Source organism: Selaginella moellendorffii, unplaced genomic scaffold, assembly GCF_000143415.4.
Source record: "Selaginella moellendorffii unplaced genomic scaffold, v1.0 SELMOscaffold_15, whole genome shotgun sequence".
NCBI lineage: Eukaryota > Viridiplantae > Streptophyta > Lycopodiopsida > Selaginellales > Selaginellaceae > Selaginella > Selaginella moellendorffii.
In genome coordinates, this window is record NW_003314276.1 from 2,371,577 (window position 1) to 2,435,033 (window position 63,457).

Genomic DNA, 63,457 nt, shown 5'->3' on the forward strand with positions numbered 1-63,457 from the left:
GTGGACGTGGATTGAGCAAGGGCGGTGTTTGATTCCATCGCGATCAAGAATGTTCTCTCCTGGAACGCCGTGCCGATCACATGGATTTAGAATGAACTGCTGAAAGAATCAGAATATCCAAAAGAATCAGAATCTACTCAAAGATTCGTGCATGCGTGTCATAAAATGCACTCACAATGCCTGTGTCGAGAATGGTAAGTATTTATGCCTCTTTTCCAGGATGATGAAAGTAGTGGAGAGAACACAAGGAGGAACAACTCTATATCTCAATTATGATGTAGAAACTACTACTATACATGCCACATCATCTTTACCTTTAACACTAAAATCAAGCAATTGACCCAAGCTTGAATTTAAGCATGAATCATGCCTAAATAGTCTAAGATGATGGGCTTGGAGAGCTGATGAAAAAAGTATATGAAAAACTTATCAATCAACTACCCAAAACTTAGTTTTTGGTTTTAATCTTGCTTGCACACACTTTTGCTCATTATTATGGCTTTTATCTTGCCACTAGCATGTGGTCTTAGTTGTGAATTAACAACCTTTCACATCTACTGTTATTAAGCACTTAAGCATCCTTCTCAATTGCTACAAATTTTTGCAAAGAATTGCTATATAATATTCTTGACTTTTGAACAAATCCTGAAGTGGGTTGTTAAAATCTTTCAATCTCCCACTAGCTTGATTATTTGTTTACTATTATTTGTTACTCAACACCTTTGCACAGTCTGGTGCCTTAATGCAACACCTCAAGTATCTAGTGCATCTAATAAAAACTTAAAGCATTGCAAAAAGGATTGCAATCAGGAGGCTCATTTGCCACTTGGTCAGAAAATGCCATGCCCAAGATCAAGGAATTAATTGGTTTGATACCATGAAAACAGTGGAAAGATGATCACACAAGTAGGAAAAAGTTGTGCATCTCAATTATATATAGATGGGTACATATACATAAAAACTATTGCCACATAGGCATAACTATATATGCCACATCATCTCTACAATCCGTCATAAGTCCTTGAGGCATTTTCTTTGCTGGGCAACCTTGCAAAGCCATCCGGGTGGATGCTACCATGGTGACCAATGTGCTCATCACTATGTGGCAGCCTGTTTGATGCTAGAAGAGGTTCTCGACTCAAGCTCATCGAGAGATGTAGTGTCGTGGAATGCAATGATTGCAGCATCACTGCTGCTCGACTCAGTGTTACACTGGCTACTCTAGATTTTGGAGTTGTCCAAACAAATTAGCAGTATGGATGCATGATTGATCTCCTAGAACATGAGATCTCGTCACCATCAAGACTTTTGTTACTCTCTCATAAGCTCATCTTCGAATCAAATCATACCACCCAAACATTTTCATGGCTGTATAGCATCCTTGGCATCCCACTGGCTTTGTGCTAGGGCAAGTGGAAATTAGAGCATTTGCAGCAGGGTTTAAAGCTCGAGATAGCCGAAATTTTGTTATTGGGAATTCATGGTTTGTTGCGGTGATGATTCATGGATTCTGATCTGAATAACTCGTTGGAGAAAATTATTGTGCTTCTGCTGTATGCGTATAGACAGTACCATCACCAGCACGGGCATAGCAAGCAAGCCTTCTGACTCTTTAGTTCCATGGTGCTGGATGGCATTGCCACTGATGCTGTGACACTAGCCTCAGCGTGCAGCAGCCACTCAGCAGCGTGAAGCTTGGGTGCAATTACTTTGTGTTGTGCAACTTTGGTGAGCGGCCAACTTTAAAGCACTATATGGATCTCAGATATTCTCAGCCGAGTTGGGAGGCTTGAGGAGGCCAAGGATATGCTGAGAAGTATGCCGTTCCAGGTGGACTCGGTGTCATGGAGGACGCTGCACTGCTGATTGCATCCTGGAGCCCAGTTCCATTGGTTTGCTCTGCTGCCGGGATGAGTGATAAAGCTAAGAAGTTGAGGTACGAGCACAAGAACAAACTTTTTTATCTTGTAGTTGGCTTCAAAAACGAGTTACGGAACTAAATGATGGTGACGAGAGCTGGTTTGTGGGCGAACTGATCTTGTATCTTCTCTGTAAAACGTTTTCATGTCCGAAAATATATCCTGTTTCGAGAAAGCATGGTGTTCCAGGACATAGATAAGAACCCCTCCTGATGCCCAACCCATATCCAGAGGAAAGAAAATCAAAAAGGCAAAATAATCCTAAAAGTGGGAGAATATTCTCTGGGATCTTTCAGAAATGGCTGTACTCCGGGTTTTGAAGAGTGCCAGAATCCTTTGCCTTGCACTTGCCCAAATCCACTGGAGAGGAAAAATGTTTGGGTCCAATGTACGTCAATTTTCCTGTATTGGCTCTACCTTTACTTTTAATTTTACCTTTCCCATTAGATATGACCCTGCCCATATGCTCTGTGGGTATAGAATATCTTCATAATCATATATCCCTTTTGCCTCGAATGGGCTTAAAGGAATGACTAAGTTAAGTTTAGTCAGTTTATTTTAACATGGATGATTTTGGGACATGGTGGAAGTGGAGCAGTGGTGCAGAGGGTTTGAGGGTGGCTTGATTTGCTTTGTATCAGTGTGGTAATTCTTCTTTAGATTCTAATATTAGAGGATAGAGTTTGAGAATCTGCAAGTTTGTTGCTATGGATTTTACAGAGCAAGCTGTTAATCAATCATTTATGGAGGCTTGGACAATAGATAAGGTAGTACTAGAATTCTTCAACAACAATATCCAAACCCCTAAGGTTGACATGCCTTTGGCAGACATGTATAAGTGCATTAAGAAGATGGGAGAATTCTTGAGGTGGCTAGAGTTGTATCACAAATCAAGCTTAGATTCCTGAGTATGTGGCATTGATATCCCTGCAAATGAGGCACTCAGCTAGTTACAAAAGACCTTGAAATTGATCTAGGTTCAAGAATTGTTAAATGAGGATATTGATCCTTGTCGAGGTGGTGTTTAAAGGCTGGGCTACACATTTGTGGACTTGCCTTTTGAACTAACACACCACTATTGGCAAGGGACCTTTAGCGTCACTAAATGAATTTGAGTTTAAGCAGGAATTTGATCCTTGCTATGATGCTTCTTATGCATAATGTGAACTTCACTACTTGAAACAAGACAATTTAAGCCTAGAAAAGTATATTGAGAAATTTGGGATGTTATTGAGTCATGTGCCCAATGATTATACTAAGGGTTTGAGAAGTTTGGAATGTTATGAATCATGTACCCAATAATTATACTGAGGAGTTCAGAAAAATCACTTTGTGGACAACTTGCACAACAATGGGATGTGAGATCATTTGAAAACTTAACAAAGTTTTTAGAAGTGTTTTTTGAACAAGCTTAGAACATAGTGGATAAGGGTGATACACATCCTTAGGACAAGGGTGCCAAACATGGGAGGAGCCCCTCCTGAGACAAGACTAGTGGCGGCAGTAGGAGGTAATTTCATTTGAAGTTTTGTGTGGAGAATGGTGGTGGCAATGGTGGTCAAGGCAATGAAAAGAAGCTTTGGATTACCAAGAAAATGCACAACTACTAGAGTTTGCCTCAGTTTGGTACCGCTCTTGCACAATAGTAGTGAGCACGAGATAGATGATTGACCACCAGCAGCCAACAACACATGGATGGGCGACCACACCCGCACACATCACTGGTCACGAGAAGTGTGGTGAGGAAGGTCATTGGAAGGTAGATTGTCCTAGAATAAGCCTTCAATTCTAACATTGTGGTTTTCATCTTTGGTGCAGGCTGGACTCTCGTACAGTTTCACTGGGCGAGTGGTTCATTATTTATTCCAAGAGCTGAACTTTGATATTTCATTTTTCTTTGTTTTATTTTTGTTTTGCATTTCATTTGGGGTGATATATGACAGAAGACATTGTTTCGACAGCAGCTATGATCGAGTGGTGATCAGATTCTTCAGAAGGCTAAAGCACTCAACTTTGCATGTGAAGACTACACCGATGAGATGCCACCGGTTATTTTGTTTACATGTCCTGATCGAGAAACTAAGACGATTTTACAGTGGACCACTTTGATCAAGGAAGAGTTTATTTCGTACATACGGAATTCTGCACAGTCGAGCAAGAAAAGGAAGTTCGAGGTACATACAGCTCGAAAAGCTGTATACGATAAAAAGGTGAAGAAGTGGAGGATTACTGATTGTGTGGTAAACGAAGCAATGCCACACTATATCGGTGAAGACGCTGTGCAATGGACGAGTTGAATTTGGACACACTAGCTCCCATTTTCCTGGACCAGCTTTTCGATGGCTACAGGAAATGGTGCTTGCAAGAGCCCGAGCCAAGCCAATAAGGAAGAAAGAGTTCCACCAAAAAAATTAAAATAGAGGGCATTCTCTGTGTGAATGAAGCGATCTTTCATCCGAGCTATGCACTTCTCGGCATCATCCTCGAACCATGTTTTTGATCTGGAGAGAGCAGTGGAGCGAATCTCGAGCCAAGAGAGCTGCCCAATTGTGTCCGACTACGCCCCTCTCCTCCGCCAGTGCTCCAAGCAAAGATCCCTCCACTCGGGAAGGCGGCTCCACGCGCAAATCCTCCGCCACCGCCTGGATCGCCACACTCTCCTCTGCAATCTTCTCGTCCAGATGTATGGCCGCTGCGGCTGTCTCGATGAGGCCAGATCCATCTTCGACAAGACCCCGGAGAGGAACCTCTTCTCGTGGAGCATCATGATCGCAGCATATGCCCAGAACGGGCATCCTACTTTTGCGCTTGCGGTGTACCGAGAGATGCTCCAGCGATCCATCCACGCAATCGACAGCACCACGTACGTGAGCGCGCTCAGCGCTTGCTCGGCGCTGGGCGATCTAGAAACGGGTAAATCCATCCACGAACGAATCCTCTCCAGCAAGCTTGAGATCGACGCTTTTCTGGGCACAGCACTGATCAGCATGTACTCCAAGTGTGGATGCCTGGAAGAAGCTCACGAGTGCTTTGATTGCGTTCTTCGCAAGGATATCGTCGTGTGGAACGCGATGATTGCGGCATTTGCCCAGAATGGGCATCCACAGCGCGCGCTAAACTTCTTCCATGCGATCCCGCGGGGTGAGCTCCAGCCCAACAATCTCACGCTGGTAAGCGCGCTGGACGCGTGCTCGGATCTGGCCGCGCTGGAGGAGGGAAGGAAGATCCACGCGCTGATCGAATCGTCGCCGGAGCTGACGCTGGGTGGGAGCATGGGGAATGCGCTCGTCAATCTCTACGGCAAATGCGGGAGGGCGATCGATGCGAGGGCCGTGTTTGATGCGCTCCGCCCGAGAACTGTGGTGTCGTGGACATCCATGATCGCGGCCTACGCGCAAAACGGGCACAGCGATCAAGCGCTGGAGCTGTTCCAGCGGATGGACATGGCGCCCAATGGCGTGACGCTCTTGAGCGTGCTCCAGGCCTGCGTGGGAAGGCTCGATCGGCTGCGCGAGATCCATGCCACTGCGGAGTCGCGAGGATTGGCCAGGGATCTCTCGGTGGCAAACACGCTCATCGATGTCTACGGCAAGTGCGAGGACGTGGATGGAGCGAGGGCGGTGTTTGATTCCATCCCGATCAAGAACGTTGTCTCCTGGAACGCGATGATCGCAGCCTACGCGCACAATTGGCATACCAATCCCGCAGTAGAGCTGTTCCATCGCATGGATTTGGAAGGAGCAATGCCCAACGCGATTACCTTCGTCACTGTTCTAGGCGCATGCCCGCCTTCTTCTTCTTCCACGCATATATGGAATCGGAGTCAGAATATCCCAGAGAATCAGACTCTGGATCTGAATATTCAAGGAAATCAGAATATGCAAAAGATTCGTGGGTTTTCCCTCGCGCTGGGCGCCCAGATCCACGAGAGGATCGTCGCGTCCGGGCTCCAATCCGATGTGATCGTCGCGACTGCGGTGCTGACCATGTATGGGCGATGCCAGCGGCTGGATGTGGCGGGGCGCGTCTTCCTGGAGATCGGCGGCGCCAAGAACGCCGTGTCGTGGAACGCGCTCATCAACGCCTGCGTCGAGAATGGCGAGTGCGATGCGGCCTTGCGGCTGTTTTTCAGGATGATGAGCGAGCACTCCGTCCAGCCTAATGGCCTCACCTTCGTGGCGGCGCTCGAGGCGTCTTCGGCGCTGGGCGATCTGGCCACCGGCAAAGCTATCCACGAGAGAATCGTCGATCTGGCGATGGACGCCGAGACCGTGGTGACCAACGCGCTCATAACGATGTATGGAAGATGCGGCAGCCTGAGCGACGCTAGAAAGGTTCTCGAGTCAAGCTCGTCGAGAGATGTAGTGTCGTGGAATGCGATGATCGCAGCATATGCCCAGAATGGGCATCACAAGGAGGTACTAGATCTATACTGGGCAATGCTGCTCGAAGGATACAGGCCCGTGGAGGCCACTTTTCTTCCACTCCTCGACGCCTGCTGCTGCCTCCGAGATGTCGAGTCCGAGCACCGCAAAGGCTCTCACGCAGGGAAAACGATCCACGCTCACATACGGCTCGCTGGCTTCGATGGCTCCCCGCTGCTCGACTCGGCGCTCGTCAACATGTATGGCAAGGTCGGAAACCTCGACTCCGCCATGGTGGTGTTTACACAAATGCGGGAGCGAGACGCCATCACTTGGACTGCTATGATCTCCTCGTACGCCCAGCATGGGCATAGCAGGCAAGCACTCTCACTCTTTAGTTCCATGCTGCTGGACGGCATCGCCACCGATGCTGTGACGCTCGCCTGTGTAAGTTCGGCGTGCAGCCACTCGGGAGACGTGAAGCTCGGGTGGGACTACTTCGTGTCGAGTGTGCGCGACTTTGGCGAGCGGCCAACTTTCGAGCACTATGTGGTGATGTCGGATATGCTCAGCCGAGCTGGGAGGCTCCAGGAGGCCGAGGATTTGCTGAGAAGTATGCCGTTCCAGCCGGACTTGGTGTCGTGGAGGACGCTGCTCAGTGCGTGCTCGAATCACAACAATCCCCACGTTGGAAAACGAGTCGCCGATCGTATCCTAGAGCTGAGTCCCAGCGATCCTGCAGCATTGGTTTTGCTGTCCAACATATACTCGGCCGCAGGGATGAGTGATGAGGCCGAGAAGTTGAGGCGAGAACACAAGATCGGGGTTTGGAATTCGATTTGTCAATTTCATTAAAAGCGCGTTTGCGGAGCAGGGAATGAAGACTCCCCTGCGATCGTAAGGAGTAAACACGAGCTTCGTGATCATGTCGCTTGGCTTCGAAAACAGATCGAGAATAATGGTGATGAGATCTCACGTCCCAGGAGATCGATCATTATCCATACTGCTGGTTTGTGGGGACAAATTCGAAATCCAGAGTAGCCAGCGGTCTACACTTGAAGTGTTCAGCACAGAAACAATTTGTCAGGAGGGAGCCCCAGCTGTTGGAGCTTCTTGGAGCAAGCACCAAATGAACCGATGCCCATTTCGCTGTGTCATCCTTAGACGTTTTCATGTGCCCACACATTGTGCCAACTGTGACTATCCCACAGGTGTTTGCATAGACTTTCAAATGTGGCATTGGTAAATTATCTCCAAAGGTAGGTGGTATCAATGCCACATATGTAATATCTAGAAGATCAATTTATTGAACATCATGCTAAATTTCATAAATTGCAATCTAACTTATAACACTTGATATAATCCCTTCCACTGAACAAGGAGCTCTTAGACAAACAATATATCATAAGATTGAGAAAACAAACTAATATTAAATCATCCACTTTGTACTCTATAAGTGGATGATGATGAGAGTTATAGTGATTTTGTTGTCTTATTTGTATGTAGCCTAAAGTGTTTAACATACTCCATTAAAAGAAGTGGAAGAATACTTGTTAAATATAGATCTTAAGACTTAATATTGTTAGCTCGTTGCAATCATGAAAGTAAACTCAATGATATATGTATACTGAAGATATAACAAATAACTATCCCAATCTAAATGCTAAAGGTTCATCTACTTTGTTATCATCTTTTGAAGGTTCGAACAAATCGTTCCACCAAACTATTTGTCTGTGGATGATAAACACTTGTGAAAGTGTAGTGTATCCCCAAACAAGATGTTAAAACATGAAATGTCTCAACCATAAATGTAAAACCATTATTCGAGAGAATCTGCTCTAAACAAGAATGCTAGGACATTACTTGATTGAGGAGGAAATATCTAATAGTACTAGTAAGAGCACTAACTTCCATTTAATGAGTTAAGTAGTCAGAAGCAATAATGATATATTCATTACTAGTAGTCGACCATGAAAAAGACCCTATTAGATCACCAACTCAAACAGATGGAAAACTATAATTAACTCTAATTATCCTTCTGCAATATGAAGGAGAGTATTACAAACTTGGCACCAAATGCAGTTATTCATATACCAAATAACATCATGTTATATCTCCAGTCAATAAAAAGATCTATAGAATTTCTTAATCACACGACAATATTCCATATGCCCATTTAGAATAGAAGAATTATAATAGGCATAGAGAAAGTGTTGAATAAAACATGAAGGCACCTCCAACCATAAATCATTAGGATCAGTCCCTATAAAATAAAGAAGGTTATCTTCAAAATGATATTAAGAATGTAAATGCTAAAATGGTAAGTCATTACCAAATGATATAGGATTCTCAAATTTATTACAAAGTTTTTGGATCTACCACCCAACCTTTTAAGCTTCACAAACCATGTCAAGAGAAAGTAAATTTTGCTCCACACCTTATGGACATTAAATATCAAGTACAACAACTATTAACGATACAAAACCCTTGTTCAAAAAGTCCATTAACGCTAGAACAATAAGTTCATTAGGAATAGGAGAAAAGAGTGAAGAAGGGAGATGAGTTCAAGAAAAAGCATTAGCATCAACCATAAAACTCTTGGGTAATAAACAATTTCAAAATTATATATCTAAAGTTTCAGGGCCCAAACCAAATAACATCACTAAAAACTCATATAAAGTAAATAATATATGAAAAGTAATTTTAGAAATATCCTTTTCAGCCATTGGCATTTACCAGTATCCAAAAGTAAAATCTAACTCAATGAATTAATAACCTCTCCCCAAATGATTTAGGAAATCAACAATATGAGGAAGAGGGTACACATCTAGGATAATCACTTTATTTAATGAACAATAGTCAATGTAGAAGTGAATGCTTCAATTAGGCTTTATCATAAGATGAGGTTCACATACCTAAAGACTCCAAGACTTTTGGATAACACCCTTTTCTAACATTTTCTTGACGTTTATGTGTAAAATCTTGATCTTCTTTGATGACTGAGGCAAAATTGAAGCTTTGATTGGATAGGCATCCTCAGTTGAGATAGAATGACGTGTTGCAATCTTAGCCTCAGACAACATATTAAAGTTGAAGAGATCAACATACTCTTTCTTGAGTTGATCCACCACTGCAACATAAAGACTATTTGAGGGATCTAGAGAGGGAATAAAGGAGCAAGATAGAAACACAATAAGAATAATAGGGAGAAAAAAGTGATGGAAGTAAAGGTAAAAGTGGAAGGATGAAAGGGAATAAAAGTGAGAGGAATGTGTAAACAACCAAAGCGAGAGACGATTCATAAGGGTTCAAATATAAAGGGAAAGGGCCTATGAATAATAGTGCACTTCCTTTTTTAATCGGTTAAAAGTATTGGGATACTTGCGGTTAAGTGTCCATGGGTTTGAATAATATTAGGCTGGATGACCTCTCAGGAAGTCCAAATCCAAAAGCTTACATTTGGTATTAGAGCAGTCTCAGGTCCAACTTTGTTGGTTGGCTTAGGGAAATCGCATCACATGTTGATTGACATTTGGTAAGTCTAGTTTGCTCTGGCTGGGCTTGATTGACATTTGGTTGATTGACATTTGGCAAGTCTAGTTTGCTCTGGCTGGGTTTGATTGACATTTGGCAAATCTAGTTTGCTTTGGCTGGGCTCGACTTGAGGGGTAGGGTGTCAAGAGAGTGGGGCTTTTGGGAGAGCTGCGGCTTTTAGTTTTCATTCACGAGGGCATGAACTTGTAGGGAAGTGTGGTGGATTATAAAGAACTAAAGAGAATAACTCAAGAAATAATCTATAGAGGTTCAAATATAAAAGGAAAGGACCCAAGAATAAAAGTGCACTCAGTTAAGGGTCTTGGGATATTAAATATGAGGAAGTATAAAACAAGAGGGAGCAACAACAAAAGATCTCCTATTATTTTCTCTGTATTGGTTGATATAAGCTTGAGTTTATTTTCTATTGCTCAGTTTGTTGCCACACATTGCCATCTATAGCTGCATTACACGGCAGAGGCAACTCAAGTTTATTGAGTTTGAACTTCAATTGTTTCGGGTGGTGCTAAGTCAAGTTTTTGACCTCATCCTTGGTATGGATTGGTTGTAGTGCAATTATGCCAACTGTGATTTTGAGATAAAAATGAGTTTGGAAAGTAAACATTGAATAAATTATATAAGCAACTAATTTTTCCATTCTACGTTAGCCACTTAACCACACTTTTGACCATTTAAAGGAGTCTCACTCACAACCTTCATAAATTTTATTCCCAACTTAAGGATATAATAACCCTGTGAATGACATTTATATCATTGAACCTTTGCACTTACTCCAAGTGCTCCATGAATCCCATGACTGACACTTAAAGGTACCATTAATATATTAACCTATTACGTTAAAGCCATGCCCATTCACCTCGATAGTCTAAGACCATCTGCATCACAGTCCCATCTCTCAAAGACTAGGCCCTTCATACATAAATAATCATCCCTTAACCACACCTTAGCACCCTTAGAATGCTTAGAGACATAGGGAACATCCTTCCCCAATATCCCTTCTTTAGTCCTTACCAACTCCTTGTAAGTGACTAAATTTTTCTGCCCATTCACCCTTGTCACATTGGTAATTCAAGACTACCTACATCACAGTCTTGTCTCTCAAAAACTAGGCCATCCGTCCATGAGTGGTCATCCTTTGACCACACCTTAACACCCTTAGGATGCCTAAAGATATAAAGAACACCCTTCTCAAATATCCTTGCTTCCATTCCCCCTAAGTCCCTCTCCCTCCACGGCCATACTTGCCAACATTGCCACTGGGTCAAGGCTAAAAGGCCTAACCATTAAATCTCATTGACTTTTGAGATTTTTTCACTATATAATTGTATCTTTCGTCACTATACTAGAGGACTGCTCATTTTCCTTTCTATAGTCCGAGACTTTGGGATGATATTTTAAAATACCGTGGCCTTATGCGAGCCTCGTGGTTACTTTCCCCACCTTCTACCCTTAAATGCCTTAGTCATGTGGCTAGAGTGAAGTTCCAATGAGCCATGCCAAGTATTAAAGTAGGTAGTGCCACCCACATTTGGATTGGGAACATCGACTATTAGATCTCTTGGGGGAGTTAGAGTTGGCTCATGAAACTTCACCAAGTTACCATGCTTGTCTCTCTATATTCACTTTAGCTTTGAATTCTTTAATCGTTATATCATCACCCAACATATGGGTGTAGCCTTCTTTGGTCACATTAGTTTTTTCTAGCCAACTGACTCCATTGAAGTCCTCCTCCTATTATACTTTTGGAGCTCATCAAACCCTCCAGGGTCTAAGAGATGATCGCTTTGGGCTTTTACCCTCGGACTCAGACTTGGACTTGGACTTGGACTCAGTCTTGGTCTCGAATTCGGTTTCGGACTCAGTCTCAGTCTTAGTCTCGGTCTTGGTCTCGATCTTGATCTTGGTCTCAATCTTGGACTCAGTCTTGGTCTCGAATTCGGTTTCGGACTCAGTCTCAGTCTTAGTCTCGGTCTCGGTCTCCATCTCGATCTCGGTCTCGATCTCGATCTCGGTCTCAATCTTGGACTCAATCTCAGACTCCATCTCAAGTCTATCTTGGACTCCATCTTAGGTCCATATCAGACTCCATCTCGGACTTCCATTTTGGGTCTATCTCGGACTCCTTCTCAGACTCCATCTTTAGTTCCTTTGTGAGACACAAATCCCTAAGCCCCAAAGTGGAGCTAAAAGGGTGCCATGTGGTAGTGGCTGAAGTGAAAGCCAAACAAGCGTAACATATTTGGATTAAAAGCTCCGACTTGAGGAGTCGAGAGCGGGAGTGGAACTCCCGATGCAGTGCTCAAGAAACAAGCATGAAGCAAGCAATAAAAGAGTCTCTAGAAAAGAGACATAAGAGGACTCGAGATGCAGTTCGAGATGGAGTCCGAGATGGACTCAAGATGGAGTCTGAGATGGACCAAGATGGAGTCCGAGATGGAGTCCGAGATGAAGTCCAAGATGAACCCGAGATGGAGTTCGAGATGGACCGAGATGGACCCGAGATGCAGTCTGAGATGGAGTCTGAGATGGACCCGAGATGGAGTCCAAGATGGACCCAAGATGGAGTCTAAGATGGACCAAGATGGAGTTCAAGATGGAGTTCGAGATGGACTAAGATAGAGTCCGAGATGGAGTCCAAGATGGACCCAAGATGGAGTCTAAGATGGACCTGAGATGGAATCCGAGATAGAGTCTGAGAAGGACCCAAGATGGAGTCTGAGGTTGAGACTGAGGCCGACTCGAGCCCAAGGCCAAGCCTGAGGCCAAGGCCGAGTCATACCATTTGATGAAATAGTAGGCTTATACTACACTCGCTACAAGCTAAAATCTCTGGGCCGATAAATTGTCAAATTCAAAATTTCGGACGACCGGCCTAGTTGTCCAAATGACAAAACTTGGACACGGGTGGCAAAGTGTAGTCCAAACTTCGTTTTCTTGGCCAAACTGACTCCACTGGAGTCCTCCCCCTTCTATACTTTTGGAGCTCACCAAACCCCCTAGAGTCTGGGAGACGAACGCTTTAGGCTTTCACCCTCGGACTCGGACTCGAACTCGGGCCAGTTTGGCCCAAGAAGGCTGTACCCAAGTGTTGGGTGATGGGAAGTCCAAGGCTAGAGTGAATATGGACCGATAAACAAGGTAGCTTGGTGAAGTGTTCAAGAGCTGGCTCTAATTCCCTTGGGAAATTGAATGGTCGATGCTCCTAGTCCAAGCGTGGGTGGCACTACCTACTTGGATGCCTGGCGTGGCTAACGGAACCTTGCTCTAAGCCCATTGCTAAAGCACCCAAAAGCGGAAGGTGGGGAGAGTACTCATGAGGCTCGCATAGGGCCATGGTGTTCCAAAATATTGTCCCAAAGTCCCAGACTATGGAAAGGAAGAAGGGCAATCCTCTGATGTAGTAACCAAGGCTACGGTCATATGGTGTGGAAGTCCCAAAGGACAATGGGATTTAGTGGTCGAGCCGGTGAGCCTTGACCCAGTAGCAGTATCGGCGAATACAACCATGGACAGAAAGGGACTTGGTAGGGATTGGAAAAGGGATATTGGGGAATTCTATTCCCTATGTCTATGAGCATCCTAAAGATGCTAAGGAGTGGATCTAAGATGACCACTTATGGATGGATGGCTTAGTCTATGAAAGATGGGACTGTGAGGCAAGTAGTGTTGGACCACTAGTGTGGCAAAGGTAAATAAACATGGCCTTAGCGTAACGGGTTAATATGTCGGTGATACCTTTGGGTGTTAGTCATGAGATCAAACAAGTGGAGCACTTGGACCAAGTGCAAAGGTTGAGTGGCATGGATGCCACTCTCGGGGCTAGCAAACCCCAAATTCTAAATTGGACTTATGGAGGTTGTGAATGACACTCCTTCAAGTGGTTAGAGGTGTGGTTAAGTGACTAAAGTAAAATTACATGCTTACAACTTGGTATCGGAGCTGTTCTTTAGTCTGACTTTTATTGGTGCTCAAGTATATCACCGCTTGTGTTGGCATCGGAAGGTTGTAGGAGTGGGCCTATCCTTAAGGAGTAGCAAGTCAGGAGGACATGGCTCTCCACTACAGTTCATGTGTGAACTTGTAGGCAAGGTAGTGGATAGAAAAGGACCAATGAGGGAACGACTTTGGGATCTTAGGAATAATATAAGGTTTTTCTCAGAGAGTTGAGGATGTGATCCAGATGAGCATTTGACTTAGCAAATTAGCTAATGTAGTTGTGATAAATAACTATAGTTAGGATCACGGGGAAGGTAGAGACTCCAAAACAATGAAGGAGTCACAAGATTACCATCATATGGTTGAGGTTGGTGCTCATGAATTTGAGACCAGAATTGATGACCGTAGGAGGTCAAATACGGAGGAAGATATAAGTCCTTAAAACACTAGCTGGGCTACCTTTTATAAATGCTAGAACAAACCCAAGGAGTTGGGGGTGTGCTCAGAGGATGAGTTGGTATTCCCATCATTTGGATGGATAGTCCTAAAGGGCAAAGGTAACCCATGGAAAACGGGGAATGATCAAGTGTTAAAGCAACACTTGCAAAGATGGTCTTTGTGGGATATGAATACAACAAGATGTATTCTTGTGAATTGACACTTCAACACTAGGACCTCATAGGTCATTTGATTAGCAAAGTACAAAAAATTGGATGACTCAAGTAGAGTCCGGGAATGGTTCTAAGGGATTGGTAGAAGCATTTGGACTGAGGCATGTTGTGCCTTACAAAGGATGGGGACGATCATAAGAACTAAGTATAAGAACAGTGAGTATCTCATTGATGGCAGAACATGCCATACTAAAGTCGTAGGAAAAGTGTTCCCCAAAAAAGAAAACAACTTTGGCACAAAATTGTGCATAAACTTTATAGTGCAGTGCTAATGGATAGTTGGTATGAGAAACAACTGTATTAGTCTTGGAAAAAACCTAGACATAAGTAAAAAGTGTCATAAGGGTAAACTCGTGGAGCTAATGGTGTGGAGACACCGAATGTGCCAAGGTGTGATGCCTTGAGGTTAAGTTGGTGGGTTCATAAGAACCCCTTCTCAAAGGAACCCTAACGGAAATGGGAATGACATAGCCTAAGCTGGAAGGTATGTAGTTGGAGTGTGATGACAAATAATGATGGAGGTGTGGAAGCACCAGCAATGAGTTGTAGGACTTGACCACTATAAGGCAATTAAGCAAAAGGTGCAAAATAATTAGTTAAATTAGTAAAAAGTAACTACCTTAGACTTTTTATTAGGATAAGGAAGTTGAATATACCCTTATAGAGGATAAATTGTTTATGTTGCGATATAGTAAGTCAATGTCATAAAGGAAATGCTCATTAAAAAAGGCTATCATTAGGACACTCAAACACTCTAAAACACCAAAAAGTGGTATTTGGTGTCATGAGGGCATTAGATAAGGCCTAAGGGACTAAGTCCCTAACAAATGATGGGTAGTAAATGTTATCCAATATCCAAAGTTATGGAGACAAAAGTAATCCATTTATCCGAATTGAACAAAGCCAAAAAAAGATTTTGGCAAGACTAGTGGTGGGCATATAAAGGCCCATAAGTAACAACGATAATCCCAGTGTATGGGATTACAAGGTGACCTTACTCAGATTGAGGAACCACTCCCTAAGCTATCAAGTAAATTCATCCCTAAGAATATTTGCTAAGGCATGGTAGAAAGTGCAAAGCTATCCTCCTAGTCTAGAAGAGAATAACCGAAAGAAACGTATGAAGCCAAAAGCAAATAGTAAAGGGATAGAACCGAACCATATTAATTGAAGGGCATAACCAAGGGTGGTTATACAAGTTGGGAGTGAAGAATTAAAAGGGTGCTCGAATGTGTTATTACTAGCAATTATGATGCCATAAAGAGTCTAAAATATGGAATTATCCATGTTAGACTATATAGCAAGTAGAAAGCTTGCGAAAGGAGAGGCCTTAGCAAGCTAAGGGACAGAGTTCCTTCAATGTTCCCAAAGATAATTCTAGGTAATTTAGTACCTAAAAAACTAAATGTAAATGGTTCATAGAATGCGCGAAATCAAAGTGGCACAGTAGAAGCATGGTCTTAGAGCTTACTATGAGGCAATGCTATCAAAATTTGGGAAGAAATTCCCGAGTGTTCAAAATGATGGCTTTAAACAAAAGTCGATGGTTAAGGACTTTCACGCTTATGCATGAACCATGTTATAGTGGTCAAATGACTTGCTAAGCTAGGTTGGCAAGTCGGGGGAACAAGTATCCTAGTTGAAGGTGCTTACTTCAAAAGAGGCAGCCTATGGGGCCAAGTATGGAGGAGTCCATGCATGATCACAAACTTGTCAAGTGAGAGGACTTAGCAGTGTAGAGGAACTAAGTTCCTAAGCTGTGATCTATAATGTGCTGTAAGTATAAATTGGTGCACCAGTGTGGGGAGTCATGCCTGGCATCCTGGGTAATGCCATCCGTAGATGCATATACAGAGCTTAGATTTGAATCCCAACCCTCTAGTGCTTGGGTTCGAGTCCCAAATCACTAGGGCATGGTGATGGTTTGAAATATGAGAACACTCATATTTCAGTGGTCATGGAGTCTCAGTGAGGAGACTGGTTTGAGCACACTGCCAAGTGGGGGATGCCCTAAAGTTGTAATGCACAGTTAGATTGCTTAGAGTGAAAGTTCGATATATCTAACTTGAACACCTTAATGCAAGTGGCACCAAGGACGTGGTGAATGAGATGGGGACACCCAGTCTCAGTTGCTATGGACCCTTGGCCAAAAGGGCTGACTTAGGTGCACCGCAAAGTGTAGGGGATGCCCCCAAGGTCATAGTTAACAAGTTAAAGGTCTAGAAGATCTAGTACCTATTGGCAAATCTGTTAAGGTGATAAAGGTTAAATCACTAGGTGATTTTACAACTAAACAAGGATGAGGTCCTTATGAGACTAAGGAATAAAGTTCCTAGTTCAAAGTGTTGTTTTGAACTATTGGTAATTGTGTGGCTTGGTCAAGGCAACCAAGTGGGAAGGTCACCTAAAGGGAAATTAGTTGTGCCAATACGATGGTATAGTGAGTCCAAGAAAATAGTCTCTATTAACGACCCATGGGAAGGTTGCAAAGTGGGGCCATGGATGGAGCCCATAGTAGAAAATGTTAAAGAGACCTACTAGGGGTGAACACCCTCTAAATTTAGCAAAGTAGAGCCTTTGCCATGGAACCAAAAGGATACCTCGAGAATGGAGGTAGTGATCGTATGTTACTTGGTACAATAATCAACAAATAAGAGTAAAAAATTAATGGCCAAGTTTGGGCCATAGAATTCATTGGAAGGAATTCAAATGGCAAAGTTAGACAAAGAACACCAATATGTTAGGTGTTAATGGATTGTGGGAAAGGAAATATGTTTCCAAGGATGGATTCCAAATGCTCTAATTTGGCAAAGATGAAAGTTCTAAAGGAGGGAGTGATAAATTAGCCAAATAATAGGGCCGTGAACAGCCCTAACCCAACTTATAATAACTAAAACTTAGTGCTAGAAGTGGCACAAAATAGAAAAGAGGATGATGGTACTCTTAAGGAGAGAACTTCCTAGAATGGGGAAGTGGAATTTGCACAATATATGCAATAAAAGGTGTCGGAGACATATAAGAAATTGACTTCAAGAAGTTAAGATTAAAAGTTTCAAAGTGGCCATTTTAGTTTAATATATTTTAAAATAAAAAATAAAAATATGGATAAATTTTAAAAAAAATAAAAACTATTGATAATGAGTAGTGAGATTAACATAGAGAAGGTCTCTCTAATGGGTTTAACAAGAAATAACCAATAAAAAAGAAAGAACCACCTCAAGTGGTCAATCGAGTTTTTATATTAAAGAGACAATACTCCTTAGAGGATGGGAAGGAATGGTAAGCCTTCGGTGTCAAACCATTGACGAATATTGGCTAGATGCCAAGGATGGAAAGGGTAATATATGTTAGTGTTACTTTATAAAATGGTTTATCATTCAATAAAGATATTAAACTTCGTTTATAGGTGGTGGAGTTTATGAGACACAAATCCCTAAGCTCAAAGTGGAGCCGAAAGGGTGCCACATGGTAGTGGCTGAAGTGAAAGCCAAACAAGCATAACATGTTTAGACTAAAAGCTTTGATTTGAAGAGTCGAGAGTGGGAGTAGAACTTTCGATGGAGTGCTCAAGAAACGAGCATGAAGCGAGTAATAAGAGAGTCTCTAGAAAAGGGACACAAGAGGACCCGAGATGCAATCTGAGATGGAGTCCAAGATGGACCCGAGATGAAGTTTGAGATGGATCGAGATGGAGTTCGAGATGGACCCGAGATGGAGTCTGAAATGGACTAAAATGGACCCAAGATGCAATCCAAGATGGAGTTCGAGATGGACCCAAGATGGAGTCCAAGATGGACCCGAGATGGAATCCAAGAAGGACCCAAGATGGAGTCCGAGGTTGAGACCAAGACTGAGACCGAGACCAAGACTAGGACCAAGACTAAGACCGAGTCTGAGCCCGAGTCCAAGTCCAAGTCCAAGTCCAAGTCCAAGTCTAAGTCCGAAGGTGAAAGCCCAAAGCGTTTATCTCCTAGACCCTAGGGGGTTTGGTGAGCTCCAAAAGTATAGAAGGGGGAGGACTATAGTGGAGCTAGTTTAGCCAGAAAAGGTCAATTTGGCCAGAAAAGGCCAATTTGGCCCAGGAAGGCTATACCCAAGTGTTGGGTGATAGGATAACCACTAAGAAGTCCAAGGCTAGAGTGAATACGGACCGACAAACAAGGTAGCTTAGTGAAGTGTTCAAAAGTCAGCTTTCCCCCGAGAGATCGAATGGTCGATGCTCCCAGTCCAAGCGTGGGTGGCACTACCTACTTGGATATTTAGTGTGGCTCAACGGAAACCTTGCTCTTGGATATTTGGTGTGGCTCAACGGAACCTTGCTCTAAGCCCATGGCTAGAGCACCCAAAGGCGAAAGGTGGGGAAAGTACCCATGAGGCTTGCGTAGGGCCACGGTATTCCAAAATATTGTCCCAAAGTCCTAGACTATGGAAAGGAAGAGGGGTAGTCCTCTGGTGTAGTGACCAAGGCTACGGTCACATGGTGTGGAAGTCCCAAAGAATAGTGGGACTTAGTGGTCGGGCTTGTGAGCCTTGACCCAGTGGTAGTGTCAGCGAATACAGCCATAGATAGAAAGGGACTTGGTAGGGATTGGAAAAGGGATATTGGGGAAGGTTGTTCCTCATGTCTATGGGCATCCTAAGGATGCTAAAGAGTGGATCTAGGATGACCATTCTATAAGCGACTAATTTTTCCATTTTACTTTAGTCACTTAACCACACCTCTGACCACTTGGAGGAGTCTCATTCACAACCTCCATCAGTCCAATTCAGGACTTGGGACTTGCTAGCCCCAAGAATGGCATCCATGCCACTCAACACTTGCACCTGGTCCAAGTGCTCCACGTGTCCGGTCCCAAGACCGACACCCAAAGGTACCACTGACATCTCGGCCCGTTACGCTAAGGCCATGCCCATTCACCTTTGCTGCACTAGTGGTCCAATACCACTTGCATCACCATCCCGTCTCTCCAAGACTAGGCCATCTGTCCACGAGTGGTCATCCTAGATCCACTCCTTAGCATCCTTAAGATGCCCACAGACCTGGGGAATCGCCTTCCCCAAAGTCCCTTTGTCAGTTCCTACCAAGTCCCTTTCTGCCCTTGGCCGTGTTTGCCAACACTGCCACTGGATCGAGGCCCACAGGCCCGACCACTAAGTCCCATGGTCCTCTGGGACTTCCTCACCACACGACTGTGTCCTTGGTCACTACCCCAGAGGACTGCTCCTCTTCCTTTCCACAGTCTAGGCCTTTGGGACAACATTTCGGAACACCGTGGCCTTACGCGAGCCACCTGGGTACTCTCCCCGCCTTTCGCCTTTAGGTGCTCTAGCCATGGGCTTAGAGCGAGGTTCCATTGAGCCATGCCTGGTATCCAAGTAGGTAGTGCCACCCACACTTGGATTGGGAGCATCGGCCAGTCGATCTCCCGGGGGAACTAGAGTCGGCTCTTGAACACTTCACCAAGCTACCCCGCTTGTCGGTCCGTATTCACTCTAGTCTTGGACTTCCCAGTGGTCAGTTCATCACCCAACACTGGGTCTGGCCTTCCTGGGCCAAACTGGCCTTTCCTGGCCAAACTGGCTCCACTGCAGTCCTCCCCCTACTATACTTTTGGAGCTCACCAAACCCCCCAGGGTCTGGGAGACGAACGCTTTGGGCTTTCACCCTCTCAGGCTCCGGACTCGGACTCGGACTCGGACTCGGACTCGGACTCGGATTCGGATTCGGACTCGGACTCGGGCTCGGGCTCGGTCTCGGGCTCGGCCTCGGTCTCGGTCTCAGTCCCGATCTCGGTCTCGGTCTCGGTCTCGGTCCCGGTCTCGGTCTCGACTTCGGACTCCATCTTGGACTCCATCTCGGACTCCATCTCGGACTCCATCTCGGACTCCATCTCGGGTCCATCTCGGGTCCATCTCGGACTCCATCTCGGACTCCATCTCAGGTCCATCTCGGACTCCATCTCGGACTCCATTTCGGGTCCATCTCGGACTCCATCTCGGACTCCATCTCGGGTCCATCTCGGACTCCATCTCGGACTCCATCTCGGACTCCATCTCGGGTCCATCTCGGGTCCATCTCGGACTCCATCTCGGACTCCATTTCGGGTCCATCTCGGGTCCATCTCGGACTCCACTTCGGACTCCAACTCGGGTCCACCTCGGACTCCACTTCGGACTCCATCTCAGACACTCCCACGTGTCATGTGTTGGTCCTTTTGGGTCCCTTTTTGGAGCCTCGCCTTTTGCTCGCTTCGTGCTCGTTCCTCGAGCACTTCGTTGGGAGTTCCACTCCCGCTCTTGACTTTTCAAGTTGGAGCTTTTGGTCCAAACGTGTTACGCTCATTTGGCTCTCGCTTCGGCCACTACCATGTGGCGCCCTTCCGGCTCCACTTTGGGGCCTAGGGATTTTGTGTCTCACACATTCATAAATGGATGGCCTAGTCTGTGAAAGACGGGATTGTGAGGCAAGTGGTGTTGGACCATTAGTATGGCAAAGGTAAATAGATATAGCCTTAGCGTAACGGGCCAATATGTCGGTGATACCTTTGGGTGTTAGTCATGAGATCAAACAAGTGGAGCACTTGGACCAAGTGCAAAGGTTGAGTGGCATGGATGCCACTCTCGGGGCTAGCAAACCCCAAATTCTAAATTGAACTTATGGAGGTTGTGAATGAGACTCAAGTGGTCGGAGGTGTGGTTAAGTGACTAAAGTAGAATGGAAAACTTAGTCACTTACATCCTTCTTGGACTCTTTCTTAAACTCCATCTTAGGTCCCATCTCAGGTCCCATCTTGGACTCGTTCTTGACACTTTTATATATCATAACACTCACCATATGTTAGTCTTTTTTGTGTCCTTTTTTAGAGACTTATTCACCAATTGCTTCATACTCATTCCTCAAGCACTTTGTTCAGAGTTCCATTCCCGCCCTCAACTTTCCAAGTTAGAGCTTTTGGTCCAAACATGTTACCCTTATTGGACTTTTACTTTAACCACTACCATGTGGCACCTTTTTAGCACCACTCTAGGGGCTCATGGATTTGTGTCTCACACTCCCTCTCCATCCACGGCCGTACTTGCCAACACCACCATTGGGTCAAGGATTGAAGGCCTGACCACTAAATCAAATTGACTTCTGAGACTTCCTCACCATATGATTGTATCCTTGGTCATACTACATAAGAGGATTGCTCATGTTCCTTTCTATAGTCTAGGACTTTGGGATGACATTTCAAAACACAGTGGCCTTACATGGGCCTCATGAGTACTCTCCCCACCTTCTGCTTTTGGGTGCCCTAACCATATGGGTAAAGTGAGGTTCCAATGAGCCATGCTAGGTATCTAAGTAGGTAATGCCACCCACACTTAGATTGGGATAATCAATTGTTCGATCTTCTAGGGAGCTAGAGCCAACTCTTAAATACTTCACCAAGTTACAATTAATTGACCGTTCGTGTTCACTCTAGCCTAAAACTCCTCAATAGTTATATCATTACCCACCACATGGGTATAGCCTTCCTTGGTTATATTGTCCTTTCCTGGCCAAATTAGCCTTTTCTAGGCAAATTGGTTTTTCTTGGCCAAACTAGCTCCATTAGAGTTTTCCCCCTTACTATACTTTTGGAGCTCACCAAACCCCCTAGGGTTTAGGAGACGATCATTTTAGGATTTCACCCTCGGACTTAGACTTAGACTCGGTCCCGATCTTAGTCTCAGTCTCAATCCCCGTCTTGGACTTCTTCTTGGGTCCATCTCAGACTCCTTCTTAAACACCTTCTCAAACTCCTTCTCAAGTCTATCTCGGGTTCATCTTGGGCCCATCTTAGACTCCATCTTAGACTCCATCTTGGGTCTTTATCTAGCGACTTGTTTATTGATCACTTTGTGCTCATTCCTTGAGCAATTCATTAAAAGTTCCACTTTTACTCTTGACTTTTTGAATTGGAGTTTTTGGTTTAAATATGTTACGCTTATTGAACTTTCACTTCAACCACTACTATGTGGCACCCTTTTGGCTCTACTTTGTTGCTTAAGGATTTGCCTCTCACAACTCCACCACCCATAGATGAAGTTCAATATCCTTATCGAAAGATAAACTTTTTTGTAAAGTAACTTCACCATAAATTACCATTTTCATCTTTAGCACCAAACCAATATTCATCAAAAAATACTCGTTAAAAAATCTTCCACTACTTGTGTGACTCCTCATTTCTTGGAAGAATCTTTGTGTTAAAACCTTCCACTATAACAGTACTAATAGAATGTTGTTGATGTTAAAGCCTCTACCTAGAAATGGAGGACACCAATCCGAAAAATATCAACAATGCCAATATATGAACCTCATCACATGCCCAATAGTGGATATCATGGCTATGACCACATCTTCATCTTTGTCCTTGAACAAAAGTAATAGTAGCATCAACCTCTATTAGAACAAAACCATCTCACATAGAAAGTGGAGATAAAGGACTTTTAGCGAGAAGTGGAAGAGGCAATATTTTATAACATTGTGTCAATTGAAAAGCATTATCAAGGTGACTAAAGTAAGTGTCGCAAATGTGTCTTCAGGTATTGAAAGTTACCTGTTGGCTAGTCCTTACAAACACTCTTTCCTTACTGCCACGATGGCAGGAGGTCGGTATTGCTAGTTCCCATTATCAGCCCCTTTTGTCCAAGTGTTAGTAAACTGGGCTTAGCATCTGTACTTAACTAGATGGACATAAGGTAGGAACTCCTATGTATTTCTAGCTGAGCATTCTCGGCCTAGCTTTTAGTTCCCTTTTGCTCTGTCTTGTACTGGCTTAACAAGAACCCTCGCGTATTGAGATTAGTCCCTCAATATCGCTACATGATAGTTTACCATGTCTGCCAAACACCCTCGCTATCATGCCCTTTATATTAGTCTCATTTCGGTCCCAAATGCTATTTATGGAAAGTGTCTAGATTTGCTCATTTGGCATATCTATGGAATGTAGAGATCAGCCTGAACACAATGGTGTTTGTCCTGTGTCCAAATTCGCAATCTAGCGCCATTCCATATTTAGTAAGTTTTGAGCTTGTCCCAAAGACTAACTCCTGATACTAAGGGAGGCTTGGGGTGAAAGCCCAAAGCGTGTGTTCCTGAAGAAGGGGGGGGCTATGGGGGGTTCCAAATGTATAGTAGGGATAGTGGGTAGGTCGGGTATGGCTAACCAACCTGAGGCATAGTCTAGATTCCGCTTGCGTGCTTGTCTTTGTTCTACGTCCAGCTTGGGTCTAAGCCTAAGTTCCATTCCATGCTAGCTAGTGGAGTACCCATATCCTTGCGTTAGGCCACTAGTATGCCGAAATAGCGCTAGACTCTGTTTGGCTCTGTTTTGCATGCTAGTCCTGGCATTGGGATGCTAGTTGCTCTAGGACTGTTCCAAGTCGCTCCAGACTCCTGTCCCTTCGCTCCTTGGGCTGTTTGCTCAAGAGTTGCTCCATAGACCGGTTCTATCACTCCTTGGCTCCATGCTTGGGAGTTTGGCACTGTTCCTTCGTTCAGTGGCTCAAGGCCCTGAAACTCAGGTTCCACACCACGTTCCTTTGGACACGTGGCATGTGACATGTGGCATCTGTCACATGGCACAAAGAGGGTTTAGTTTCCGCTTCGTGGTGTTATCCTATGGTAAATCACCATAGGATAAAGGGTCAAAACCATGTGCGCTACATTTGGTATTAGAGGATAAGTCTCGGCGAGTACTATCCAATGAGATTGGGCAACTAGTCTCATTGCATACGCAGAGATGAAAACGGGTACACGTTTGGGTGCAAAGACTTCGCAATCATTCCTTGGGTATGGATTTGGTTACTGTTTGTACCGTATTATATGAGCTTGCTCTTGGGCTCATAGGATGGTTTGGAGATGTTCCGTTTGCACGAGTTTGAGCTTGGGCTCGTAAGTGAGGCACATTAGCAACTCAAGGTTACACTTTGAGTTGGCAAGATTAATGTTAGCCTATCGGTGGTTCCATGAGTTGTTCCATATACCAAGGGTGAAAATAAACCTTCCCTGGGTTTTCTTTAAGTGGCAAATAGGCTGGTCCATAGCTGTTTAGCACAACATTAGTGGATCCTTCCTAGGCATGATTATGAGTGGATCAATCAAGACTGTGGGGATTAGTCTATTGGTTCAAGTAATCATTGGCATACTCTTTCATAGACTTTTCTTGGATTGAACTGAAAGCAGTGCGAAAGCAAGATTGAGGTTTAGTCAAGATGAGGCCGGAAAGAAAGTTGTCAGGGACGAAGGATCAAACACGTAAATCATTTTCTCTTCTTGGAGAGATGATTTGCAACGAGGTGTTAACTCATTGCTCATATTCACATCATGCAAACAAGAGTCCCTATCTTGATGCATGTTGGAGATGATGGTCTTACAATAGTGAGTTGTGGGATGGATAGCGGTGAAGTGCTATACCATTTTGTCTAGGTTTGCTATTGGAAGACTTGGGTTACAATGCTTAATTCTTTTCTAGGGAACCTTGCTATTGCTCCTTGAGTAGCTTGGTGTTGGATTAGTTTTGAGTTTGGTCGGAAAGAGAGTGGCATGAGCTTGTCCATGTTGTGAACAAAAGTTAGTGATGTTCAGTGTTGTAAATCTCTATCAATGAAGTGTGGCATTTATGTTGCCTTTTGTTGAATTGAGTTGACACTTGATACTTACATAAACCTTGGTAGTAATGACATGGGCATTGCTCGTAATGTTGCTCGATTGATGATCAAGTCATTGTGATACTCATATCATATCCATATGATAATAAGCAATGTGTTTACGAAGTTGCTTGGTTAAACGATGATCACCCCAAAGTGGTTGATGGTGAAGCTAGTCTACTTGCACAAAGTAGCATTGTAGTAGCCTTGACTGGATTCTTGATGGTGGTCAATTATGCTAAACTTAAGTAGGTATCTTGTTTCCTAGAGTTCCCCCATTAAGGTGTTGGAAAAAGGTTATAACATTCATTTGCTATAACTTGTCGGTTGATCTGTTAACACTTGGAGTAAATTGTTGGATGGAGAAGGTGTGTAATTGAGGCATTAACATCACTAGCACTAGTGTTGGTGGAAGTGGCATTGTTATTTCGAGTGATGAGAAATTTTCCTTAAAGCTTGATTTTCCATATTATTTTTCTTCTTAGTGTTTTGGCTTCACATTGGATCTTGAAGGTGGTTGAAGAAGAGTGTTAGTGCAAAGGTGGATATCCGAAGATATGGTCTTCGTGATCAAGCCTTAGATGTTCATTTTGCATTTTTGCGGATGTCGGTGTTGGATATCGGAAAAATGGGCAAAGATGTTCGATGCTTAAACATATTATGGGTCATGAGAATTTGTATTGAGGTGAACCTATGTGAAGTTGTTTGTAGGAGGAAGTTAGTTGAGTCTTGAAAGTTTGCATTCCTAGACTAAGAGTCATTCTTTCTCTAAGATGGAAAATTTTCCACAAATTTTCTTAGACTTTTCCAATGGCTGATCTATTGATCACTTTGCCCGAAAACTATTCCGTTTTCGAAAGCCAGTACAAACTAGTGAAGGGGTTGAAGTTAACTTCGGTCGGCTTAAACCTTAGTAGATAGTTTGTATGATGCGGCCTGAAAGGGATGCTAACTTTTGGGGCTAAGGCAATTGAGTTGGATAGAGTCTAGAGTGGCATTCGTGCATTTGCTAGTTAGCAACTGTGTTGACGTTCAAACGAACTGAGTGGCAAGTTGAGTTAGTTGTGTTCTAGACGAGATTATTTAGTAGAGGGTTGAGCTTTAGCTTTTCCTTGAAAAGTGATTTAGTCGTGGACTATGCTAACTCTACGAGAGGAAGAGTTAGTGATCGATATTAGAATGTTAAGTCCTTGCTGGATTTGAGTTCGGGATATAGCGATCATTAATAATTCTTTTTAGGCTTGTTATGAAGTGAGTTATGTTTTGCTATAGATGGATTCATGGAGGATCGTTTAGTGATCACTTGTAGAGCATAGCTTCGTTTTGCTTAGCTTTTGGATTGATGTAGATATGTTCTTCATTAGTTTTGGCATTATGAAGTTTGGTTTATGGATGTGTTGAGGAAGATATTGTAGGTTGTATCACGATTTCTTCTTTAGTATTAAAGTTAGCTTCTATGAGACTTGTGATCCTTATTAAACAAGACTTGGCTATAGGCTTCTTCGAGCTTTGGTTCCTTGAGTTTTATGTTCATTGTTCCATTTGTTAGAAGTTGTTGGGGAAGTGTAAGCTCCTGAGTTTAGACTTCCCGGGAGGTCACCCAGCCCAGTACTATTCAAACCCAAGGACGCTTAACCCCAAATATCCCAAGACCCTTAACCAATTGGAAAAGGGGGTGCACTCTTGTTCATGGGCCCTTTCCCTCTATATTTAAACCCCATGGATCGTCTCTCGAGTTGTTCCCTTTAGTTGCTTACAGGAAGGCATTTTGGCTCCTAGCTTCGATGTTGAAGTTAGTATTAGCATTTAGCAATCATTGGTGATGATTGACTATCATCTAGGATAGTTGATTATCCTTGTTAAAAAAGTTTTGCTTGATTATTGTTGGTATAGAATGATTTGTCGTTCTTCGGGATGGTAGATTCCTTCTTAGACGATGATTATGCATCTCTCTATTAATAGGATGATTGATGATCTTTCATGATAGTTAGTTGTTCTTTTTGATAGCTTATGGCTTTTCGCAATACCACATGTTGTTTATGGTTTGCTCTGGATTTGTCTCTTGGGTTTGAGACATCAGTAAGATGTTGCCGACACTTGCTAAAGTAACTTGGGTTCCTTTGTATTATTGACCGGGATCTATTCAGATTGGCTGGTGCGATGGTTGGCATGACTAAGTGTTTGTTAGTTCTACCACATTCATTATGTTCTGTTGATTGTTGCTCGAGTTAGTTCTAATCGATTAGAATGCTATTTTCTTTGGGTGATACATTTGCGAGTCTCTTGCTTGCCAATCAATGATACTTTGTGTTCTTGAGTTCTCTTTGGTAAATTGTTTAGCATACTATCTACCATTTTCGGTAGTTAAGTTTCATCATTGAGTTTCCTTGATGATATACTTGCTATTGAATTTTGTTGGATGGTCAATCCTATGTTTCCAAACTATACTGATCTTGGTGGTTCCTATACTGTAATACTAGTTTATCGGATGATAACTTACTTGGAATACTTTTGTGTTCTAATCTAAGCTTTATTCATTGATAATTAAGTCTGTAAGATATTATTGTCTATGACTTTGATATTGTCCATCTATTGATCTTTGAGTTTGGGCTAGTATAGGCAAACTGGCTTTGGCACTTCGTATGCATGCTGAAATCTCTAGTCATGGGGTAGCTATTGTCGACTGGTCATATAACCCACCTCTCTATCGATGTTCCTTTTTCGTTGAAAGGGCGTAACCGTGTAAACAACTCTAACTGCCACAACATTCCCAACTTTATTCATTCTAATATATTTGGCTCTGCACAAAGTAAGAGGCTCTAGAAGCAAATGCCAAATTGCATCACTGACTTAAATGGCCTTTGACTAAAATGATTCAATTGTTAAAAGGTATCATCACAATCATTAACATGTTTAAATATGCATTTGAAGACATCTAGGAGAATGCTCCAATCTACACAAGTAATTTTGCTCAAACCATTGTACCACTACAATGCCATTCCTTAGATACATGTGGGAAACTCATGTAAACATCGAGCATCATCCCAAGAATGATAGATAGTAATCACTGTAAAGTGATCAAGCTAATGGTACACATCATCCTCAAGATTCCCACAGAAGAACTTTGGCTGGATGCAAGAATTGGTAATAATAGCAAAAAAAGTTATACCACACACTGTGAATGCCACTATTAACTTAATTTAATTATTCAACTATAACCACATAGCATCAAGCAATTGTAATAACTGCTATTCCAAAATCAAAAAAGAAAGAGGCTATTTCTTTACTATGAAGATGAATAAAAAGGAAAAAAGAAAATGAAGAAAACTAAGGAAAGTGATATTTAAACAATGTAAAAGCTAGATCTAAACTAAAATCCTAAATCTAAACACTCCTTAGAGATAATCAAAGCTGTCCCTCACCTCTACCTGCATTGAATATAAAAATAGAATATAGAAATGTATACATCAATTAGCCCAAAAATAGTAGCTTATATATATGAGCAAGTGGTTAGGTTTGAAACCAATCTGAGAGTTATCAAAATCCCACTACACTATTATTAGTATATGGCATCATAGTCATACACTTGGACCTCACAACTTAAATTTGAATGAATTAAATTTTATTGAATTTAGAATGAAGTTTTTGAATTTGAGTTTCAAAAACCCTAGTATGGACTTTTAGGACTTAATGATGATTTGGAATCACTTTCAAATGCCTTTTATTGACACAATCTTGGATGTTATCATAGGAATTCATAGATGGGTTTTAGTGGATTCAAAACCATCCTCTAAATTAGTTGACACCCTAGAAACTTTATATTATATATAAAGTTCTTCTTTTTGGACTTGTGAATGCTCTCTTCACTTTCTAGGGTCTCATCAGCTTTGCTTCCACAACTTAATGTTGCATTCAATACTGACTTACATCAATAAATTTGATTGCCACTAACACTTGCTTCATCTTTGGTAAATCTTGGAGTGTTGTCACCTCTACTCAATCCAACTCATTCCAGCAATATTGGGGCCACCAAAGTGGGATGGAGACTTCCATCTTTATAGTCTCTCTCTTGGATAGAGCATGTGGGATAGCATTGTATCAGTAGGATTATGATAGCAAACTTTATGCCATTTACTTCCCTAGACACTAGAACTCCCTTGGATTGAGATGGATTAGCATGTGGGCTTTGTAGTGTATTCTTTCCAATGGCTTTTCCACTACTTGCTTACTCATTATATGGCACTTCATGTGCATTTACATACACCCAATGATTTACTTGCTGCACAATCCAAGGTAAACATAGTTGCTGGATTTCTCTTGTAAGAGTATGACTTTTCCATGGTGGTTGAGAAAGGAAAAGTCTTTTATCCAAGAAATCTTGTGTTTGTGTTACCTGGAATGAAGTAAACTGATGACTAGCAGCTTGAATAGCCTTTTCAAGATGAGGTGCTCAACTACGTTAGCCATGAATAGCCATGGTATTCTGACATCATTGCAACACTCAAAGCTCAATTGTTTGAGAACAATTTGGCATCAAACCAGCATCATCTTCAAAAGGCAGCTGGTTATATTCTTCTTGGTAGACATCTTTACAAGAGACATAGTGACAGTTTACTGCTACAATGCATTATAATAGAGGAGTTCCCCGCAATTATCACAAATTGCCACTCATGTAGTGGCTATCTTTCATCACTTCTCTTTGCAAAGCACATCCTTCGAGTAGGGTATTTCTGATTTACTCTTTTTTGCAATATCAAGTCCTTTTTCTAGTATTTTCTGCCATGCCAGAAGTTCCAAAAAAATCGGTGTGATTGCTGCTATCCATTGGTTCCCATCAATCCAAAAGGTCCATTCACTCAATGAGGATTGGATTTTGTGGGACCATTTCCACAAGTGCAAAACCACCATCTTCATATCATCGCAGCCACAGATTATTGCACGAAGTGGTCTCAGTGATCTCTGCCAATCAAAAAGCCATAATGAAATTCATCTATGACTTATGTTGTAACTTTGGAGTGCCTTGCATCATTGTCTCTACAGTTCATGGGGAATATTTTTGAGAAGCTTAGCATCAAACACATACATATTATCCATAATGCAATGGCCAAGTAAAGTCTACCAACAAGGTTCTCAAAGCCATGCTCTAGAGTATGGTTGGTGAGAATCCTCACTTGTAGCCATTTCATCTCCGAGCACTATAGCATTTTAGAACCACATACTGATCAACATTGAGCACCTACCAATCTCTCTCTTGACTACTATGGTTGATCCAAGGACAGCTCCTCTTGCAAAGGCAGCATTGGCATTTGCCAAGATGCTGCTGTGATGAACTAGCTCTATTAGAGGCATATGGCACTTTGTGTTGCAAAGCAATGTGAGACAAAGTTTGGCTCTTCCTTAAAGAACATCATTGTGGCAAGTTGGAGGCACTATGGATTGGACCATTCTGCCATGGGTGAAAACTCCTATTAGACCATGGTGGGTGAGCTATTTCCAAACCTCAAGGAATGGCTTGCACTTGAGGCATGACTACTTTTGATGCCTCTTTTTGGTGCTTTTTGCTCTACTAATATTGTTGTGTTAAGCTTAGGCAAAAATTTTAATGGAACCCTAGCACTGTGTTGTCACCCTTGTGTCCACTGATAACTAGACCAGGTACTAGAATTGGCATGTTTCCTATTCTTGCTTATTCATCTTGTACATGGCTCTTTGAGAAATATTTCATCCATGAGTAGCTTCAAGTGCTTTTGGAATTTCTTGCTCACACCCAGTCCTTATAATGGATAAATGATACTTGCAAAGTGATATCAAATGATTAGAATTTTCTAGCATACATTTAGAAATTTCACATCATCTAGAACTGCTCTGCAGTATAGAAAACAAAGTGATTGCTGCCATACCACAAAAAAACACAATGATACAAAATTGCAAAGTGATTTTCTAGAATGAAGCTGCCAAAGAATAAGTTTACTCTCAGGTCATGGCTTGTTTATGACTTTGTATTTGTTTTGGAGTTTCGGATGGTGCATGTTTGATCCACTCTTTGTGGTCATCTTGTTATCTTTAGACATATTCTGGTTTGTGGCATTAGGATGGCCCAGTGGAGAGTGCCCTTGATCCATGTTTGATACATAGACCAGTGCAAAATAGGTAAGGACAGGATGGCTCAGCATCTTAGTATAAGGCCTTCAGATCCTCAAGGATCTTGTCTTGCATCTTTTACTGAGCTAACTCGGTCAAAGCTTCACTAAGAGAGTCTAAGCTGGCATAATGACATTGGGAGTAGCCGTCATGCTAACATGTCTTACTCAACCTTCTCGGTTGGCAAATAACATACTTCTGCTTTGCACCTTACACTGGAACGCAAGCTTCAAACCTTGGATGAAAGGCTTTTAGCATAGCTTATGACCAATAATTATATCCAGGAATATGCCTAGCATCAATGGTCAAAACTGAGGATCAAGATTACACAATGTAATGGGGCTTTAGCTTTTCACATCGTTTGTTCCACAATGGAAGGGCACAGGCGGGAGTAATACTGTGTATTCTTGACTCCAGACTGCTGATGACTGGTATGGCTGGTATGGTATTGGTTTTGTTTGTGGGCTTGTAATTGCCATCTTTGCAGTGGAGTCACAAGACAAGAACCATGTATATCATGATCTATTTTCAAGGCTGGTTCATTACTCCAAATTCTAAATGCTTATTATGATGGTCTAGTCGACAAATCATGCCCAAAACTATCCAACGTTGCCTAACTCCAAACATGGTCTTGTTGTGAAACTTTGAATGGTATAAACTCAGAATAATCTTACTAGTTGAAGAGTGATATTGAACCTTGAACGTAAAGAACTTGTGTTCTTATTGAGGTCTCTCCTTTAACTTCCTTTTGGAAGGTACCAGTTAAACTGTGAAAATCAGATGTTTGTATGTACACATCAAATGTCGCAGTTAACTCCGTTCAGCCAAGCACAATATTTCCCAGAGGCAGGTGGTCGATTCTGATTGAGGTCTTTCATGCATGCTGCGGATTTGTTGGGCATGGTCACATGCTCAAGGCCCAGATTTCTTGATGGCATATGACCATTTGTTGGGGCGGGCGGGCGAGGGAAGAGCAGCGATAAATCTTCTCTCGCTTGCACAACACGTATGCGGACTACTCTCTATTTTCGTATATATATGAATGCGAATCCAGCGGCCCTGAAAACCAGGGTGCGTACGTTTTAATGGGGCTGCGTGGCCTCATGTCAAAGGCGGTCGTCGTGGGCGGCCCCGATACGGTAGCCGGGTAGCGTAAACGAGAGCTGGCGGGCTCGAAGAAACAAATAACCTCTCTATCAGAGCCAGGAAGAAAATATCCCGCGGTTCGTGGTCTCTGAGTATAAGAAAGGGAAGAAAATCTCTTATACTGTACAGCGCTCCCTTGGTTTCTCTGGTTCCTTCTCTTTCGATTTGTTTTGCTCGGTCATGCCTCGCTCTAATCCTGTTCGATCGTCCAGGGCAGCACGGCCACCGCAACCCAGTCGCCGCCGCCCGCCGGCCCGTATGCATCGTGCCTCCTCGTGGAATGAACTACTGGCAGTGGAGGTACTTGCGAGGGGATTCCAGCTTGCTCCAGGAGATTTCACGGCCCCGGATCAAGATCCCAACATCAAGGACACGCGTTCGGCGCCCAAGGATAGATCTCCATCGCCGTCACCCCCTCTTCCAGCTCTCTCTACACCTGATCTGGCAGCTATCGATAATCATGATCTAGCAGCTCCTTCTCTTGATGATGGTGCTGATCCTGCAGCCACATTGACAATGTCCCCGGTGGCTTCAGCAGCGTCCCGGGCGCCAAGAAGAAAGCAACGTCGTCTAGCGATGGATTCGCAAAGCTCTGGTATCCCTTCATCATCGGCTACTGTATTCAAAAATCAAGATGAGAGCTCGAGTGCTTCAAGCGATGGTGTGCCGGGTGGTGACGATCATCCAATGACCGAGGAGAAGCCCACCTCCATTGCCACACGGGCCGCAGCTTTGAAGACCAAGCGACCTCCAAGTGGCTGCTCGAGCTCTAAGGTCAAACGGTCCAATTGTGTGAAGAAGAAGAAGACGGTTTCCAAGCAAGAAGAAACGAGCAGGAAGAGGAAGCCACCAACGTGCGCGAGGAGATATGCTAAAAAGACGTCCCGCTACGTTGGAGTCTCGTACTACAAGCGAATCAAACGGTGGGAGACGCACATTTGGTGAGTATGTTATTCTTTTCCTTCTTTTCTTCAAAAGGAAGCAACCACGCTGATTTTTCTTGAAGGGGTACAAGGAAAAGCAAGCAGATATACGTCGGTTCATGCAGTAACGAGGAAGCTGGAGCCAGGTTTTCATCTTCTTTTTTCTTTTCTTTGTGGCGCTTATGAAGTTCAAGATGTTAATCACAGGATCTATGACCGAGCTTACATCAAGTTCCGTGACAAAAGCTGCCCAAACTTTCCCTACTCGGACTACGTGCACGAGATACCCCAGGCATGATCATATTAACATTTCTACCGAAAGTTTGGAAAGATCTAACGCTTAGATTTTCTCTGCAGTGGATCAATCTGCCTGACAAGGACTTCATCAACATGCTACGTAACATGAGTCGTGGCGAGTCGTTGGTCTGGTTTGCACCGGAGCTGCTTGAAAGTGGCGCTGGATCTCCATTCACGAGGGAGACTCGGCCTCGAGCATCAAAATATCGCGGAGTCTATCTTCTCAAAGGTCGAAAAGTCCCTTGGACGGCTTCCATAACGTAAGTAGCCTCATCCCTCTAAACCTCTTTCTTTTCTTTGAGACACCATCTAGCTATCTGGATGTGAAACACAACGATGCTTTGTGTGAAACATGACCAACACCCAAGCTTTCGGCCATCACCATTCTAACATTATGGTTTTCATCTTTGATGCAGGCTGGACTCTCGTGCAATTCGACTGGGTGAGTTTTCCAAGAGCTGATTTCTTTTTTTATTGTTTGTGTTGTTTTTTTTTTTGCATATCCAGGGTCATATGAGACACAAGAGGAGGCAGCAAGGTTCAAGAAAAACTAAAACCTCAATCGCTAATTACTAAATATAACACGTTGTTTTGACAGGAACTATGACCGAGCAGCTATTAGATTCTTTGGCAAGGCTAAAGCACTCAACTTCGCATATGAAGACTACACTCATGAGATGCCACAGGTAATTTTGTTTTCATGTCCTGATTGTAAAACTAAGACGATATTACAGTGGATCACTTTGAGCAAGGAAGAGTTCATTTACTACATACGGAATTCTGCACAGTCGAGCAAGAAAAGGAAGTTCAAAGTACATACAGCTCAAAGAGCTGTATACGATAGGAAGGCCAAACAAAAGGGGATTGATGTTTGTGAGGTAAACGAAGCAATCCCACACTATATAGATGAGAAGGGGATAGGTGTGGTAAACGAAGACACAATATAGATCTTGCGCTTGAGGAAGCACCAACCATATCAGAATCGCATTCAAAGGGAGGAAAAGAGAAAGAGCATCGTTTCCTGGAGAGATTTTATATCCGCGTGGACTTCAATGCTTTGCCCGGGTTGGGCATCTGGACAGCATATGCATATTAAAACGTTTAGAAGCGAGATACAAGCTCTTGGGCATCAGTTCTTTAGATGCTTGCTCGAAGCGGCTGCCACAGGCTCCCTCCTGACGAACCGAGCGACTAGATCATGAGGCTCGAATCACTCCCCGGGAGCCGGCACCGTATTCCCTGCTTGCAAACATGCTTTTGATGACATACACAAATCCCAAACCGCGATCTTGTGTTCGTCCATCAACTTCTCGGCCTCATCACTCATTCCCGCGGCCGAGATGATGCTGGACAGCAAAGCTAATGCCGGAGGATTGCTGGGACTGAGGTCTAGGATCGGCAGCTCGTGGGGATTGTTGTGATTCGAGCACGCACTGAGCAGCGTCCTCCACGACACCGAGTCCGGCTGGAACGGCATACTTCTTAGCAAATTCTCGGCCTCTTCGAGCCTCCCAGCTCGGCTGAGCATATCCGAGATGACCACATAGTGCTCGAAAGTTGGCCGCTCGCCAAAGGCGAGCGCCATAACATCGGTGGAGATGCCGTCCAGCAGCATGGAACTGAAGGGAGAGGTAGAGTGCTTACTTATGCCCGTGCTGGGCATACGAGGAGATCATTGCAGTCCAGATGATGACGTCTCGCTCCCGCATTTGTATAAACACCAACGTGGTGGAGAACTTGCCAGGCAAAACAATCCACGCACACAGGCTTCGATGGCTCAGGCTTCGATGGCTCCCTGCTGCTCGACTCGGCACTCATCAACATGTATGGCTGCGCAAGAGCTTTCGCGGTGCTAGGACACGGCATTCCGGAAGCTCCACGGGCCTGTATCCCTCGAGCAGCATCGCCAAGTAGATCTAGCACCTTCTTGTGACCCATTGAGGGCATCATCGTATTCCACGACACCCATCTCTCAACGAGCTTTGAGTCGAGAACCTTCCAGGCTGCCGCATTTTCCATACATGGTTGGTCACCACAGTCTCCGCGTCCACGGGCCGGTGGCGAGATCGCACAGCGAAGAAGACGCCTCGACGGAGGCTCGCTCATCATCCTGAAAAAGAACCGTAGGGCCGCATCGCACTCGCCATTCTCGACGCAGGCGTTGATGAGCACCCGCCATCTCCAGGACGTCGCGATCTGGATTCCGCATATTCCAGATGTTTATGATTTATGATTTCTTGGGATATTCGGATTCTGCACATGACCATGTTGAGTTTCTGATCGGATTGAACACCGGCCTCGCTCCATCGACTCGCCGTAGACTTCGATGAGGGAGATTTGGAATTCTTCACGGTCAGGAAAGGTTTGCAAAATCTGAAGTACTTGCGAATTTTCCAACAGACAAGAGAAGGGAGCAAAGCTATGGTCTTTTTCCATTTCTCTTGTACACTCTATTTTCTCCTTTCAAAGAGTTGTTTATAATAGGAAGGTGGTAAACAAAGGAACGGCAGATGTATATACATTTAGTGACGCTGCTCAAAGATCGGTGCGTGCTCAAAGAATACAAGATCGAAGTCATCTATGTGATCGAGAGCGCGTTTGCGAGCAGGGAATACGGTGAAGACTCCCCAGGGTGTGATTCGATCGCAAGGGAGGAAACGCGAGCTTCGTGGTCTTCACGCTGGCTTCGAAACGAGTTCATGAGAGAGGCCCAGACTTCCACACCCGGAACGAAAGGCATGTTGGTGACAAGATCTCGAGCCCCTCCAATGTAGCCCGAGCGTCCCAGGAGATCGATCATGCATCCATACTGCTGGTTCGTGGGGACAAATCCGTAATCCAGAATTATGGAGCAGAAGTAGTAGCAGCCAGCCTCTACATTCCCGGCATGGCTGCAAGCAATCAGCACAGAAACAAAGCTCGGTTCGGCAGGAGTAAGTCCCTCCTGCTGCATTGTCTCGTATAGGTTTTGGGCTCTTTCATGATAGCCGTTACGAGCATGCATCGAAAGAACTGATGCCCAAGAGCTTGCATCTCGCTCTGGCATCGTCACAAAAGTTTTCATGGCTGAAAACACATGCCCAGTTTGGGCGTATGCTGCAAGCATGGTGTTCCAAGAAACGTGTGTACGAGAAAACCCACAATAGAATAGTTCTTCGGCCTCTCTAACACGCCCGTTATTTGAGTACGCTTCCAGCATTGCATTGAACGTAGCGGAATCTCGGTTCTCACGCAAAAGATCAAAGACAATCTTAGCCTTCTGCAGATGCCCAATGGTGGCATATGCTGCAAGCATTGAAGTCCACGCCATAGAATCTCTCCTAGGCATAGAATCGAAAAGCTCTCGAGCTTTGCACAAATTTTCGTGGCGTATATATACATCAAGTATTGCCCCCCAGGAAACTATGTCTCTCTCTGGCATGGAATCGAATAGCTCCTTTGCCTCCCCCGCCAAATTCCGTTCCAGTGACGAAGATGAAGCATAGGCAGACACCATCGCATTCCAGGAAACAAGATTCCAGGCAGCCATCTCAAAATAAAAAAGATCTCTCGCAAATTCGATGTGGCCGGCAAGAGCAGCCCATGAAAGCATTGCAGTCCACGACACAAGATCATATGCCGGCATCAAGCGATAGAGCTCCATGGCTGATTTGAGATCGCCGCCACTCGCAAATGCGTTGATCATCGAGGTCCATGACACCATATCCTTGGCAGGCATCCAATCAAACAGCCCCTTTGCTTCGTTGATCCACCGGCGATCTACACTTAGCTGTGAAGAAGCAGATCTCGGGTTTCCGTAAGCCGAGAGCATGGAGTTCCATGAGACGAGGTTGTGACCTGGCATTCGATTGAAGATCTCGCGAGCTTGGTCAACATGCCCCGACCGGGCATACGCCGCAAGCATCGTCGTCCAGGAGATCACATTTTTGTTCGGGAAGCGATCAAAGAAATCAGAGGCAAAGGCAAGGTTTCCTACTTGTATGGCTGCCGCCAGTATCGTGTTCCACTGCGCCAGATCCCAGTCCGGCATTGCATCAAACACGGCAATGGCCAGATCAAAATGCCCGTTACGGGCATACGCCCCCAGCAGCAGATTCCACGAGAAGGCGTCCTTGAGCACGATCGAATCGAAGGCGGCACGGGCGCCCTCCACGCTGCCGTGCTTCCCATACATGTGAACGAAGAGATTCACAACAAAGGTCTCGTCCTTTGCAGGAATTCTCTTTTGTAGCTGCTGCTCAAGGAAACTTTGGTGAATCTTCTCCACTTCGCAGAGAGCCTGGCACGATCGAATGAGCTCACTCCATTGCATAATTCCAAGCGGATATTCTACATGCAATTGCTCGCCAAAAGGTGAAGGGACGGATTAACAACTTTAATTTTGTTTGGCTCAAGGAAGTTTAAACCCACAAAGTCTAGTGGAAGCACTGAATAACTAGTATTTCAGTCACAGCATTTAAATTTCTTCTACACAATGCTTGGGAGGATTGTTGGAAGTACCACTTCTTCTACATTTTCAGCTGATATAGACCTAGTTTGACTGAAATTTAACTGCTTCATTAGCAGCTCAGACCATTGTGCCATGAACTTATAGCAATATTCTCTTTTTAAAAAAATTTAATGATATTTTCAAGTATGTTTCACAAATTGTCTAGCAAAGCTAGTCAGACACCGTCCCTCCCATGCTTGACGTTGCCAGCAAATGCAGCCCCTTAGGCACAACGAGTTAAGCATTCATCCAAGTGACGTGCTTCACTGGGGTGTCACTAGGATCAACTTGGGCATCTGGTGCGAGGACCAAATCCCTCACCCCAGGATTCCCGGTTGTTTCCGATCGCCCGTCTCAAATCCCTGTGCGGGAACAAGCATCCTATGACACCCAGAGCGGCATCCTGACCGTGGCCAGGGACTTCGAGGACTAGAGCACCCTCGTCGTCAGGGATTTTCCCACCTCCAGGCCCGCTCGACAGAGAACGTCGCCAGCAGCAGCGATCCATCAAGCAATGCCCCCGTCACAATGTGACACTGCGCTTGGTCGCGAATGAAGCTCCAAACGACGCCATCCGAGCACCACACCACAAGATTGTAATCCCAGGGAGGGGACGAAGAACCAGTGGCGATGAGGCGGACCCTGGCATGTCCCCAGAGCTCAGGTAGACGAAGAGCCTCCTGGAAGAGGTGCTTGTTGAGACACGGCGCACAGCAAGTCCTTCTCCACGTCCTCGAAATGTCCTGGATGCGGAGAAGAGCCAGGCGCTGTTCCTGCTCCGGAAGCCGAGAAAGGCAATGAGCTTAAGAAAGAGGCTGCTATCCCCAAGAAGAAAAACAAAATAATATAATTTTCACCCACAATTTCACCACACCGAACCAGCATCTTCAACGAGACAAGCTTATTAAAGCTAGAATCATAAGTATTCTTGATTTTGCCTTGGTGCGAAAGCAACCCATCTATCGAAAAAACAACGGCCACGCTCTTCTGACAAGATTCCCAGTGGAGATTCTACCACAAGCTGACGCTGTAACTAATTATCTTTGCCACTTACTAAGTGCTCAATAGGTGTCGTTGTCTACGCATGGATCATCCTCATGCGTCCAGGATGGTAGCCATCTTCCCAGTTCTTCATTACGAACAATCCACTCCTCTTTCTCTACATCCATAGTCTATCTGTCCCACTGGTGCCCATAGTCACCAATTTGACTGTGACTCTCCCATTTCTGAGTTCATGAGTCATAGACAAAGGTAGCCTGGATCAAAAGCCTGAAACATTTTGAATTCCTTACCCATGGATTGAGCAACACTGCCCAGTAGAATGTTGGAGCGGGTGCCAGGGAAGCCACACTGAAGGCACCTCATTGGCCAAGAACCTTTACACAACCCCACCCCCCAAAGGCCACGAGCACTCACACATGGGACACTGCTCAAAGAGTTTCACATTTGAATCACTGATCAAGTAACACTTTGATAGATGCTACACGTGCTTGCTACTAAAGTAGTGGGCACAAGAAGCCCACAGGGTGAGGCACATAAAAGAAGCCATTGAATTCTAATGATGGGACTTTGGTAAGTGAGCCAACTCTTGTTTGCATGAGAAGCTGAGTTAAGCACTACCTGAGAACCTCCATTTCCATCCATCATCAAGTAAAAAAGTTCCTCATGTTTTTGAGATAACACAAGTCCAAGTCTCATCTTGAGTGTGAGTTAAGAGCCCAAGTCCCTTTTAGCTATTTGTCCAAGTCTGATTTTGACCTCAATTGTGAGTAAGAGCCCAAGTCCGAGCACAAGGCTGAGTAAAAGTTCAAGTTTGTGTTCAAGCCCAACTTCAAGCCTAAGTTTGACCAGCTGAGCCAAAATTCCAACAAGGAGTGAGGTTTGACTTTAGCTGCCAACACTTCATCCTTGAGTTTATAGCTTACCACATTTTAGTAATCAAGTGCTTTGGACTTTCACCACGTGTCCACGTCAGAACTTGAACCCAAGTTCGAAATAAAGCCCAACCCCAAATCCAACATGGTGCATAAAAGGTGAAGCCTAAGAGCCCATGCATGAGCTGGAACTCCAGTAGCATTTTCAAGCGCTGCAAAGTCCACATCCCACATGAATGATGGATGGCAGAGTCAGAATCTGCAATAGTAATTTTGATTAGCAAAGTTGCCAATATCAATTGTTTTTCGGGCAGTGCCAGTGCCAGTAGAATCGCATCTAGCGTGTTGAGTCCAATCAATCAGCGCAGCTAGAGGGGTGTGCAAGCGCTGGAGAAGCAAGCTCTGCGACTCATTCTTCAAAGACTGGATCCTCATGGGCAGCGATGACCTTCATCTAAGGTTTTTCTAAGAATATTCTTGCAAATAAAGTTCCCCTGGTAAACAAAGTGTGACATGATCGTCAGAGTCCTTGTTTGCTGTTGAGTAAAATTCCAATGAGTTGGTTGTTGGTGACAACCAAGAAACTTTAAAAGCTCCAGTAGCTTCATTGTCAACGACTACTACCTTCGCCTATGAAAACGCATTAATCTTTGGAAAAGAAAAGCTCGAATAGAGCTGCAACTTTTGCAACTTGTTTCTCCATCGCCACTGCTGCAATTGTGCTTCTCATACATTTGGACGAAGAGATTCACAACAAAGGTCTCGTCCTTTGCCGGAGTTAACTTTTCTCGCTGCTGCTCCTGCTGCTACTCGAGCAAACTTTGAGGAATCCTCTCCACGAACCTGGCACGACCGGATGAGCTCAGTCCACAGCCTATTTCCGAGCGGATATTTCCAAAACGGATTTTGTTCCGCACGATAATTCGCTCTCTGTTGCTCGAAAGAAATTGTATCTGTGAGTGGGAATCGAATCGTGATGAGTTTTCAGTGGTTTAAAAGAGATATTTGGTCTTACCTCGGAAGTCATGGCTGCCACGAGCTTGTTTCGCGCAGCAACTACTCTCGACGCCACCTTGATGATTCTTGGAACCATTGCTGCTGCCGCTAATGGCCTCGCGTTGCCGGCCATTCTCATTGTCGCAAGCCTTGTTTACGACCAATACGGGCGATCAGAATCATCACCTATGAAAACGCATCCCAAGGAATTCGTAAGTTTAATCTTTCCTTAAGACAAAGCTCGAATACTGACCACGCTAGAGCTGGATCTTTGGCAACAGGCTCAGAGGTATCTCTCCATCGCCACTGCCGCAATGCTTGCTGCGTATGTCAGTGAGTTTCTCAGTATCGTATACTTTAAAGGCGATCAATCGACCTGAGTTTTTGGCAGATGTGAGCTGCTGGAGTTGCACTGCCGACCGGCAAGTTCGAAAGCTTCGACTGATGTATATGAGCTCGCTACTGAGCCAAAGCGTTGGCGATGTTGACAACTCTACTGCGAACGTGATAGACAACGTTACCAGCAATCTGGTGTTAGTCCAAAAAGCAATCGGAGAGAAGGTAACATCTCTACGCTTTTCTCTTCTTCACGAAATTGTTGCAGATCGGGAACATTATCTACAGCGTTGCATTTTTTCTTGGAGGCTACCTGGTAGCAGTAGTGTTGATATGGAGGATTTCTCTACTTCTGCTGCCTTGCACGCCGCTGCTCATATTACCGAGTGTTCTCTATGCAAGGATTGTGCGAAAGTGCGCCCAGAAGAGATTATCTTCCCAGAAAGAAGGTGGAACAATAGTCAAGCAGGCAATCTCCAACATAAGAGTGGCGTACGCTTTTACCAGCGAGAAGAGAACACTGCAGCTGTATTCCAGCTCTCTGGAGAAAGTGGCCGAGATCGAGAGAGTAGAAAGCCTGGCAAAAGGAGTGACTGTAGGCCTCAACGGCATCTCGTTGATGATCTGGGCTCTTTTGATGTGGTACGGGAGCAAGCTGGTTGCTGAAAACCATGGCACTGGAGCTCAAATCCTTGTTGTCGGGGTTGGTTTTATGATCTCCTCCGCGTAAGTTTTGACGTCTATTCTCTCCCATGATGTTCGCGTTGAGCGTGATGCAGGCAGCTTCAAACTGCAATAAGCGACAGCAAAGGACTTATTGAGGGCCAAAACGCGATGAAAAACATTCTTCAAGCCATAGAACGCGCACCTTTCAAGCAATGCCAAGGACGGGCGGGACTGGAGCTTAGAACAGTTGAAGGTCACATAGCCTTCAAAAGTGTCAGCTTCTCATATCCATCCAGGCCCACGCAGCTCGCGCTTGAAGTCCTCACGCTAGATATTCCGGCTGGTAAGCGGCTGGAATTCCCTCATCTTCAATCTGCATGAAAAACATTGCAGGTAAGGTTACCGCTCTTGTGGGAAGAAGCGGATCGGGAAAGTCTACAGTCATTGCGCTCCTAGAGCGATTTTATCATCCAACCGCAGGTGAAATCACTCTGGATGGTGTATGCATCAGAAGTCTTGACTTAAACTGGTGGAGGTGCCGGATTGGACTGGTAAGCCAGGAGCCGACGCTGTTATCCTCTTCCATCAGGCAAAACATTCTATATGGAAACGAGAGAGCCAGTATGGCAGACATTATTGCTGCTGCGAAGCTAGCCGATGCACACGACTTCATCCAAAGACTACCTAATGGATACGACACGCAGGTATGTTGTGATCGACATCCACCTAACATGCAAGGCAAGACGTTTTGCAGGTTGGTGAACTGGGTACGCAAATCTCAGGGGGTCAGAAACAGCGTATTGCAATCGCAAGAGCCATCGTGAGGAAACCACGCATCATGCTGCTAGACGAAGCTACGAGCGCACTCGACAACGAGTCCGAGAGAGTTGTCCAGGAAGCTCTAGACAACGCATGCAAGGACGTCACAACAGTAACAATCTCGCACAGGCTCAAGTCAATCCAAAATGCACACTACGTCGCTGTCATGGATGGTGGGAAGGTGCTCGAGGCAGGACGACAGCAGCAATTGCTTTCGAGAAGGGATGGGATCTACGCAGGCATAGTAAAAAACGTGAACAGGAGCGATACAGACCTTGGCGTGCTGTATAACGGGTTCGAGCATCTGACATACGGAAAAAACATTTCAGAAGGTACGGAGCAAGAAAAAAAAGCCGCACCTTCAAGCGTCAAAGGCACTCCTCCAGCACAAAAACAAGGGTGCTCGACTTTCCTGCAGATACTCAGTTTGAATAGCCCAGAGTGGAAACATGGATGCATGATAGTAGTCAGTGCGACACTGACCGGATTCATTACTCCAGCGAATGGCGTACTAAATGGAGTCACAGTTGCAGCCTTCTACAGCCAAACCTCCCAGGAGCTGAAGCACACAGTGAGATTCGCATGCGGATTATATATCTTGGCCTCTGTGGCACTTTTCATCGCAAACTTCAACCTGCATTACCGAGCTGGAGTCACTGGAGCAGCACTAACGATGAGAATACGACGTGCAATGCTAGCTAAGATATTTCAGCAGGAGGTGGGATGGTTTGAGAAGGATGGAAACTCAAGCGGACAAATCTACAACCGCCTAGGAAATGATGCGAAAACCGTGAGTGGCTGACTGACCTGCTTGCTTTGCAACTTCTCTCACTGTTGTCCTGGTTGACAGGTCGGAGAACTCTTTTGGGACCGTGGCCAGTCGCTGGTACAGGTGATCACAACAGTTGTCTTTTGCATGAGCTTGAGCTTTTGCCTGTCGTGGAAGCTAGCAGTTGTCGCTTCAATCCCTCAACTTCTGATCGCCGGTGCTTTCTACGCCAGAAGCAGGAGCCTCATCGGACTTATGCGTCAGATTGCTGCAGAGCACAAGAGAGTTAGTGATCTAGCCAATGATGCGGCCTCACAACAGAAAACAATCACGGCCTACTGCTTGCAAGACACGGTTTTAAAAGAAATCAAGGCCACCTCAGCGAGAACTCTGGCTGCATCTCAAGTTGCAGGGTTTCTCTACGGCTTCTGCTTCTTTGCACTCTACAACTTCTATGCCCTCTGCATCTGGTATGGAGGAACACTACTGGTAGCAAGAAGAATAACCTTCCAGAATTTTGTGATCTGCTACAGCGCTCTGGTGTCCGCCGGGCGAGCACTAGCAGAGACCGCAGGAGCAACTCCAGCAGTGGCTCATGGCTTGACAGCAAAAGCATCGGTCCTCGAGATACTCAACAAGAAAACAGCAGTTTCCGACGTAGAAATGTCTGGAAACGAAGACAACATGCGAGGCGAGGTGGAGTTTCGCGACGTCAGCTTTACGTATCCCTCGAGCATGGAAATACTGGTGTTAAAGAACTTCAGCATTAAAGTGGACGCAGGCCAGACTGCAGCATTGGTTGGAAGGAGCGGGACGGGAAAATCGACAGTCATAGCTCTGCTGGAGAGATTCTACGAACCAACAGCAGGCACAATTCTCCTAGACGGCAAAGACATGAGGAGCATCCACGTTCACACGCTCAGGAAACAAATGGCACTGGTAAACCAGGAGCCAGCTTTGTTCGCGATGAGCATCAGAGACAACATAGCGTATGGCCTAGACAACGCGACGGACGCGGAGATCATCGAAGCAGCAAGCGTAGCAAACGCACACACATTCATCAGGTACCAAAGAACTCTCCAAGAAAACTCTCTAAAGATGGATGCATGGCAGTGCTCTCCCGGAGGGATACGAAACAAATGCCGGCGAAGGAGGCGTCCTTCTCTCCGGAGGACAAAAGCAACGCATAGCAATCGCTCGAGCAGTGATGAAAAAGCCAGCGATTCTTCTCCTGGACGAAGCAACAAGCGCTCTCGACGGTGAGTCCGAGCGCACCGTCCAGCAAGCCCTGGACAAGATCGTGCACGGCAGCACGGCAAAGACGACGATCATCGTCGTCGCTCACAGGCTCTCGACGATCCAACACGCAGATCTCATCGCAGTGATGGAGAATGGCGGGGTTTCGGAACAGGGCAAGCATCAAGAGCTCCTGGCCAAGAATGGCCGATATTTCGCTCTGATCCACTCTCAGCTCTAGCAATCGAGGAGACGATCGATCCAAACGTACCTAGACATGCTAGCGCCTTGCCGCCTTGCCGCATTGCCGCCATAAACCCTAAGTAGCTACATTGTGATAGAGATTGATACATATCATCGTTACTCGTTAGGGAGCTATATACTTCTTCCATTCTATCGAGCGTGAGGCTTCCAGCACGAAGACATCTCTTTGACATGCGACGAGTAGGGGTCCTCGGGACCATTTGGAACGTCTCGATCGGGCTTGGCGACCACCGCCGGAGGATCATTCGATGATGGAGCGGTCTGGAAGTCTCTCCCGCCGCAGCCGCTCGTCCTGTGCTTCATCCGGTACTGCTCCGGATCGTCAGGGCCGGATGGAGCCTCTCTTTCGGGATTGGAAACCAGCTTCCTCGACTGGATTGGTCCTGCACCAAGAGAGAACAGCCACACTCGTTAGTATCTCGGATCATCTCGAGAAAAAATCGAATTTTTTTCTTCTTTTTTTGCTCTGGAACGAACGAACCTCCTCCAACGCAGCGAGTCATGAGTGGAAAAAGCAGGAGGAGGATGATAGCCACAACACGGTGGCTGCTTTTGGCGGATGGAGTCATGGCTTTGGCAGTGATGATGGCCAAAGAAACAGCACAGGAGCTAGCTTAATGATTCGAAGCACAGCACAAGTTACACAGAGCAAAGCATCATTCACACCTCCAAGCACAGCGTCACAGAAAAAAAAAGGAAAAAAGAATCACAGAAAATGGAGGAGCAGAATCATACAACTCTACACTTAAAAACCACTCAACTCTCGTCCAACGATCGACAAAGATCTCTCTAGAACACAAGCAGACCTCAACAAAACGGCCGTTTGCCACTCCCACTCCACAAAGATCCCGCAAGAACACGCCGTATAAATACCCGAGCGACGATGAGACCTTTGCTCGAGGTACTAATCCGTGCTTGGTTTCTTCGTTTCTTCCTCTTTCGTGTCTTGTCTTGTCCATCTTTTTAACACACACTTACACACACACAGCGCACAAAGCCTTTTGTTTCCAATTCCAACACGGCCAGACAGACACACACAGAAAGATGGAACACAGCTTTTGCATTCATTCCTGATTTGAGAGCTCTCTCGTTTAACGCATGAGGGATGGATTTAACGGAACGAATTGGGCAATCAAAGCACAGAATCGTTGGAAGAATAGAAGGAGTCACAGACAAAATGGTGGCGGTGGTGGCGGTGGCGGCGGTGGTGGTGGCGGTGGCGGTGGCGAAGTTTTGGTGGTGGCGAGCAACGTAGCAGCTTTCCAGGCAGACAAAACTTACAGGAAAGAAAAGCTCGCTCCTGCAGAGGAGACAAGCCTCCACAGATTCCAAATGATTCCTGCCCGGAGCTTGCGAGCCTGCTTGGCTTGGATACAAAAAATCCCACTCGCATCCCACTATAACAAAAAAAAGCCAGTAACGATCAAAGAAGAACATTTCATGGCTTGTGGAAAGCCTACAAAAGCAAGACAACCAACTTGTTTTTTTCTAATGTTGTGTCGTGTGGCTTCTTTTGGAGAATCAATGTCTCTCGTAGATTCTACTGCGGAAACTCCTTGTTTAATCCCCGCAATGTTTTTCTGTGAGGCAATGGCATGGAATCTCTGGGGCGAGGAGATCGATGCGTGCTGTCTGTCTGCCTGCCTCTCTGTGTCGAGTTGCTTGCATTATGCTCGAGATCCATGGCGTTGCTCGCCGTGAATTCTTGCGAAGAACAAACCTTTGCTCCCGGACTTGTTGATGGGTGTTTGTATGATTCTCGTGGAAACACTACTAAACAATGGGGAATTTGAAAGCACAATCCAAGGATTCCCTATGATTGAGCTCACGTTCCACCCGTCTTTATCACTTGGACTGTTCAACAGCCAAAGTTTCTTCCATATTCCAAAGTTCTCTTCCATCTTTCTTGTCGATTTTTGGTACTCTAGAACTACCAACAATGTCGTGACATAAGCTGGTGCTATATTATAATTTTTCAAAAGTCATTATATACATATTTCAGAAGTTCCAAAATTGAATTTTTTTTCCCTTTTTTTCTTTCGAATCTTCTTTTGCCTGGCATATTCCCAAAATGTAAAGGACGAGAAAAAAACGGAGAATGAAGCTCGTTTTTTTTTTTCAGTTCAAATCGGGAATGAGCATGGATGGAGGCGTCGATCTGTGATGTAAAGGATCAGGGCCCCCAGGAACATATCGATCCGGGTGGTCGATTTGATGAACTTCGCGAACTTCACTGGATCGATTCACATTCACAAGTTTGCGATCATCACCCCCGTGGTGATTCTCAATTGCTACTGTTGCTGCTGCTGCTGCTGCTGCTGCTTGGTACTCGAGCATCTTTCTTCCCACGAGCTGATTGCTCTCCGGGTGATCCCTGCGTGGTCGCGGTGGGATCCTCTGGCAAGAAGAACTCGTTAGAGTCTCGAAGAGAAGGAAGAAAACTTTCAAATGCTTTCACAAACCTGCTGGTGGCGGAATCGCGTCCGGAAATTTGGCACATTTCTTGGGAAAGAAACGCAGCCGGGACAGGGGCGTGTCACCGCCAGCAGCTTCCTAGCCGAGATTCCCCGAGAATCGAAATCTAGAAATCACCAAAAACCAATCAATCAAGAACGAGATGACCCAAAAGAGCACACCTGTAGTCACCGAGAGGTAGAAACAACACACGAAAGCCATCAAGAACAGAGCGCTGTGGATCATCGCAGCGCGCGACATGGACGATCGATCCAGAAAAACCAGAAGAGGAAAAGGAATGATCGATCAAGAAAAACAGAGAAGCTCCAGTACTTTTGAGTCAGTCTTGGCCAGTCCACTCTCCCTTCTTCTTCTTCAACTTAACAAACATGACCAAATCTATGGAGCAATCTAACAGGCTTTATAGTAAAACACTGGAATTTGGGAACTCGTGACGAATACAGGGAAATAATTAAAATAAATACCCCAACTAATTCACTTTAAAAGCCTTTTTTTTTCCTTTAAACTGAATGTAAGATTAGGAAGGAACTGATTACCGACCGATATAGTTGGTCTAGATTAGTTCGAGTCCTATCAACCACACGCTCCAATCCATCATTCCAAGGGTTTTTAGTATTTCCAATTGCAGGGTGGCGGCAACTTAAGAGCCCTAAATCGGTGCATGCATGGTGGCGGTGACGAGACATTCCCTCATTTGGGGTGTGCGTGCCACCAGAGTTGATTTCCAAATGTGGCAACCCCCGGGTGCATCATTTGTACACTCCATGGTACATGGAGTATTTTTACTATGTCCAAGGTTCACACATTCCAGGCTTTAATAGCTTGGGTGCTAATATGATGGCCGCGAATATGTGTCCGGCCGTAAAGGAATAATTTCCATATCCGAAAATATCAATCCTATTACGCCTCATCATTCCCGTCCCTGGAATAATCACCCTTGATCACGGGAAGAAGAATCGGAGAATTTCTCGTTAGTCTTGCTCTGATACAAAGCTGCCAAGGCATAAAAGAATCCAATCAATCAGTTCTCTCAGAGAAAAGCTCTCGAGTCTCTCTCGCGCGCACAAATACGTACCTGTCGATTCTTTGGAACGGTGAAAACTTATCTGATAGTTGTTCTTTATTGAGTAGCGTTCTTGAACAAAAGTACTTCACTCTATTGTCCGGTGAGTTGCCCTGTGACGTAAGCATGATCAACTCTAAAGCACGAATCTTTCCATAAAGAAGGGATATAAATCATCACAGATGTGTGTGTGAGAGAGAGAGAGAGAGAGAGAGAGATTTCTGTGTGCTCGCCCAACAGCTAAGGATGGATTATTATCAATACTTACAGTTTCTGGAACACGATACTGGTTAGGAAACCTTGTTTGGCGTCTAATCTCTTTGATCGCTTCCCGGACAGGAATGTGATCTCCTGGACGACGATGCTCGCAGCGTATGCCATATTGACAAAGCTCGCGAGATCTTCAGTCGAATGCCGGGTCACTCACGGAACTCCATGCTGTCGGCTTACGGAAAGCCAAGTCTAGATCGCAGGCGCTTTTGGGTTGGATGCACGGGACGTGATCTGAGATCGGCCATGGAGCTCTATCGCTTGATGCCGGCATATGATCTTGCGCCGTGGACTGCAATGCTCTCATGACGTGCTCTTGCCGGGGAATGCGATGCTGTCTGCCTAATCTTCGCCACTTGAACGGGTCCATTCCATGCCAGAAACATTGTTTCCTGGGGGGCGATGATTGAAAGCCATGAAATTTTTTTTAAGATTCAATGCGAGATTCTATGGCGTGGCCTCCAATGCTTACAGCATATGCCCGGTTTGGGCATCTTCAAGTGGCAAAGATCATTTTTGATGTTTTGCATGAGAAGGGACGCAATGCAATGCTGGAAGCGTACTCAAATAACGAACGTGTTGGCGAGGCCGAGGAATTATTTTTTGTGGGTTTGCTCGTACACACCTTTCTTGGTTGCAGCATATGCCCGATATGGGTACGATGCCGCAGCGAGATGTTCGATGCTTGCTCGTAACGGCTACCATAAACTCTAGGAGATAATGCAGCAGCCTGTTGAGTCGAGCTTTGCTTCCGTGCCGAATGCTTGCAGCCACGCCAGGAATGTAGAGGGTGGCATGACTCTGGATTACGGATTTATCCCCACGAACCAGCAGTATGGATGCATGATCGATCTCCTGGGACGGCCTACGTTGGAGGTACCAAGAATGCTTTCGTTCCGGGTGGGAGTGATCCTGGCCTCGTGTTGCTTCCTTTGCGATCGCCCCGGGGAGTTCACCATATTCCCTGTTTGCAAACGCGTTCTCGATCACATAGACGAATCCCTCGATTTTGTGTTATTTGAGCACGCACTGAAGCGTCCTCCACGACACGACGTGTATATATAAGTGTGTATTTATATGGTTGTAACATCTATATAGTCTGCCTTTCCTTTGTTTACAGCATCAATCGTTGACCTTGTTATATAGCTGTATGTACTAAGGCAAGCTCAATATTGAGAGGAATACAGCTTCTGCCAACTCCAGGAGACTTTCAAATGTGGCAGAACTCCCTTTTGCAAACTTTTTCTGACCGTGAAAAATTCTCTTCCTCTTGTGAGGACGTAATGATTACAGCCTACACTGAAGGTGGAGCATGGATAACTTTCATCTATGGAATCAGAATCCAAATATCCCACAGAGTCGGTATCTGCATCTGAATATTCTAGAAAATGGAATCGGCTGCCATATTCGTCAAGGAAGAACGATATATATCAATCTCTAGGCCTAGACTCCATCACAATGTTATTTAGGATTTATGGCGGCACTGCGGCAAGGCGCTAGCAACCCTAGTTACGTTTTCCTCCTCGATTGCTAGAGCTGAGAGTGGATCGGAGCGAAGTATCAGCCATTGGGCAGTAGCTCTTGTGACTGCGATGAGATCTCCGGCCGGATCGTCAACAACGATTGTCGTCCAGGGCTTGCGAGACGGCGGACTCGGACTCACCATCGAGAGCTTGTTGAGAAGAATCGTGGCTTTTTTTATCACTGCTCAAGAGCTTGCTTTTATCCTCTCGAGAGAAGGATGGCCCCCTTCGCCAGCATTTGTTTCGTATCCCTCTGGTAAAGCACTGCCATGCATCCTTCTTTCTTTGTTACCTGATAAATGTGCGTTTGCCTTGTCTTCCATACGATCTCTCATGCTCATCGCAAACAAAGCTGGTTCCTGGTTTACCAGTGCCATTTGTTTCCTGAGCGCATTTCCATGCTCGAGAGATACGCAAAGCTGACGTTGCAAAACTCCACCTCTCCTCACATGTCTTCGTTTCCAGACATTTCTATGTCTAAAACTGCAGTTTTCTTCTTGAGTATCTTGAGGACCGATGCTTTTGCTGTCAAGCCATGAGCCACTGCTGGAGTTGCTGCTGTGGTCAGTGCTCACTCCACAGACACCAGAACGCTGTAGCAGATAAAAAAAATGCTAAAAGGTTATTCTTTTTGCTACCCATAGAAGTTCTAGAGTGCAAAGATGTAGGCTCCCTTGATTTTTTATAATATGTTTTATAATTATTTATATATAAATATATATACTATTATTATTATTGGATTTATTTTAATCCAAACCACACTCCTATAGGAGATGGAATGGTTAATGCTTCAAATCCAAATATGAGTGGCATTATCTACTTAGATACTTTGTATCACTTATTGAAAATTCACTCTAATTATGTGGCTAAGGTACTTTAGTGATGGAAGGTCGTGAGACTTGTGTTGGTTGCTGTGTTTTGAAATGTGATCCTAAAATCCCTAATAGTGGAAAAATAAGGAATAGTCCATTTACTTAGTAATGCGTATGGTGATAGTGGAAAGAAAAAAAATGGTCCTTTTACTTGGTAATAAGTATTGGTGATTAGTAGGATTTAGTGGATGGGCCTTTAAGCCCTAACTCAATATGAACACTATTGTGAATAAAGAAAGACTTGGGTAGGGATTGAAGAAGAAGTATTAGAGGATAGTGTTCCCCTATATCTTAAGATATCCTAAGAGTGGTTATAAAATGACCACCCCTAGAATGGATGGTTTGGTTCTAGAGAGACAAATTTGTTGTATAGGTGGTTTTATACTACTAATGAGATAATGAAAATAAATAAAGCTTTAGCATAAAAGGTTGGGATATTAGTAATACCTTTGGGTGTTTGCAATTGGATTTTGACACATAAAGCACTTCGACCAAGTGCAAAGGTAGTGTGGCCTTTGGGGACTTAGCAAGTACCTTAAGATAAAATGAGAACTTATGAAGGTTGTAAGTGAAACTCCTCTAAATAGATGAAAATGTAGTTAAGTGACCAAGGTAAAATGAAAATTTAATCACTTACATAATGTTGATATTCTTTCTTAAGCTCTTCTTTTTTTTTTTGCTCTCTTCTTTTGTTCCTAAAGAGCCTATTGTTTCACCATTAGTAGATTTTTTGGATGAGGATTTTATACCATTAATGATTACCATATTTGATGTTCAATAAAATAAAATGTAAAGTTGGATTTATCTTCTTTAAATGAATGAGCTATAAATCAAAAACTTCTTGATGAGTTTAACAAATTTGCATCACTTTTTAATAATTTGTCATTTTGGCATTTACATTCTTAATATCTCCTTAAGAATGACTTTTTTTTTAGTTTATATGAAGATTGATTCTAATGATCATTTACAACTAGTAGTGCTTTCAATCTTTATTCCACACTTCTTCCATATTTACTATAACTCTTATTTTAAGTAGGTATATAAGATATTGTCATGTGATTGAAAAGTTATGCAAGTTTTTCTATTGGCTAAAAATATAACATGATATCATTTAATATATGTATAGGTACATTTAGTGCCAAGCTTGTAAAAATTTCCTTTATGTTGCGGAAGAATAATAGAAGTCAATTGTAGTTTCCCATTTATTTAAGATGGTGGGGTTTGATCTTTTCAATAGTTGACTTTTAACAATGAGTATGCCATTATTATTTTTAACTAATTGATTTATTAAATGGAAGTCAATAGTTTTACTAATGTGTTTGTGAATGCTATAAGATATTTCTTCCTCAATTGAGTGGTGTTTCAACATTCTTTTCTTGTAGCATATATAATTTTCACCCTTTACTCTATGATGTTTTACCATAGGATAAACACAGAGTGAAAGCTTGAACACGTAAGCCAAAGGCAGCAGACCAAAGCATGGAATGACTTTTGAGTGTATAATCTAAGGAGCTAAAAGATAGAAGTATGAAGTAACTTTGGAACAATTCGAGAGTATCTAGCATCCCATTGTTAGAACCAACATGTAAAATAGAGCGAAATGGAGTCTGACACCATTTTAACATATTAGTGGCTTAATGTGAGAATATAGGTATATCACCAGCTAGTATGGTATAGAGCTTGGGTTTAAACTTAAACTAGACACAAAATAAAGATAAACGCATAAGTAGAAACTAGACTATACTTTAGGTTGATTAGCCATATCCAATCTACCCACTATCTTTATTATAAATTTAGAACCCACCTTTTATATGAAGCATGTTTTGGGCTTTCACACTAGAAGTTAATTTTTGGAATAATTATAAAAACTTACTAAATATAGAATAATGTTAGATTGCAAATCTAAACACAAGAATAATACTATTATGTTCAAAACAATCTCTACATTTCATAGATATGCCCAATTAGTAAATCTAGCCACTTTTCATAAATATCCAAGGAAACCAAACAAGATTAATATATAGAGCATGATAGTGAGGGTGTTTGGTAAACATAGTAACCTATCATGTAGCATTGGAGCTTAATACATGAGGGTTCTTATCACTAGCCAGTACAAGACATAATGAGATAGAAACTCCTTACCTAGCCAAGTATGTTTAACTAATAGTATGTTATGCTCATACAGTTTAAGTACACTTCAATATTTATTAACTCCACTAGCATAAGAGGGTTTGACAAAGAGTCCAACAATACCAATCTTGTTGTCATAACAATAAGAGAAGAATATTCAAAAAGACTCACCGATAAATAATTTTGATACCCATAATCTCATTCACAACAATCCTTGAGTGTGGACCACTTTTGAGCACATGAGCTAAAAAGTTCAGCTCATGAGTTGAGTTCAAATTTCAATTGTAATTTAATACAAATATTATAAACTTTAAAATATTAAGGTTGTGACAAATCTAATAATTTCACAACTCTTTACAAATTACATAGATAAAAATGTTCTAAAGGACTATTCTTGTTCTAACAATTTAAATATTAATTATATGCAATAATAGGGATGTTTGTTAGAACATAAAATAAGATATTTGTAGAAAAAGTAATCTTGTTACTTCTTTAAATCCATAATTTGTACTTTCTAGCAGTAAATGTCAAGTTTGTCAAAATTTAAAAATTATTAAATTTGAAATAAGATTTTATATAAGGCCATATAACCGTTTGAAAAGAAAAAACCAACTATTGATATGAGCTTATTGTATATAAAAAAGAGATTTATTTCTTCTCTAGAATATATTTTTGAGGGGTTTGCTATAGTATAGTATTTAAAATTTATGGATCTTCACTTGCACTTTTATTCAAAGAGAGGGAAATATACACAAATGTCTATAGGTTTTAATAATGGTAATTTTAGCTCTTGCAATCTTTCTTCTTAGAGTGGTAATTCAAGAGCTAAAAGTTGCAATAGTCATCTTATTGCACAACACAATCAAACCATACAAAAGAAAGAAAAAAAGGATAGTGAAGATAATGATTAAGAGTTGGAAATAAATGCAATGACAAAGGGTGCATCAAATTAAGTGAAAAAGAATACTCTCCTATTTGTTTTAGAAAATTGCAATTTTGTGACTTTCAAGAAATGCTTTATATGGTTTTTGTCTTTCAGTGGAAACAATAGCAATAATCAATATATATATGCTCTCACAACACATTATAACATCATACACCCAAAAGACTACTATAAAATATTTTATAAGATGCTAAAGACAAAAATAGAGACACATAAGTACTATGTGCAATATTTTGAAAAGAACACTTCTAAAGTATATGAAATGAAAAGTGAAATAAGAATTTTTTTTATTAATTATATAGAATATAATAGAATTACATTAATAGTCTTGGAAGATCTAATTAACCCAAAAGTCTTCTACAACTTAGTAATAGTAAAGCTTGCTTAGTGTATATGAATATCCACTTTAGGATCCTGGTGTAATATGTTGATGAAAATGTAGTACAAATATGCTTGCAAGGAGCATATACTTTTTCATGTTCCTCACATTTCATAAAGTCTAAACATATGCAAAAAAAAGGTCTTGAATGATAATTGTATATTCTTCACTTTTTGTTTTGACTATGTACTCCTTTACAAATGCAATGATGTACTTCATGAAGAGAATCTCACACTCAAGCATTTAAGCCAAGTTTATTTTACCATGTTTTTGCTTGGAGATAGTACCAATAAATTTAATTACCTTACTTTTTCTTGCTGGCCTCCTATGCATCTCTGGGGGAATAGTGTTGGTTTTGTCACTTATGTCTTCAACTCTCTTCTCAAAATTGAAACTAGATTTCTCAAAGTTTTCAATGCTAAGATGAGTATGGCTCCATTAGCAACTGACTATTTTTTAAATATTGCATTATATTTAATCACTATAATGTCTTCAAGCCACTTTATATGGTTAGCAATATAGCCAATACCATTTTGAAAATCTTACTTGCTTTCATTCCCCATAAAAGCATGAGGTTGAAATAGAAGTAGATTTGTCATTATAGATTTAGGCTCAGCATTTGCCCCTCAAAAGCATCCTTATACATCTTACATTAGATTTTGTTAGTATGTGGCCATTCCTTCGGCTCCACGCTATAGTGACTTCAATATGTTGTGATGCACTTTCTTCATCAACCATTTGAGGTTGCTTAGTTTGGAAGCAGTGTCTTGGAGTAGAATAGTATTCAACATCAGGACTGTGAGAGCTTTTCGCTCCAAGATCTGTGACAACATCTTCACTAGTAAAAAAAAAGTGATACTTTAAGTGAACAATCTTTATGTCACCAATAGAAGCCTAGGGAGTGTATTCCATAGATATGCTGTAGACCACTTCCTTCACTACAGTTGCTACTGTTCATGCTGATGGAGTCACTTTCTTCTTCATCCGATCATATAACATCTCAACCAAATGTTTTATTTTCATATATCTTCCTTCCTCAAATGCCAAGGCTTTTGAAGACTACTCTATAGCATGTATTAAATCTAATAGACATGCACGTATCATATAGATTCATCTTCCCTTTCCATGCCTTAAAGGAATGCCAACTCTAATACTTACTCTCTGAGAGATTCACAATTAGTGTGTATGCAAGATCTTCAAGTGGTTGATCTTAATGAAAAAAAATAATATTAAAAGGTAATAAAAAAAAAAGAGAAAAGAAAAACTAACCTAAAGAGAGTGATGTCCTCATTGGAATATCCTAACTTCTTACCACCCTAACCATGACTCAAGTTATGGTAGACAATTTATGTCCGTATGGTCATCTTCACACCACCACATTTGGATCTTGTTTGCTTTTGCCTCATTCACTTCTTCAAAAGGTGTAACATACCATTATTTGCACAACTCCTTACATGCTATGGAAATCTAGCTTGATAAGGTAGCAGTGTTGGTTTATGCTCTAAATATAATGGAACTCATAAGTCCTCTCACGACTTTTTAAAGGTTGACCATTCCAAAAAACTGCCTTGACGCCATTTTAATTAGCCCTAGGCCCATCTTCTATAAAACTACGAAAGTTGGCAAACTCACCAATCTGCTTTAGTATAATGTCAGAGAGGGACTTCCAAAATATTTCCTAGGCTATATGGTTTTGTACTTTAAACTCTGCTATTGCAATTGTCAAGTTGGGATATAGCCTATGAAAAGGGCAATGCTTAAGATAGTGAGAAAAATAATTATATCGGATAATACATATGACCTCCCATGGTTGTTCAACTTAATACTCACTCTATATGGTCAAAATATACCCATGCATTAACAAGGTCATTTGACCCAAACATATCCATTTGGAAAACAAGATCTACACCAAAGGTAGGGCCCATGATAAATATTTTGAAGACGAAAGGGTGCTTCTGCTCACTAATGATTTGATCTAGAAATAAACTCCCATGAATAAACTCATAGTTCAAAGATAGAGTTAATTTTTTTGTTGCATTTCCCCTCTCGAGATTCATATATCCAAGATTTATCCTAAATTAAACAAGATATAAGAGAGATATTATTGAAAAATATATAATATTATTTTACTACCTCCTGAGGCTAGTTACAGATTGCATGCATTATAGTAACTCCCACAAGCTAGCCTCATCCACTTGAGTCTTTTTGTAGCTCAGATCAAGTAGAAAATCCTTCAGCACTGTCTTTTGAATATGCTTCGGCGTTGCAAATGAGTTTCTCACAGTTTTTATCTACATTACATCTTTAAAATAGTTGATTGAACTTATGCATTAGATATGTGCATGTGCCAAAATATACTGTAGCTCTATCAACCTCTCCATCATGTGAAAGAAAGTAATACATCTTAGCCCTGCAAATGGCACAACACAATGGAGCATTCTTGCAAAATTGGTGTCATAGATGGGAGGATTGATTGTTGACCCTTACAAAAATATGGAATTTTTATTATGCTCTCGATTGCATGCATTATTCACACAATCTAAATACCCACCACAATGAGCTATGGACAATATGCCTTCGAAGTGCTAGATATGTGTGGCCTTAATCTTGCATTAGTTGTGGATATTTTATTTGGTCTTTATCCCCTTTTGTTTTGAGTTGACAAGAGTGTGAGACACAAATCCCTAAGCCCTAAAGTGGAGCCGAAAGGGTGCTACATGATAGTGGCTGAGGTGGAAGCCAAAAGAGCATAACACATTTGAACTAAAAGCTCTAACTGAGACAGTCGAGAGTGGGAGTGGAACTCCCAACAAAGTGCTTGAGGAACAAACACGAAGCAAGCAGTAAGTGAGTCTCTAGAAAAGGGACATAAGAGGATTAATATATGATATGTGGAAGTGTTGAGATGGAGTCCGAGATGGAGTCTAAAAAGGAGTCTAATATAAACCCGAGATGGAGTCTGATATAGAGTTTGATATGGACATGAGATAAGTCTGAGATGGAGTCCGAGATAGAGTTTGAGATGGATCTAAAATGGACCTAAGATAGAGTCTAAGATGCACCCAAAATGGAGTCCGAGATGGACTTGAGATGGAGTCCGAGATGGACTTGAGATAGAGCCCGAGATAGAGTCTAATGTCGAGTCCGAGATGGACCTGAGATAGAGTTTGTGAAAGAGACCAAGACCAAGACCAAGACCGAAACCGAGACCAAGATCAAGACTAAGATTGAATCCGAGTCTGAGTTCAAGTTCGAGTTCAAGGGTGAAAGCCTAAAGCGTTCATCTCCCAAACCTTAGGGGGTTTGGTGAGCACCAAACGTATAGTAGGGGGAGAACTCTAGTTGAGCCAGTTTGGCCAAAAAATGCCAGTGTGACCAAGGAATGCTATACCCCACGTGTTGGGTGATGATATATCCATTGAGGAGTCCAAGGCTAGAGTAAATATGGATATATAATCAGGGTAATTTAGTGAAGTGTTCAAGAGCCAGCTCTAGCTCCTCTAGGAAATCGAATAGTCAATGCTCCCAATCCAAGTGTGGATGGCACTACCTACTTAGATACCTGGCGTGGCTCATTAGAACCTTGCTCTAACCACATGGCTAAGGCACCGAAGGGTGGAAGGTGGCGAGAGTACCTACGAAATTTGCATACGAGCGTAGTGTTTCAAAATGTCGTCCTAATATCCTAGACTGTGGAAAGGAAGAGTAATCCTCTTGTGTGGTGACCAAGAAAGCGATCATATGGCAAGGAAGTCCTAAGGTCAATGGGATGTAGTGGTTAGGCCTTCAAGCCTTGACTCAGTGGCAGTGTTGGCGAATATAACCGTGGATGGAAAGGGATTTGGTAGAGGCTAAAAAAGGGATATTAGGGGAGGCTATTCCCCCATATCTACAGGCATTTTAAGGATGCTAAAGAATGGATCTGGGATAATCACTCATGGACAGGTTCAATTTTTGAGAGACAAGACTATGATATAGATGGTCTTAGACCACTAGTGTGATAAAGGTGAGTGCATATAGTCTTATTATAACGGGCTAATATATCGATGGTACCTTTGGGTGTCGATCATGGGATCGGACACATGGAGCATATGGATCAAATGCAAAGGTTGAGAGGTATAGATATCATTTTTGGGGTTAACAAGCCCCTAAGTCCAAAATAGAACTTATGGAGGTTGTGAGTGAGATTCTTTCATATGGTCAAAGATGTGGTGAAGTAATTAAAGTAGAATGGAAAAATTTAGTTGCTTATAAAGAGGTGGTAGTTCAAAGAAGATATTACCATTGTATGTGGATGGGAGCTCACTAATGGGTTTATGCCTAAGTTTACAAAGCATTTAACTCTTTTTATGTGAATAAATATACAAGAGCTTTATTATCTATCAATACTACAAACACTACACTATAAAGATAGTGATTCCACCTTTGCAAAGCATAAACAATTGAAGGTAACTCTTGTTCATACATGGAATATCAAAACTCCATAAGATTTAAAGTTTGACTTTCATATACAATAAGTTGTCTCTTTTACATGAAAACTCCCTCTAGTGTATAACCACTTGCATCACATGTCATTTTATAAGGTTTTGATGGATTAATAATGCATTAGAGTCTCACTCCATAATTGTTTCAATTCCACAAAACTATCCTTTTATGGCTTCTTCCACTCAAATAGCACATTTTTATGCTACAAACTTGCACTAGAAATATCAATAATAACTAGCCATACTAAAAAAATTATGTAACTCGATCACTAAAGTTAATGTATACTACTTTCTATTACAACCACCTTTCTTGAATTTGTCTTGACACCCTTAAATGTCATACTACTCCACCTCTAACTTTGCAAATTTATATTTACTTTTCTTCACATAAAGTTTTTCATCACATAGTAATAAAAGAACTTTATGCAAATGCAACTTATGCTCCATATTCTTGCTTAAAACAAGAATATCATTCAAAAAAATCTCTATAAACTTGTGAAGATAATATTTAAATACCTCCATCATCAACCAACTAAATATAGCTGGTGCATTCCTTAATTCAAATGGTATAACTATAAATTTAAAATGCTCAGAGCTCATGTTGAATGCCATCTTGGAAATAGATATGTCATCAATTGCAATCTAATAATATCCACTCCTTATATGTAATTTGATGATATCCACTCTTTATATTAATTTTGGTAAACACTTGGGTTTCACCAAACTTGTCTAAGGTATCATTTATATGTGGCATTAATATCTTATCCTTCACTATTTTTTTGTTCAAGGTATACATTGAGCCATCCTTCTTTACGAGCAAAATTAATGTGCCAAAAAGAAACTTACTTAGCTGAATAAATCCAAACTTAAGTAATTAAAATGCCAGATAGAGGTTGTTGCACTTTTTACTGTGTATGGAAGAACTCCTCATATTACTAGGGCATACTCTTCAATAAATTTTTCTAAAACAAAGTTGTCAACACTCTCACTATCTAATAAATTTTCACTAGACCACCACAAAATACACCCTCCAACATTAAAGTTGATACAGAAGTGTGCTTAATCTCCATTTTATTCCACACATAATTGAGTTGATGAGCAAGGATTAAAAGTCTCTTCATTCAACCAGAACAATTTTCCTTGTCATCCTCATGTTGCAAATTTTTGCAACTCTCCAGCTTACCATCGCTAAAAGATTAATAATTTTTTTTGCTCTACTACTTTTTCTTTAGTTATGGATAATAAACTTTGTAGTGTTCAATCTCACCACAATGGTATATAATTCTTCACAAAGAACTTCTATTTTTTTTACCCTTTCGCATCTAAAGTAGCCATCACAAACTTTAACTTTGTGATAGTTATTCCTATCTTTGTATTCACAGCAATCATTATAATGATTTCTGACTAAAGGACTTCTCAAATGCTTGTAAGACCTATGCTTATCATTGTCAAATATATCAAAGAGCACCTATAAACTCTTTATGGGTTGGGAGTAATGCAAATTTAATCAAGCGAGTAAGGTTTTTAATAGTGTTATTTTCCCTTGCTAAAAATGTCAAAGTTCCCTATGAGCATTCTTTATGTTATAGTGAGGGGAAAAACATAAATAATAAGCAACCTTAAACTCATCTATGGTAGACACTAGTGATTTCTTGTTCGCAATACGAAACTCCTTAAGTTAATTCCACCATTAAAGATTTGCATCACACAAAATCTTTAAAATAGCTATTAAAGCCTCTACATCTAGAGTTCCTTTACCAACCAAAAATTTCTTCATATTAGCTAGCCAAGCTAGACACTTGTTCACACCACTATCACTAGAAAAAGTTGAAATCTTGAATTAATCCACCAAGAAAGTCTTATTTGGAGCACCATCACTACTAATTTCAAGTCCCTCAACACACTTATGCCATACATTGCATTTTGCATGTTTTGCTAATTTTTTTTAGGGTTCCTAGTTTATTAACAATATCATAGATAGTCCAAACCTCTGTAACTCTATCAGCATCACCATTAGCACCACCATCAACAGTAAAATTCCAACATTCATCTTGGTTAACCATTGCAACCAACTCCTTTAATACTAATATTATGATCTTGTGCTAAATAACAAAGGCAAAGAGACTATGCTACACCTTCTTTTAAAGTTCCTCACCATTCAACCACCCCAAGCTGCCTTAAAAGCTCCACCACACCACCGCTCCACTGTGAGCCCCTTAAGTTAAAGAAAAAATGATGGAAACTTCGACTTATAGTCAAGCATAAAAATCTCTAGCTGTTAGGCATGGGTATAAATTTAGGGTAAAGCATTTTTTTTCAATAACTATTATTTAGGAAGTCAGCTTACCATTTTATTGATTTATGGCACATATTTTAATTATAAAATTATTCAAAAGTTGGCAACTCAACAGCTAGTTGATGGTTTAAATACTACTCCATCACCCTTTATATTTAAGCCACCTACTATTGAAAGTAAGCAACAATATCTTCCATTTCTAAAGGTGGCAACATATCAAGAGTCTTCTTGACCTTGGTCATTTTGGTATTTGTGAGGCTAAGATAAAGTTGACATTAGAAGTCATATATTATCACCATCATAGACAACTGTTGTCAAATTTTTAACAAGGAAAACTAAGGCTTTGTATGAGTTTAAACTTTATTGTGCCAAAGCTTTCAAGTATTTTCACTCAGATGGTTGTGAAGAGTATATGTTACAAGCTTTTCTGAATTATTAGATCCAACACTAATTCACTATAGTTTATACTCCACAGTACAATGAAGTAGTTGAGCATATGAATTGAACTTATTGAGACTAGATGTACTATGCCTTATGATGCTAGATTGCCTAAAAGTTTCTAAACTCTACAACACTAAGTTCTTACTACTACTGTAAAAGGATCAACCCTCTGTCAATTTCGTTGTATTGCCTATGCTAGTAAACTTTGGCTTAAGTTTGATTCAAAAATCTAGATATAGTTTTGATATTAAAAATTATTTCTTAAGCTAAATATTATTTTTGATGAGTAACATGTTTCTAAGAGTGGTGATATTTCTGGTCAACTATAGTCAACAGAGTCAAAATTCAAGTTAACCTGGATGCAATTGATGATGATTCGTGATGAATCAATGAATTTTGACTTTGTTGACTATAGTTGACCAGCAATATGACCTCCGCCGCACACCACATCTTCAAGGAGCGCAACTCCACTAATTGCCAATGAATTGGATGTTATGACACCTCAACTACCAACTCAGTAACATATTGCACCAAATCCCTATCTCCCCAAGGAATGGTAGGAAGCTGTTATCAGAGGTGGTCATATTATCTACAGTTGCAAAGGACATGGAAAACATCCTCAACTTGGGAAAAGTTGCAAACTTGGCAAAGGTGAAGATAAACTCAAGGACCCATCTCAACATAGGTGGTGCTTACCACATCTGTATGTGGCAACATTGACCTTAGACCAACTCGGCCATCTCAACTTCTTGTCTAATATTAATCTCGTGCCAACTTTCACGTAAATTTATTCATCGTGACAAAATTTGTAACAAAGATACAAAGATCTTGTCATGGAAAGCTTGTGCCAATTTTGTGATGGATGGGTTTGCGACGAGTCGGAGCGTTTCCCTCCGGCTCAACATTTATCATCTCGTTCTTGTCACCACGATTGATCGCGAGCGTGTGCGGAAATACCGATCCCTCACCAGCAGAGAGGGAATCCGGGGACAAAGATGGAGCTGGATGCCCATTCCTGATCAGTGCTTTCTGGCAGGCCAAAGACGAGGAGAGCTCTTGAGGCGGTGGAGAAGTGGGACCAGCGAAGCCATTGTAATGGGGATCACAGTAATCATCAAACATGGGACCGATGCTTTGTGGAGCCGGAGACGCACCGATTTGCCCCGCGTCGTCCTTCGCAATGCTGCCCTGGTACTGCTTTGGGTCGGATACGGTGCCGCTTGGAACTTCTCTTGGCTCATGCTTCACAAGCTCAGCGCCGGTTTGAAACAACTTTCTGGGCACTCCTCGCTCCTGATGGAGGCAAAATCGTTTAACACAGAGCCATTCCCTGGTTAGAAGAAAGAAAAGAGAGATTTATCATTGAAAGCCTTGCCTTGGGACCAAGATGAGAGCGATCGAGCGATGCAGTCGCAGTGGAAGCGGTCGCAATAGAAGCGCCCAGAAGCAGCATTGAGACGATACTGACAATCGTGAACATCTTTCTCCGGCCATGATCATCAGAAA

The 63,457-nt window shown here is 42.8% G+C and overlaps 9 protein-coding genes across 9 annotated transcripts; 5 read left to right on the forward strand and 4 right to left on the reverse strand.

Moving 5' to 3' along the window:
* Positions 1-4,197: 4,197 nt before the first annotated feature.
* Positions 4,198-7,645, forward strand: LOC9641334 (pentatricopeptide repeat-containing protein At2g13600). Its single transcript, XM_024675779.1, has one exon. It carries the CDS (start codon positions 4,358-4,360, stop codon positions 7,136-7,138), a length of 2,781 nt encoding a protein of 926 aa, XP_024531547.1. The 5' UTR covers positions 4,198-4,357; the 3' UTR covers positions 7,139-7,645.
* Positions 7,646-34,836: 27,191 nt separating this feature from the next.
* On the reverse strand, positions 34,837-36,062 carry LOC112346516 (pentatricopeptide repeat-containing protein At4g20770-like). Its single transcript, XM_024675645.1, has 3 exons — positions 36,009-36,062; positions 35,368-35,822; positions 34,837-35,281 (listed from the first exon to the last, which is right to left on the reverse strand). The coding sequence occupies exons 1-3, from the start codon at positions 36,060-36,062 to the stop codon at positions 34,837-34,839; spliced, it is 954 nt and encodes a 317-aa protein (XP_024531413.1).
* A 142-nt stretch (positions 36,063-36,204) lies between these two features.
* On the reverse strand, positions 36,205-37,938 carry LOC112346517 (pentatricopeptide repeat-containing protein At4g02750-like). The gene has a single exon (XM_024675646.1). It carries the CDS (start codon positions 37,936-37,938, stop codon positions 36,205-36,207), a length of 1,734 nt encoding a protein of 577 aa, XP_024531414.1.
* A 3,374-nt stretch (positions 37,939-41,312) lies between these two features.
* On the forward strand, positions 41,313-42,368 carry LOC9633207 (putative multidrug resistance protein). The gene is made up of 3 exons (XM_024675647.1): positions 41,313-41,546; positions 41,590-41,963; positions 42,101-42,368. Exons 1-3 carry the CDS (start codon positions 41,313-41,315, stop codon positions 42,366-42,368), a joined length of 876 nt encoding a protein of 291 aa, XP_024531415.1.
* LOC112346518 (putative multidrug resistance protein) lies at positions 42,365-43,102 on the forward strand. Its single transcript, XM_024675648.1, has one exon. It carries the CDS (start codon positions 42,365-42,367, stop codon positions 42,809-42,811), a length of 447 nt encoding a protein of 148 aa, XP_024531416.1. The 3' UTR covers positions 42,812-43,102.
* LOC112346519 (ABC transporter B family member 15-like) lies at positions 42,826-43,608 on the forward strand. The gene has a single exon (XM_024675649.1). The coding sequence runs from the start codon at positions 42,826-42,828 to the stop codon at positions 43,606-43,608; it is 783 nt and encodes a 260-aa protein (XP_024531417.1).
* A 284-nt stretch (positions 43,609-43,892) lies between these two features.
* Positions 43,893-45,205, forward strand: LOC112340477 (ABC transporter B family member 15-like). Its single transcript, XM_024675682.1, has 2 exons — positions 43,893-44,639; positions 44,689-45,205. The coding sequence occupies exons 1-2, from the start codon at positions 44,239-44,241 to the stop codon at positions 45,050-45,052; spliced, it is 765 nt and encodes a 254-aa protein (XP_024531450.1). The 5' UTR covers positions 43,893-44,238; the 3' UTR covers positions 45,053-45,205.
* LOC112346529 lies at positions 45,152-45,897 on the reverse strand. The gene is made up of 2 exons (XM_024675683.1): positions 45,557-45,897; positions 45,152-45,458 (listed from the first exon to the last, which is right to left on the reverse strand). The coding sequence occupies exons 1-2, from the start codon at positions 45,642-45,644 to the stop codon at positions 45,205-45,207; spliced, it is 342 nt and encodes a 113-aa protein (XP_024531451.1). The 5' UTR covers positions 45,645-45,897; the 3' UTR covers positions 45,152-45,204.
* Positions 45,898-47,113: 1,216 nt separating this feature from the next.
* LOC9633208 lies at positions 47,114-47,903 on the reverse strand. The gene is made up of 3 exons (XM_002970896.2): positions 47,712-47,903; positions 47,538-47,656; positions 47,114-47,472 (listed from the first exon to the last, which is right to left on the reverse strand). Exons 1-3 carry the CDS (start codon positions 47,788-47,790, stop codon positions 47,194-47,196), a joined length of 477 nt encoding a protein of 158 aa, XP_002970942.1. The 5' UTR covers positions 47,791-47,903; the 3' UTR covers positions 47,114-47,193.
* Between the last annotated feature and the right edge of the window lie 15,554 nt (positions 47,904-63,457).

What these genes read in the sequence shown, in the direction of transcription:
- LOC9633208 (XM_002970896.2), bottom strand. Translation starts at nt 47,790, where the DNA reads ATGTCGCGCGCTGCGATGATCCACAGCGCTCTGTTCTTGATGGCTTTC. An exon ending in CTACCTCTCGGTGACTACAG is followed by an intron (nt 47,657 to 47,711) that starts GTGTGCTCTTTT and finishes GGTGATTTCTAG; the next exon opens with ATTTCGATTCTCGGGGAATC. An exon ending in CGCGATTCCGCCACCAGCAG is followed by an intron (nt 47,473 to 47,537) that starts GTTTGTGAAAGC and finishes TCTTCTTGCCAG; the next exon opens with AGGATCCCACCGCGACCACG.
- LOC112346519 (XM_024675649.1), top strand. Translation starts at nt 42,826, where the DNA reads ATGCTGCTAGACGAAGCTACGAGCGCACTCGACAACGAGTCCGAGAGA.
- LOC112346518 (XM_024675648.1), top strand. Translation starts at nt 42,365, where the DNA reads ATGAAAAACATTGCAGGTAAGGTTACCGCTCTTGTGGGAAGAAGCGGA.
- LOC112346529 (XM_024675683.1), bottom strand. Translation starts at nt 45,644, where the DNA reads ATGACTCCATCCGCCAAAAGCAGCCACCGTGTTGTGGCTATCATCCTC. An exon ending in GACTCGCTGCGTTGGAGGAG is followed by an intron (nt 45,459 to 45,556) that starts GTTCGTTCGTTC and finishes CTCTTGGTGCAG; the next exon opens with GACCAATCCAGTCGAGGAAG.
- LOC9641334 (XM_024675779.1), top strand. Translation starts at nt 4,358, where the DNA reads ATGAAGCGATCTTTCATCCGAGCTATGCACTTCTCGGCATCATCCTCG.
- LOC112346517 (XM_024675646.1), bottom strand. Translation starts at nt 37,938, where the DNA reads ATGCAATGGAGTGAGCTCATTCGATCGTGCCAGGCTCTCTGCGAAGTG.
- LOC112346516 (XM_024675645.1), bottom strand. Translation starts at nt 36,062, where the DNA reads ATGGAAAAAGACCATAGCTTTGCTCCCTTCTCTTGTCTGTTGGAAAAT. An exon ending in GTCTGTTGGAAAATTCGCAA is followed by an intron (nt 35,823 to 36,008) that starts GTACTTCAGATT and finishes TGCGGAATCCAG; the next exon opens with ATCGCGACGTCCTGGAGATG. An exon ending in TGCGTGGATTGTTTTGCCTG is followed by an intron (nt 35,282 to 35,367) that starts GCAAGTTCTCCA and finishes TCGTATGCCCAG; the next exon opens with CACGGGCATAAGTAAGCACT.
- LOC9633207 (XM_024675647.1), top strand. Translation starts at nt 41,313, where the DNA reads ATGTCAGTGAGTTTCTCAGTATCGTATACTTTAAAGGCGATCAATCGA. An exon ending in AAAAAGCAATCGGAGAGAAG is followed by an intron (nt 41,547 to 41,589) that starts GTAACATCTCTA and finishes AAATTGTTGCAG; the next exon opens with ATCGGGAACATTATCTACAG. An exon ending in ATCTGGGCTCTTTTGATGTG is followed by an intron (nt 41,964 to 42,100) that starts GTACGGGAGCAA and finishes AGCGTGATGCAG; the next exon opens with GCAGCTTCAAACTGCAATAA.
- LOC112340477 (XM_024675682.1), top strand. Translation starts at nt 44,239, where the DNA reads ATGTCTGGAAACGAAGACAACATGCGAGGCGAGGTGGAGTTTCGCGAC. An exon ending in AACGCACACACATTCATCAG is followed by an intron (nt 44,640 to 44,688) that starts GTACCAAAGAAC and finishes GATGCATGGCAG; the next exon opens with TGCTCTCCCGGAGGGATACG.